Source organism: Xiphias gladius, chromosome 4 (assembly GCF_016859285.1).
Source record: "Xiphias gladius isolate SHS-SW01 ecotype Sanya breed wild chromosome 4, ASM1685928v1, whole genome shotgun sequence".
NCBI classification, from domain to species: Eukaryota; Metazoa; Chordata; class Actinopteri; order Istiophoriformes; family Xiphiidae; genus Xiphias; species Xiphias gladius.
The window spans coordinates 14160624-14232282 of NC_053403.1; the positions used below are offsets into that span (position 1 = coordinate 14160624).

Sequence of the window (71659 nt, forward strand, 5' to 3'; positions counted from 1 at the left end):
CATCAAGACGCCGTTGTTCCACATAACCTTGTTGCGCTCAGCATCTCCTTCAAATCGTTCTCGGGCTTACCTGCGACCATGAAAGGCCACGTCTGCGGAGGAAAATAAGACCAATTAGGCTAAAGAGCTTCTCAAAACAAAACAAAACAAACAGTTCATTCAATCATAAAATAATTTTTAAAAAAAGAAGTTCCACCATTCTGACCTGTAATATTCCTATAATCCTATTATACGGCTGAAAGCTGCCTTAAGGCCTTAATAGTGAGTTTATCGTGTTTTTGCTGAGAGCAATTTTTGTCTGCTATAATACATCCCAAAAGGTTATTCTGGGCCCCTGCTGTGACATGTCAGATATTGCAGAGTGCCTTATTTTCACGTGGCCTGATGCTCCACTGCATCGGCTACTTTATTTTGAAACCAGTTTCGGATATAGGCTGAGGTAGAGGCCTATATTTGAGGGTAGCGGAATCGATCATGCAAGTTTTTGGCAAGTCAGTTTGCGTAAAGCAGTCAACATCATGGGAAAATGACAGCCCCCCCCCCCCCCCCCCACACACACACACACACACACACACATTTATGCACCTGCCTGACATGGCTATCGTCACCCACATTTGTCACCTTGGCGCTTTGTGTGGCGTTTACAGGCCAAATTCAAATCCTGACAAATTTCAAAGTTCTACATAATTATTATTTCAAAACTAAACTGAGTAAAGTATCATTAGGCAAACAGAATAATTTAATAACTCTTGTATTATCAGAATATTGGCCTACACTGTTAAGATCTAAACGTCTACCAATGTGCCTCGTTCATTTGTATCCTAAACTTTCCTCCACTGGATCCCCAAATCTCACCAGGTTAACAGGGTGGATATATCCGTTTTCATATTTGTCGTTGGCCAGTATCTGCCGGAGGTGCGCGATGTAGCTGGACGCCAGGCGCAGTGTGTCCAGTTTGGAGAGCTTGGTGTCCGGTGGTACCCAGGGTAAAGAAGTCTTCAGCCGGGAGAAGGCTTTGGACAGGACGCGCATCCTGGCTCTCTCCCGGGCGTTGGCCGCGTTCCTCTGCACCTGCTTGCCCTCCTGCTGTGCCACACCCTTGGGTGCCGTTTTCCGGGACGCTGTCTTCCTTTTCTTGCCCGGCGCGTCTCTCCGGTCGTCGTTTGTGCAAGGGCCCTCGCCGTTGGAGCTCTCCTCTGTGCTCTCGTTGGAGTCTTTGCCGGAGGAGCCAAACTTCAGGATGCCGTCCAGGAGCTCGTCGTCGACATCGCTGAGAGACCCGGTGGACATGGTGAACTGTCTCCGACCTGAGCGGGCTCAAAACATGGGAGCAGGAAGCTTAGGCTGGACACGAATGGACAGGGTGGGCAGACACACGCCTGGGTGATGTGTTCATGAGCTGCTAACTGTGCATGGACAGAGCAGAAAGGAAGAGACTTTTTATCTCCACGACCAGAGAGGGCGTTACCTCATGCTGGGAGGAGACACTGGTACTGATCTCACTCGCTGGTTCCCAATGGTTTCCAGGACCCCAAGGGACCCTGGATGGGTCCCCAGCAAAATACAGACTGTATAGTTTATTTAGACGTTATTTAACTCTATTCAGATTCACTCTGTTAAAGAATGAATAATGCTGAAGAGATAACATGAGTTCATTACTGTAATCTCGGTTTTTTTGGACCCTCCTGAAATTTTTCAAGAATTTCAAGGGGCTCTGAACTTTAAATTGAGAGGGTTTGTGGATGACCTGCCTGTTAAAAAGTTTGAGGCCCAAGATATATATTTCACGGACTGAAATTCTAAATGAAAACGTTACATTCTGAGTTTCTTCATCCCGACTGAAAACTCATTCGGTTAATAATAAATATTGCTGATATTAAAAAAAAAAAAAGAAAATCAATCAATTCGGCGGTAATAATATGTTCCAATGCTGTGCATCAAACTAGTAAAAATCATAAAGTCAACAGAAATGACATTCAATGCAGAGCACACACATGAACAAGCAAAATCACAATAGGGTTCAAATTAAAATCAATGTCAAAAATTCTTTTTTTGTATTATCTTGTAGGTGTAATTGGCATAAAGATGTTTATTATCAGAACCTAGAAATTATGTTAAACAATTATAAAATATGAAAGAAAATGTAGTATTTTTTTTTACTATTCAATAAATCATTAGATTCTTACACAATAATATTTTAGACTTTAACTTATAATCAGAAATCAGAGTATTCAGTGTTTAGCACGTTCCGCTCTCAAGGCCCATGTAACTTTCAGCACATCTTGCCAGCTAACAGGACAAAGTGCAAGGACAGGGGGGTGTCATGTCTCAAATGGCAAACTGGCGCCTTGGTCCCCTCTGATGTAATGGATACCCGGCACCCACAATCCCCTGTTTGGCCTTCCACATCATTCCACACCGATGCTCCATGCACTGGTCTACTCAGGGCCAAGTCCAAACAACAGAGTCTCTGGAGTTGCTTTAATTGGAAAAGGTTGGGATGCACCAAGAGAGCACCGTTCATATTCGTGTGCATCCCGCTCACTTACTCTTTGTATAAATTACAAAGAGTGATGCTGGGAGACTGAAACGCACAGGATGATTTTGAGCGACTTGAAGCTGCAGATGTTTCTCGCTGGGATGCAGGATTGTGTGCATGTGTGTGAACACAACGCCTTTGCCTGCACAGCTGAAGCGTGTGCAAGGATAAGAGGTGTGTCCCTTGAGAGCTGACCTTTAACCCCTCTGCTTCCGGCGTCACAGTGCATCTAAACAGGCACCACTGCTACGATTCATCCACACCGCAACGTTGGTCGAGCTGCATTGCTTCGATGGGAAAGGTTTAGGGTCTCTACAAGAATGGAGGAACCCATAATACAAATCTGAAAGAACAAGACATTTTGGAAAGAAGTTTACGTGACGGAGCTGCGAGGGAGAAAGATAGCGCTACACAGAGTAAGACAGAAAGAGAATAAGAAAGAGATAGGTGAGGGGATGGAGAGAAGAAAGAGAGGAAGGAGGGACTTCATCTCCTGGGTGGGCTGGAAATCAAAGCACTTAGTGGAAAAGTAATAATAGAGTCTGCTAGATTGATGGTCACATCTGAGATACATGGATCCACCAGAGAGAGTGAGGCAGAGGGAGATGAACTAACTTAGCTTGTGAAAAAGACTTGCGCAAGCCTTTTTTTCCTCTCTCCTGTGCATTGATGAAACACAGACCCCGATGTAATACCTTCATAAGTATTATTTGTACCTGCAAAGACTTCAGTCCTCATAATAAAAATGCACATGTCAGTGTTCCTAATTGTGCCAAGCCCATTTAGTCATCAGACAAATTTTGTAACAGCTTCACGAGGATGATAAAACAACGTACCGCTAGTGCTACGGAAACCTTTTCGCTGAGCGTTTTTCCCTCTCAGAGCTTCTGTCTCACACGCTCTGACATGAGGCAACAGGTGGAGAGGGGGGTGCGAACTACATGGGGAGAGAAAAGGAGGGTACCCTGGCCCTTATGGTGGGACATGCTGCTAATTAGCCGGTTTGGGGTCAAAGGCTAGGCTGGTTGTGTGATGTCACCATGAAGGGACGGGTTCCAGATGTTGCTCGCAGGGTCACCAAGCAGGCGGGGGTGGGGGCGTCTGATTCCTCGGGTCATTATCATTTCTCGCACACATGCACACAGACACCTTTGTTAAATGTTTGAAGTGACTGCATTTGTCGAGAAACAGTGAACAGTGGATCTGTAATTTGAAAATCAATGGGGAATGAAAGAAATGCTATGCTATCTGTAATGGCTAAGCCAAAGGTGATTTTTGCTAAGAAACCTCTGTTTTTATCCATGAGGTGGTTTTGACTTGTGTACTTACTTGATCAAAATTCTAATTCCTGCAGTGACAGGGTCCCCGACATTGGTGTTGTCAAGGGGCTGTCCAACTGATAATGTCAGAACTGGTCATTTCTCGGTGCGACCCGTGTGTGGGTGCGCACTAAGAACTGTTTAATGTTACTTCAATTCAACACAACGAACGCAGCCCGGTGTCATCACAGGGTAGCATACGGAATGCTGCGGTTACAGGACTACCTGCTGCTGTGAGTCCTTGAGTAGTGGCCCCCCTCTGTATTGCACCTTCCAGCAGCATCACAAAAAAAAAAAAAAATCACCAGAACATATATTTCAGCATATGCGTGCTGTAGGCTGTAGTCAAATTCTCCTTAAAACATTCATGCTGATGACTTTGCAGGTGTTAAAGTAACAAAAGCAATGTCTAGTGGGAATAGGTGGCAGAAAATTGTGCACGACAGCTGCAGTATCGTTATAGTTTTTGTTTCCTTGGAAGAAAAGTGGGGGCGAATTCCAATTTCAGCTCGAATATAAAATGCAGAAAGAGTCTGCACCTTACATTAAGAAGCTGTGATTGCGGGAGGTAATATTCCTTTGATTTAACATGGAGCAAAAAATGGAAATTGAAAAAAAAAAGCTATCATTAATGCTTGGAGATGCTGTGTCTTCACTGTGACAGCAGGTTATCAAAAACGCTGTCCAATGAACAACATTGACAGTAATTTGGTTACAGAAAAAAAAGACTCACTTTGACCTTTATTTATTTAATTTCTTCTTTGGAAAAAGTTAGCAGAGCCAGCTTTCACTTTCATAAAAATTGTTTTTCTGATCCACTTTGCACACCCACTCTTAACAACGTTGTGAGTGTTTACTGAAAAAGGCAAAGAAATGTTGGGACAATACATTACACTGTGGAACAACTGAGTAATGTGAGAAAAAGGGAGCATAAAATGAAGCAAAATATAGTTTTATTTGCTGGGAAAACATTCCTCATGTATTTTTTGTGACTCAAAGTAATGAAATGAAAAACAAACAAAAAAAAAAAAACTGAAAAAAGAAGTTGCTTGGTTGCTGTACAAAAAACAGGATGAGAAACTGTAATCTTGGAGTGAGGCTTAGGGTGAGGAAAACATCATCCATCTATGTCTAAGCACGCCAGTTCCCTGTCCCTTATCACAGCCATACTCCCCCAGCACACACGCACTCAGGCGCGCGTGCACAAATTGCTTTTCACCTCAGTTCAAGTACCTCTAAAAAAAAAGGAGAAAAATCAAAGCAAAATAACTAAAAGAAAGGTTGCAGTGAGTGCAAAGATACAGCAGGGAGTGGAGAAAGTCGTTTTAAAAGGATGTGGCAGACAAACCCGGCAATAAGAGAGAATTATGAACATGTTTATGGGAGTGGAAATATCATATTATATTTCAAAAAGACTACAATCCTTTGATATTCTGTGACAGGAACATCCGGGGGGAGGCAGACAGTGATTCTCCAGAATAAGACTGATATTCTGTCAAAGTGTAGGTTAATGACCTGGAAGTCTTGTCCTTGCAGTGTGAGGGAGTTGTAGCATATTGGTCTCTGGAATGTGCGCACACATGCACACTTATCGGCATAAGCGTGTGCATCTGTGTTAAATGTACCAGGTTTCACAATGTGTGTGACGGATGGATATGGATCTTGTGGAACATATGAAACTGTGCGATGTCTCGCTGAACGGTGGAGTCTGTATGATTTCCTTGCATGATTGGCTAAACGTTCCCCTCCTCCCTCAGCTCATCGACCGACCAGATGACAGGACAGCGGGCTCAAAGAAGTTGGAGTTGTACTGACTAAAGGGGGATTACGGAGGGCATTTTCGCACGCATACCCGTTGACACACCAAAGTTACGTACACACTAAGCCAGCTAAATCTGAAAATGCTGCTTGCATGCAAAAACATTCTTCCACGCTAGTGCGAGTCTCAGTTATCAGGTATGGAAAACACGTGTGGATGGAAAGCCAAATTTGATGCGTTTTCAAATTTAGCCAGATGAGTGTGGACAAAGTCTTAGGGTGCTGTTCCTCTATTTCTAGTTCAGTTGCCGTGCAGCTGGTTGTTAAAGGCAAAAGAAGAAAATAAGTTATATCAGAACCAGACAGATGGAGGTCAACAACCTTGGGAAAGGAGAAGAGAGAGGAAAAGACCCAGGTATAAACTATAGAGAAAACAACAAATTTACTTAGAGCTTTAAGTTTAAAAAATACATAGAGTGATGTGCAGCATCGTGGACTGAGTTTGTCGCTGAAATATCCATCAGGCACCGCTGTCTTGATGGTTCTACCCAGAAAACACAGACACACACACTTAAGTTGTGTTGGCTTGAAGTTGAATTGGCCGAGCGCCCAAAGTGTCCTGTCGGAAGTAAGTGAGACGTGATGCAGCTGCAGTTTGAGTGTGTTTGTGTGTGTGTGTGTTCTACTACAGTATATGCCACTTTTTGTAACCTCTGCGGCAGCCTGTGGTCTAACTTGTGGCCTGGTGATCGGATGCACTGATAAAAGCTGGCTGTGTGTGTGTATGTGTGTTTGTGTGTGTGTGTGTGTGTGTGTGTTTGTGTGTGTGTGTGTGTGTGTGTATGTCCGTATGTGTGTGTGTGGCTTCACTTTGCAGGACTGGGCAATCGGGCAGTGTAGGACAGTGCTGCGTTTCAGAGTCATAGGTCTGGTCTCTGTCATTGTGATTGAGGCTACAGTTTCTAAACAGAGAGAGGGCGAGGGACACTGCTCGGTTTTCTGTCTCACACAGGAGTATCATTTGGATGTGTGAGTGTATGTGTGTGTGGTTTAATCTTCCAACAGGCCAGAGCTCCCAGCACCCTACTTAATCCTTCACAGCAGCCATTCTTGATCCCCCCTTCCTCCTCTCCTTCACCCAGATTTGCCCCCCCCCCAAAAAAAAAACGAAAAAAAAAAACTTCCACTGTCCCCACTGCTGTTGTTGAATGTCTGGTCAACTCAGTGTAGCCAAAAAAAAAAAAAAAAATAGAGTCAAAACAGTTGAGAAAAAAAACAAGCTTTTAATTGAGATGCAGCCACACACTTAATGCTATTTAAACACCCATACCTGTATTTCAAAGTGGTATTCAGCTTAAGTCCACAGGCCAGGTTAAAGTGACTCTTAAGTGTCACACAAACATCAGTAAAAAATGCCATTAATAATGTTAAATACATTAATTCATTTTCACCCTTATTTGAGTTTGATCCAACAATGCTGTCTTTTGCATGGGCGCATCATGCACGTAGGACAATAAAAGCATAAGTACATCTAAAACGACAAAAAGATTAAAACCTAAGAATAAATGAAAAGGGTCCTAGCGACATTTTCAATACAATGCACACAACTAGTAGCCATCACTTCAATTCGTCTTAAACCGATAACAATACTGTTATTTTTCTCTAAAGATCAGGGTTGTTATGTGGAAATACAAGGTTGTTTTCATGACTTTGATTCATAAAAATAGGGCTTTTAGCAATAACAACAGAAGCGATTATCCTGGCTTTGCATGAGACATTTCATTAAATTAAAATTAAAATGATAAAGGTTGACAATCATATTAAACTGTCTTCACGATGTTCCAACCCCTGTTTTTAGCTGACACTGGCTTCGGCTCCGCAGTGTTGGGGGTTCCACAGACCCTACAGCTGTATGTGAAAAAATAATAGTTTTTGCAAAACAATTCAACCATTTTCTTTTCCATGTTTTTATACCCTGACCCCAAGTGTAGAGTATTGAGCTAGTAACTTCTTTTCCACAAACCAAGCTTGCACATTTGATGATGATATGCTATATCGGCTTTGCATGAACATATATATATATGTGTGTGTATATATATATATGCTTGGGGTCAGTTAAACCTCTCTGGGATAAATCTGTTGGGCAACTAGACTAACAGAAAGCCAAATGGGCTTATTTGAGATTTGGGAGGGGCATTGTTGCTTAATAAGTACTGTCAGGGCAAATGAGAATCCATTGTATTTAACCATGTTGAGAAGTAAGGCATCATTTTTCTGTAGTGGACTTTTAACACATCACAATGACATTGATAAGCAAATTTCATAATTCATGCAAAATCATGAAGTTAGGTTACGTTTTTGAGCTGGTAAAGATGGCCCGGGATCCCTGTTTGGGTGCCCAAACAGAACTTTAGGGTTAAAATGAAAAAGTAGAATTTAAGTTTTAAGCTGCCTCATTCTTATGGTTTGATGCAAAATGTTTGCAATGTTACAAAATTTTGTTCTCAGCGTGCCTTACGGTGATTCAACACTAATTTTTAGATATTACATGTAAGATTTGAGATTGAAATGAGGAATGCTTGGATCACTGGGGTTCCAGTGTTTGGGTAAAGCAGATCCACAGTACAGTTTGCTGAAGACCAAATTGTTCTATATCGCTGTACCGGTCTAATCTCTGACTGATCTCTGCAAATGAAGGGAGATATAATGTCAGGATTATCATTACACACACCTAATTACCGGTGTGACACTGGACCATCGCTGATATTATTCACACCTGATTAGTCAGGCTGTTGCTAACACGGAGGGCGATGATGGAGAGGGATGATAAACAATGCTGCGCTCTTATTGGCTGGATCAGGTTCTAGGCTTTGATCTTCTTCCCTCCTCATTACTCAGGGGGGGAGCGACAGGTGTATGTGAGTGTGTCTGTTTATATATGTGGACATTTTTGTAATATGTTAAATAAGGTGCACAGATTCCTGAGTTATTACCAAGGGGGGAGAAATCTGTTTATTGAGTAGTCTGCATTATTATTTATTATTATTACTCCTTGCAGATGCTTGAAGTGCAGCGTCTTTATTTTGTTTTGAAAAATGAACTCCAGTTCATCGCCCCCTCCTGCAGATGAAATGATCTCACCACATCATATCTCCTCTGTCTCAGCGGTCTGGTTAGCTCATGGTTGCACACTCATAAACAGGCCGCTGATACAGTCAAACACACACACTGATTATCTATAGCTTTCTATGGCATTTGGTGGTAATTACCGCAGCTTATGGCGCAGAGGGAGACAGGCAGAGTATTATCCGAGCCCAGGAAGAGAGATAGGAGCAGTCCCCAAAGACATCACACAATCAGACTAGTGAAACACACCCAAACTCCACTGTGGGTAGAGTGTGTGTTTTAACGTCTATGTATATCTTTGCATGTGCCTCTATGGAGGGGGGTGGGTGTAAGCCTGCTCTTGTCTGCATGAACAAACTCCAGGCTCGAGTAAGATACACCCACATAACCTGCCGATATCTCTGGATAAACCATCCAGAACTGCTGATAGCCGGGGACGTGTTGACTGCCCCATAACGCAGGAAAACCTCTGCCTTCCTGGGCGAAAACATTACACATATCCCCCTTCCTCCCTGGCTGCTTCCCACCAGACCTACAATCTCCCTCCAGGTCCCATCGCTCCCCCACCAGACCAAGGATCGAGGCTCCTCCTGGGCTACTCCGCTGATACTCCCCCCACTCTAGGAGTGGGTCTGATGCACAGGGAGGGAACTTGTACAAACATTGCACATTTGACTTATGTGTACAGTCCCTTACATACACCCTCACACTACATACTGTACACACAGAGAAAGGCAGGCAAAGAATATACAACAACAAATCCCCTACACTTGGAATATAAACATCGGTTTTATTTATGACAAAAAAATAGGATTGCAGAGAAGGAAAATTGAAAGAAAGACAAACAAAGGAATGTGAAATTATGAAATGGACCAGACATGCTTGGTTGTTTAGGACATTTGATTTGGCATATCACTGAACTAATGGTATGTGTGTGTGTGTGTGTGTGTGTGTGTGTGTGTGTGTGTGTGTGTGTGTGTTTGTGTGCGTGTGTGTGTGCATTAAGATAGCTGACCTTAGCCGCACCTTCTGACGTCTCATTTCAACCTAATCTGTGTTTGCACCAATGTGTATATCAGTTCTCCCATGAGACACAGACATAATGCTACCGGAGGCTAACAGGAGATGACAAAGAGGTGAGATGTGAGTTGTGATAAAAGTGCCCCTCTCTCACACACACACACACACACACACACACACACACACACACACACACACACACACACACACAAAGACGTCTAACATTAAATCTCAAGAGACCCCTGAGATCCTCTGAAACCCAAGTCCCACGACAGGAAGCAGACAAGTGTGTGTGTGTGTGTGTGAATTAGCTCATTAGTATGTGCACGTGTTTGTTTGTGTGGGTATTTGTTTGTGTGTGTGTGTGTGTGTGTGTGTGTGTGTGTGTGTGTGTGTGTGTGTGTGTGAGTGTGGTTACTTGTACGGCTGAAAAATCTGAGGACCAGTGTGAGTTTTAAACCATTGCAGTTAAGACCTTTTGGCTGGTCCTCACTTTCCGGCACACCTTTAAAGGGCTGTTTGGGGGTTAAGACTTGGTTTTAGGGTTAGGATTAGAAGTAAAAATGTGTGTGTGTTAAAGAGACCCAGCTCTAGTATAGCTAACAGACAGGTCCACTTAGTAGCAGAGGACAGACACAAGAGAACCTCACCTTTGTGCTGTAATCACAAACAGATGTCTTCTGACCTCTTCACTAAATCTTAGATGCAGCATTTAATAATTGGATTTTCATCGTAACCACTTAGCGTAAGTGCAAGTGTGTGCATATTTCTTTGATGAAACCACTGCAGGAAGTAATGGGAAAATCAGCAGAAAAATTTCAGTTCCATATTGTTGCCAGATAAACTGATATTTTAAACTCTTAGCAAGGTCCTATTAGCAAAGTGAATAAGCGTGAATAAGTGTATTTTAATGTTAAAATAATGTTAGGGATATTGCAATAGTTCCATGTACCATTACTGTTTTTGGTAGGATTCTGTCCAAACAGATGAGAGGACTTATTATTTCCTGTCTTAGCAGTGGAACTGCGTAGAAGAAAATTTAATAATTAGAAAATTTGTGTCCAGCAGAACGCAAGGGTGCTCCCCATGACTCACCATTGCAAGCATATTCAGCTCAGTCAGTCGGAGAGATAGCCATCTACAGCTGTTATAAAAGAGACCATCCGTAGAAGAACATGTTGCACTTTGCTCGAATTTTGTGCCTTTCACTTATTCTCGCCTTGAATGATGCATGTTCTTTCAACTAGTATACATGTCAAATAGTTAATTTAACATATTAATAACGTACACACCAACAGTATCCGGTTGAGTAGTTTTAATTTAAAAAATGTATCGTTCGCTGTTGCCAAATAGAAGCATTACTGTTTGTATTTGCAGGGATTTGTTTCATGTGAACATCACTATTCTATATTCAGAGTTTGATAGACGTGTGATAGAAGCTAGAAGCTATGCCATCAGTTGGTAGTCTTGATGATCACACACATACTACACACAGGGACAACTTTGCACCGCACTTTTATTTGACTCCTGCTGCTCTGCAGATTCGAAGTTTTCTGGTTCAACTCGTCATTTTCCAAAGAAGTGTTGTTGCTTCTGAAACACAAAAATGCAAACACAGTTCGCATGTGTTACAATTTATGTATGAGTCTTTTTTCTCCTTTGCTCATCGGCTGGCTCTCCTTCTTAGACACACACACACACACACACACACGGTTTACACAAAATGTCTCTATCCCTGTGGTGTATCAGCTGTTGTCCAGCTGTTTGATGCATATTTACTTTTTGGCTTATTTATTTGACTGCAGGGATCTGCATCTTAGGAGGTGAGAAGTGTTTCTGTGTGTGTGCCTGCGTGTGCCTGTGTCATCATCATCTGTGTGGGTCTGAATTTGGGGGACTCAGATTAGTCAGCTTACAAGGAAGAGGTTAGCCTACTATTTGTCAGAGGCTCTTACTGTCATCACTGTTTTTTACATCACCATCACAATCACTATAACCAGTGTCTGCCATAATTGTTCAAGTTTGTAGGCATTTGGTATTAGGTATTAGTACAAATAACTGAAAAATCCCTGCTTTCATCATCATTGCCATCACGGTGTGAAGCAAAATGTATTTCTTCATCCAGTATTGGAGAAATGTCAATGCTCAATGCTGCTCTTCTTGTTTTATCCAAAATCTGTACCAGGTCACACCGGTATTTATAATGAAATCAGCAGAATGCCATACAATATCATTTTAGATCATTTATTTGACATGGAATCACCACTTTTAGTTTATTCATTTGCATAGGTGAGGTGGATCCATGAGGGGTTTTCATTTGACATTTTGGGATATAAGCTTATTCACTTTCTTCCGGAGAGTAAGCAGCTCGTTAGAGTAGCTTAGCATAGACTTGGAGCAGGAGGAAACTGATACCTTGGCTCGTTCTAAACAAAATCTGCCTACCAGAGCCTCTAAAGCGCATTAAGTACCACATTATGTCCTGTTTGTATTATCCATACAGGAACTGAGGGGTAAAACTTCATGGTGACAACACGACTCCCGGAAGTCATTTTGCTCGGCCAAGCAATAGTCCCGCTCATAACTCCCCGTAAAGACTTGCATTGTTGTGGACCAGCTTGACAGTGCTGACCTTTGAAGGAACAGAGGGGAGTGGAGCATCCAAAATGGAAGAAGCAATTGCATTAGCTGTTTCTACCCGTCCACTTAGAAAAAGATGCAGCATGGTTTGAAGTTGTGGTGTGATGGATGGGGCTGGTATGCTCCTTTGAACTACTTACTGCCCATCTTGTGACCGAGAGCAAAAGTAGAAGTCAATGCAAAGTTCCAGCACCAGCACAGTCAAATGAATTTGTTCTAATTTCTGTCGAGACTATGTACTAAAACTCCCATTCAAGACATTTAAAACATTTAACTGTGACCTGGATATTGCCATCCAGGTCACAGTAAAAATAAAGGGATAAGTGAAGGCATCTGGGCTTTTCCAGGACTAATGATACCTCGATCGGCCTTTCCTGCTCTTTAACTCCACTGTTTCTTCTTGGTTTGGGTAAAAAACACAGAGCAGATCCATCAGTGAAGTGGTGGTCCTTATCTATCTCTTTCCCCCTGGATGCTAATTAAAGATAATAAACCCTGCAGATCATTTTTTCTGCTCCTCCAAACTCACCGTCACCTCTGCTCGACTTGTACCCACACACACATGGTCAGCTGGGGCACACACACACACGCACACACACACGCACATGCAAGCACGCACACGCACACACACACACACACACACACAAACACAAACTTCTCATATACTCACTTCAGTATATGGTTGTTGGCTTTCGCTGAGGCGGCAGGTGTGAGTAAATTATACTTTTGTCTGTGTACATAGAGTTCGCATAGGCAACCCACTAAAATGTGGTTTTAAATAAGCAATGAATGATAAAAATAGTGTCAAAGTCTTTTAAATACACACGCAGCTACATCTGTCAAACATATGCCTGCATCCACACACACACACACACACACAGCAGATTAATTTTTCTGTATGTCTAAGTTTAAACCCCTCGTTTATCTTCAGTCCACGCCTTAAACACAGGTGTTTGGAGAGTTTACAGATGAGAGTCTGATGCCAGATATCATGATATCATTTAACTGTGTTCAAGTCCACTCCTTCTCTCTCTTTTACACACACAATTGTTTCCCACAGAAAATTCCCCTTTGCTTCACTTTTCACAAACACAGAGACTCTCTCAAATGATTCTTTTTTCCCACTCACATTCTTTTTTCAACTCAGTCAATGCACAGATATTTATTTAGCTTAGAGACAGAGAGTCTCATGAGCAGACTGGCCCTAAGATTTTTATTGAGCAAGAAGATAAAATAGCTGGTTCTGCTCTGTGTCCATTAGGGCTAAAATGGCCAGAAGAGCGTCTGATGAAATGGAATAAACTGTTGTGGTTATCTTCCTGGCTGCTGCAGTGGAGGAGAGCCAGAGAGAATGAGAGGGACTGCATACTCACAAAACTACACATTATTACACAGATGCAAAATCATCCACCCACCCAGACGCACACACACACACACACACACACACAAATCTACCCCTCCTTGGTATTGCCCAGGTCTGTATTTATCCCTAACCATAACAGAGCAGGCAGATAATGGCTGATGGGACCGTCGTAAAAATAACCTGGCACAGGTCTGTTTGGATTAACCGCCTCTCCTCACCCCTTCTCCATCCTCTATCATGTTTTATTGCTCTCTTCTTTTCTTACCATTCCATCTATCTATCTATCTATCTATCTATCTCTCTATCTATCTATCTATCTATCTATCTATCTATCTATCTATCTATCTATCTATCTACCTATCTACCATGGATAAAAACACGGTACTAAAAGGAAAAACAGACTTTGATTACACCATAATTTCCATGAATAACACATTCTTTTCTGGCTCTATTGCTAATATGTTGTGTATTTATTTTGGAATAGCATGAACAGCCTTATCAACGAAAAGCAACAGAGGGTGCGTATTTTCCCTCTAAACTAACCTCTTTGTTTGAGTAAAATATAAAATACTTGTCCAAATATGTTTGAAAACTGAATCTGAATCTGAGGAGAGAAAAACAAGACGGACAGAGAACAAAGTAACAGCATATATCATTACAAGCACTTCCCATTTGGAGGTTTTGACTCACAAACATGCACTCACACAGTGGCTGCACATCCACAAGTCCAATATTCACTCTCTAGCTCTATTTTTGGTCTCTACTGACTCCTGAGAAAAATATCTGGCTCTTTAGCTGCTAAATGCTTCACTTTGCTCACCAGCTGGTCGCTAACTTTGCCTGCCCGCCATTTGCTGCTGGGCAGATAGAGTGAATCAACGAAGTCAATGAAAAACAGAAAAAATTTGCACGCCTGAAAACCAAAACACAGAGCTGAAAGACAGTAAAATATCATTCCCATGGAGCTGAGGGGAACTGCAGAGTATGTTGATAGTTCCCTGTGTGTTCGTTTTTGTGAGCGACCTGTTTAGCGTCCCAGTAGTCATCAGATCTGTTGTTGACATAAAAATGTTGGAGCAGCTTTAGACATAAATCAGCACACGTTTTAAGCTATTTTATAAACCAAAAGACAGAATCCCTGTCACTGAAATATAAAACCTAAAGGCCGCCGCCACCCCCCCCCCCCCCCCACACACACACACACACACACACACACAGACAAACAGTTGTTTTCAGTTATACTTGGACTTCTGGTCACATTGATGTTGGGCGGAGTTTATCAATAACTTGAATATTAAAGTTGCTATAATGAATATTTTTCATAGAAGCAATGGATCTAATGAATACATGTATGGGTAAGGGGGTCACTCATTGTGTAATAACAAAGCCACAGAGAATATCAAACTGTATGCTAACACGGTATCCACAAGTTCATAAACTGAGATATGATGGGATGTATGTCTGTCAGCCTGTTTTGATTTTTTTCTGCCCCCTAGTGGCCACAAATCGATTAATGCGGCTTTAAGTTTAACTTGCCTTTTTGAGAAGTCCCAGATCTGGCTCGTCCTCCAATCAAATAATTTGTTCTTTTAATAGAAAAAAAGGAGATTTCAAGACCCAGTGCTGAAGTCACTAATGTGTTCCCACATTTAAAACCTTTGTGTTACCCAGGACGCCCCTTTCTTATGAGTCACATTCAATAAAACCGGAAACATTTATGTTGAAACCCAATAACAAGAATGTTGATAACTTCAGTAAACTCTCTGAACTCCAAAGGAGAACATTGTGGGCCTGTAAAATGCTGATCCTCATGTCTGATGAGAACGGGAGGCCAATATTTTTTATCTCTGTGGAGAACAGGGATACAATATATCTGACACAGCTTTATTGTCTTACACTCCTTAATAACTTCCTGCACAGAGTGAGGCTGAAGGAGACGGAGGGAGTCTAACTCGGTGAGAATTGAGGTCTTTTCTTTTTCTTGTTCTTGCTTTATGTTTTCTGGACACTCTGTGGACTATTTATGGTCTTTACCTCATTACCTGCATCTGCTCCTCACACCAAAGGCTGATTCTTCGTTCACTTCCCTCTATCTACCACTTCTACCATCATTTGAAAAGATTCTAAAGTAAATGCCACTTCAACATTATAAGTACATGACCTTGTCTAAGTATTCCTTAGTGTACCTCTCTCTCTCTGGATGGCTAAGATGGGGTTACTAATGAGGAAATGTTCAGATGATGAAGCCTTTTTCCAAGAATCTTTTCTCCCAAACGCCTGTGGCCTTTGGATGACTCCCCAAGGAGACCATTAATTTAGATATCAGTGTGTGTGTGTGTGTGTGAGAGAGTTTGTGTGTACATGTGCGTGGGCATGCCTTGCATGTGTGTTGCTCACATACAAGTGGGAGATTTTTGTTGCTTTGTTTTATCACACGCAGACAGAAGTATGAGCTAAAGCAGATCAATTAGAAAGTGTGTGCACGTCTCCCAATGTTCAACAATACCGCACACCGTACAGATGATACTCTCAAACTTTTAGCCGCTAAAACACCCCTCTTATCACATATCCCTCCTTCCTATCATCATTCTACACCTTTACCCCAGCTCGCTCCCCAAACGCCACCCCAAAACATCCTTCTATGTCAACACCTCCCACCCCCATTCGAACCAAATTCAGACCTTTGCCAGCACAAAGTGTAGGAGAGTCCTCACAGACAGACAGACACACGCACACACACACACACACACACACACACACACACACACACACACACACACACACACACACACTTGGCGATACAGGAAAAGAGTGCCAAAACCTTGCCTTACCTTTTGGAACCAGCATTCTCCTCCTACATTGACATTAACATAAAGACACAGAGTGAGAATGATGCATTTCTCTCCCGACTGAAAGCACCCACTTTATCTCTGAGTGCAACTAGGTGTATACTTGAAGTGAGCTCTGTCGACCCTCCTTCTGACTCCTGCACCGACCAGCTAACTCATGTGTGGTTCTCCTCTCCGATTCTTAGGTGTCCTTTAGATGGACTCCTCCACGCTCTTACAGCAGTTTGTTTTCAGAGTGCTCTGTTTTTTAGTGAGAGAGGAAGAATCCACTCCATAATGCTTACAGCAACTCCCTCTCTATCCAAACACTGGTTTTTCTGTCTGTCTGAGGTGTTGACAAAATGGCCAGCGGGCCCCGGTTCTGTGGCAGAAATGTACTGTTTGTTCATCTTTGTGTATAATGAGCCGCAAAAATTGGGTTTTCGCAATCAGGGTTTTTTGTGAATTTCCAAAGCATTGATTGTAAGGCATATGTTTATAGCTGAGCTAATCCAAATTTTAATAAAAAAAGAGATGTGTTCCCTGTTACTCAGTGATCACAATAATGGCCCCCGTTTTAGAAGATTTTCACAGATTTTCTCATCTTCTCATGATGTGTATCATGCCTTTCTGACCAAAAAGAGGCTTTTACCTTGTTTTTCATTCATTATTTAATTTAGTCAAATTCAGGGTCTAAGGATAGAGGGTGTTTCATGTTAAAGAAATGCTGAAGCTCTTTATGACAAACTTCTTGTATAAAAATCTTCAATTGTAGGTAATAAAGGGCCGAAATACAGTATATTCAATATATTACTGCTGATTATTGCAAATCCCATCTTCCCCAAAATAAGTATATCAAGAATTATGAAAACAAGCCTTTTGGTTTTGTATGATGGTGTTTGTATGTATGTCATGGACACTCAATTACTTAATCTGTTAATAATCATAATGAAGGTTCAGCTCAAATGAAAGCATGTGTAATCTAATTTCTCATGTTGCAGCATAAAAGACAAAAAGTCAAAGAAACAGATAGAAGAAATGCAATAAAAACACTGTATCTAATCTATTTGAGAAAGTAAAAAATATATTTGAAAACATTGTCACTGTACAGTTTGCACATGAATATTTAAAAAAAACAAAACAAATAAGAGCAAGTTAAAAGCTGCAGTGCCCCACTCTTTAAATCCATCTATCAACAGGAGACTTTGATTTCATCCTGACCCAGCTTCCTCAGCGTTATTTCAGTTCTCTTATTCTGCAAATAGCAGGTGATTTCTCTGTGGACTCGAGCTGCAACAGATAATGCTCATGTCAGCGTCATCATTTCCAAAACTAGTCTAAACATGGCTCCGGCAGGGGACTCCATAACATCTGTGCAGGTGTGTTAATGTTAGTCCAGTAAATCTGACATGATGAGTGTTGGAGTGATTGTCTCTCTGTCTGAGCTCGGCCTCACGCCTGGAGCTGTGAAAAGGAGGGAGAGAGGATTTTGCTTCTTTCTAGAAACTCCTCGTTTCGTTGAATGTTGAAGGGCCTTTTTTTCCCCTTTTTGGCCTAGATTGGCTCTGTTGTGTATCTTAGACTCCTCAATGATTGGCTGAGCGACTAGACAGAGAGAATTAGGTCTGCTGTCACGTTTGCGACTGTTTTGTTGTAAGAAATGGGGCACGTAAACTCACTTCAACTCACAGCAGAAAAAAATGATATTGTGTGACTTTTTCCAGAAAGGGTGTTGAGTTATGTTTGTTTCCAATAAAAAACGAATCCTTTAATTCTATGTCTCTATGGATTTTAAATAAAATTTAAAGTATTAGCCTGAAAGAGATGAGTAAATTGACCGTTTTTGGGTTGTTAACTCTCCATTACATCCCTGTTTTTTGATGAATTCGTAATTTTCTCTTGCATCAAGCAAACCTTGTCAAACGCAGCCCACATCAAAATCACCTGCTGAATCTAGGATGTTAAGGGATTATGCATGTGTGTCTACAAACCTGCTTACAAGTCTCTCTGTATACGAGTGTCTATACATTAGGGTGAGTTTGTATGCACATGAGGCCAGTGTGGTGGTTGTGCCCGCGATGCCTGGCTGACTGGTCCCAGTAAGAATGGAGCTGATATAAACAGGCCTGGCCGTTCCCACGTCTCTGTTTACACAGGGAGACCCCAGAGCAGCACTACCAGAGCACTGGATTCCCTCTGCACGGCAAACCACACGCTATCCATCTCCATCTAATACAGAAACACTTACTGATAACTACACGCATACAGTGCATGGGCATGCAGATATATTATTATGCACATATCAATTAAGACATAGGAAATCACGGAAGGTGATTAGAGCACCGGCTGCAGGGGTGCACTCAGGCTAATGTTTTTGTCTTCCAGTTTTTCCTCTTCTTCCTACTTTGGCCTTTTCTCCATCATCTCACTTATATCTTCAAGGGCCTTTTTTCTTATGCTTTTATTTTTGTAATTTCCAGGCTATTCGCCACATCCCACCCGAGCCATTATTTTTCTCATCCTATTCGGTCCCTGCTGTAGACACTCAAACCGGTAAAACTTTCGCAATCTTACACAGAGTTCCCACAAAGCTCTAAAACCAACGCTGACCTCAGTTTAACAGCACTACCACAAAGACTCTCAAAAGCTTTAACTTCGCTCTGTAAGTCTTTTTGAAACGGGCCTGTGATGTGCGCCCAACATAAACAGAACACTGGGGTCCTGACAAACACGCCCAGCTGACAGCCAGCGGTGAGGTCACCCCAGCAGCACATCTCTGCAAAGATGCATCTGCTGATATTGAAGATTCCAGTTTTTAAACGAAATGGTCAGAATTTTTGGAAAACCGTAAGGAAAGATTGGGGCTGAAAGAGACTTTTTTTTGTGGGATTTTACTAAAAGCTCTTCAGAGATTTTGGAGAAAATGATGTGACCGTGTCAATTTTCTGTCAAAAGAATACCAAACTGTCCAGATCATCCAGACAATCAGGAGAAAACACACCTCTTGGGGCTTCGGAATGTATGGATATTAGACCACAATTTGCCCTTGTTAGATAATATTGTATATAGTATAAGTGAAAGGGTAAAACGTTAAATTTAGCCAGTAGCTGATCATCAAAAATTCATGTCAAAACTATCTTTATGCAGACATACACATATGCACACACAGGCAAGCACATAAACACAAATATTCCCAGAAGCATAAGAAAAAAAGATTTATCTTCCATTTTCCCTCAGTCACTCTTACTTTGACACATGCGCACAGTAGTTACAGTGATGGAATGTCTATTTATTCTATGACATATCTGCAACTCTTATGCCGTAAGTGCTCACATCTGTGTGTTTACATGTTACATCTTATGACCTAATGAGAATAAGAGCATTGTTCCCCTGGGAAGCGACTTCCCCAGTGATGTGAAGCCCAACAAACTATAAACATACTCCTGCGCCCTACGTCAGCCATCTCACAACACACACAAACGCACGCACACCACCAGTGCTGCTCTAAATCTAAACCTTTATAGTAAACATCTTGGGACATCTGAACGAGGCTCTGGCGCAGAATGGATGTGAATTACAAGGCTATATTTCACCAGGAGAAGACCAGCAGGATTAAATGAGAAGAGGAAAGAGACAATTTGGTAACCAGGGAGGAAGAACAATAACAACAAGGCTGAATCATAAAGAAGTTATTTTTCTGTTTTGTTTGGGCGCGGGCCAGGCGGGAGAAGTGTTTGCACTGGTCTGAGCAGAAGAGCTGGTTTACAGCACACAGTGCACAAATGTACATAAGCAAGAAATAAGTGACTGGTTTTAACGTACACAAATACACACTAATGTGAACGCACACGGATTCAAATCTGTGTTTAGCGTCAGCAACTTCATCTCATGAAGATTATGTGTCATCCTTATCAGTTTCATGCTGTGTTTTGCACAACCCTACAAAGAAGAACAAATCAAACGAGCTCAAAAGCATGTCAAACCAACACAAATGCTCATACAGTCAGGATCAGTCTGCCTAAAGGTCACAGTCACTACAGGATGTGACAGCGCACAGACATTTAAGGACAGCATTCATTCACTAAATTCATTCATGAGCCACAGGAGCGGCTGTGAATTCTCTCATTGATAACACAAACATTCCCGGCTGCCTCCAAGCTTTACTCCTTCTCCTCTTTTGTAGCCTTTCCAGAATTCCCTGTGGAGCATTTACTGACCAGATGTGCTCATTTTCCTTGGAGATGTTACTAATCCGCATAGCTTAAATGTCAATACACCATAAACACTGAAAAAGTTACACGTTGTTGTCTGGAAATGGTGTTAACATAAGCCTGTTAAGTGTAATATTGGCAGAAAAAGATGATTGCAATGACAAATCTGCCGACAAAGATTTTGGCCAGACTCAATGAGCATGTTAACCCTTACTTGGACTATAACGTTGAATGACTCAAAATTAATTCATAACAAGTTTTTCTAATGACATAAATTTTTTAGCTCTTCTGAGGGACATGGTGAAGAAGACTTGAGCTTTTTTTTAACTTCAGATTATGTCAAAATTATGTAATTTGTCCACATGGCGGCGCAAGAGACCACCTTTAGACCAACATATTTGTTGCTGTTCAAGTCCTTCTGGGTAGGCAGCCATAGAAAAAATATTAACCATGTTCTGGATTTCTTTGATGATAAACGTTGTGAGTAAGTAAATGAACGATGTATTTTTAATTTTGATTTCCTGTGCCACTATAATTTCATCTATTTTTAAAGCACTTCCACTGGGTTTGATGCAGTTAATTGAATGTCATCTAGAGAGAAGGAAAACGTTACCTCGTTTAACTTTTAAAGTAATTAAATGAATACATAAAAAATATAATAGCAAGCATGACCACTTCACTTTTTAAAGAAGGAACAAAGTTCTTTATTCATAATACTTACCTAAAATGCAGCCTTAAATGCTTCTCCAAGCAACTTTAAACTTTAACATAAGACCTGTTCTTGCTGATTTTTCAGATATTGATAGCACTCATACTTATTGTCGAAAATATGGTGAAAACTTTATTCTTCTGGGTTTAACCTGAGGCAACTTTGAAATTTCGGGACAATGCCAAGAAGGGTCAACAGAGCGGGACAGAAGGGTGAACTAAATATTCCTAATTTCTTAGCAGAAATAGACTCCTTGCTCAAGTCTTGTAAAAAAAAATATTTTCAAAACTTAAAAACAAGAAATGCAAAAAATCACTGTACTTAGCTTTTTCCCCCCCAAAGCTCTAATCTATTCTTAATCATTACTTGATCTTTTGGCTTAAATGTTTATGCCTCTCTGTGTTCTTTTCTTCTGAGTTTACTGTTTTTATTGTGTGTAATTTTGTTTTTTCCTTAGATTTATGTCTATTTAACTATTATTTTATCAAAACTGGCACCTGTGATGCTTCAGTTGCTTGACTCCATCTGTAGCCTATGTTTGTTCAGCTGTTCTGTTCTTGTTTTGCAATTTAAATAATCTCTCTAGGCGGCTATTTGCACGTCTTGTAGTATAAAAAGCGTTGGCTTTTAAATTTCCCTCTTAAATATGTGTTTAGCGTTGTGTTTTGAAAGTTGTGACCGGAAGTTTCCGTTTTATCTTTACCAGGTCACTTGGTTTTATTTTGAAAGCTGAAAGGGGAAGTTGTTTGCATGCTAGTCAATGCGGAGGAAGGGGTTTGTCCACAATTTTTACCGTTAACTGGCTGGTTTGTGTCTTGGGGTTACAGCAGTGAGCTAGCTGAAGAGGTAGCTAAAGAATTAAAACAAACAATTCAGATACACATATTTAACTAACATGCAGAGCCACCTGAAAACAGTGGAACTACCTCGTCCTCAATGTAACGTTCGACGGCTAGCATGCTAAGCTAGTGTAGCTAATAACTTTTCATTCATTTCTCCCGGTGGACTTTTCTTTGTTGCTAGCTAGCGGGTAGCTTTTTTTCACAACATTAGCCGGGGTAGTTCGTTTCTGCTGAATTTTAGCCACAACAAGAAGTTAGCGCATACAGTTACGCTAAATTAGTGTGCGGTAAATATTTCACATCCGGCTTGCTGGGCTGGCAAGATTAGCTGGCATCATTTTCCCAAACAATTGCGTTACTATGCAGTAACGTACAGCACTGGGGTGAGCAATGCATCAGCTGTAACGCCACTAAACCTACATTATAGATAGAACGTTTAAGTGATACCTGCACTACATGTAGGTGTAGTGTTTCACGTCTAAGGTATTATTTTCTTTTATGTTGGTTGGTAGTGGTAATATAGAGTAGCTAACGTATCAGGCTATCACTAGCGGGTGGGCTAACGTCAATACATGGCCAAAAAAAAGCGAAGGAGTACTTTAAAAATAAATTACAAAGATTATTCTCCGAAATGTTTAAAAGGATTTCTCTAATGTCTTGCAGATGCCTGTGTGATTCGTGTTCTGAACCCGACTCCCAGTATCTCAAGTAGAGGGGACCCACATAGCTGGAGAACCAGATGAACTGGTGCTGCAAATGAGGTGACAAGTCCCCCTTCCTAGCTTATTAATGGTTTTATGCAGGTGTAAGTACAGCAGCACCCAGGCTTGAACTAGCACATAGACACACACAGGGACCTTCTTTGTGTGCTTGTTGATTGCACTAATGTGACTCATGAAAAGGCAAAGCAAAGGCATATTTGGAAAATACGATTTTAAAACGGGGTACAGGGTATGTCATTATATTGCATAGTTTTTGTGCATATGTATGAAAAATACTGACTGAAACATGAAAAAATAGTCTAAAAATGTCAAGTTTAGAATTTTTAACTCCTAACATGGTCTTTTTTTCTGCTCTTCCAGCGAATCCTGTCTCCCTGCCCGTCCATGAAATGGTGGTGATGGTGGTGTTGATGATGAATGTGTGAGGACAAAGCCCCTGTGGTCCCCTTGCTTCACTGCACACTTCCTCATGGATTCCAGCAATGATGAGGCACTTGATATCATTGTCACCAATGTGGTGGCGACCTTCAGGACCAGGTGCCACCTCAATTTGCGCACCATTGCCTTAGAGGGAACCAACGTCATCTATAAGCCAGAAGTAGGGGTAAGGAGACCAAAGTCTGGGATAGGGGGAAGAGAGGTTCTTTCTGTAGAAACTAGAGAAAGCTCACAAATTTAAATATTTACAACCTGACTGCCTTATCAATGGTTTGTGCACAACTTAAGAATGGACATTAGACCACTCCTTTTGTTTTCAGAAAGTCCTGATGAAGCTTCGTAAGCCCACGATAACAGCCTCAATTTGGTCCTCCGGGAAAATCATCTGCACTGGAGCAACAAGGTAGAAACACTCCACACAAAACACAATAAATGGAGGCTCTGGTTGCCAAAGGGCCCTTAATTTTCTCTGACTAGAGAAGTTTTGGCTGCTTCTGGCCTTGGCTGTCCTGCTTCTTTATTGTTGCTGCACTAATGCTGGCTTCAGCTCACTGAGCGAGATCCCCCATCAGATGCCAATAATGCAGTGGCATTACCCTTTTCCTTACCTGTCATACATACAATGCTGAGATTAGAGCTAGTAATTGCATCTACTGCAAATCAGCCACCACATATTAGAACAGTGATCACTTTGATTGTTGGTCCCCTGAACTTACAGTTGCTCTAAAGGTTGCCATTTACTGTTTGTGTGTTATATCTCTTGCATTCCAAACCATATACAGTATGTATACCACTGTTATGTGGCTCTTACTTCTGCTCTCCTATTTTGTTCAGTGAGGATGAGGCAAAGCTGGGTGCTCGCAGGTTAGCAAGGTGTCTGCAGAAACTAGGCTTCAAGGTGAGAATGCTCAAATAGATGTTGATGAACAGCATTTTTTTTTTTTTTAATTTTTGTATATATATTTATTTAATTCAAAAGCCTTGTGATCAAGCATGTGGATTGTCATTGTCAGGTGAATGTTTTACAACATGTTTTATACTCATAATTCTGTTAATGCAACTAAAGTTTACACATTGCAATCCTTTCTGAGAATGTGGACATAAACTCTGTTTGAAACAGTTTTACAAGAGCATCAGTGTGTGCTGGGGAAGCACAGACTGTAAACCAGTTTTTACATTAATATAAAAACCCTCTATGTCCTTCAATGGCTCATGCACAATTGCCTTTTGTTTGATGTCTCATTTGCTTTAGTCAGGGCACGTCTCATGACACAGTGTAAAGAAAACAGCTGCATGCAGCCTGGTCAGCCTGCAGGTTGAACCTGAATTACAGTAGCTCTACAATGTAAAATGGCTGCTCTGTAGTTTGTATTTGCTTAAGTTAAAGCTTTATCCAGTAAATCACTTTCGTTTTTGGTGTTATTTCGGCAGTAACTGGGTTGAGGCTAACCTTTAGGAATTTTTGCCAACACTTAAGCTTAAGACCAAGAGTGAAAGTAAAGAGTTTTCCTTTTAATTTTGTGTACTTATGAATACATTTATATGAGTGTTTGCATGTGTGTGTTGTCTTTTCAGGTGAGGTTTTCAGCCTTCAGAGTTGTGAATGTGCTGGCAGTGTGCTCCATGCCCTTTGCAGTCCACCTCATAGACTTTACAAAGAACAACCGACCCATTGCCAGGTAATACAGTCCTGTACATCACAACCACTATCATGGTATTCATTAAAATGATCACTATCATCCTTATTATTATCTCAATTTATGAGAGGGGAGTAATCTTTCAAAGCCACTTAATACACGGATTTTGCTGTCACCTGTAGTAGACCTTACCCCTCACGTCAGTCCAGAATCTCTTGTGCTTCATGATTCTTACTTTAGTTCATTAGTTTTGAGTTATAATTGTGATCCCATAAGGAAAAAATAAAGATCAATTTCATAATTACCTATCATTTTCATTAATCATGATTCAATTTTGAGACACACATCAATACATGTATTATGAAGCTACGGCCATGTTTAACATCTTACTTATTTTACTCTTGAATCAACATTTGCTAGTGTATGATGACCTCTAGTGGTGAGAGCACTCACTAGTGCACTAGTGTAGAGCAAGTAGACAGTGGATGTTGGTGTAGTCAGCCTCTGATTCACTTGTTTATACGACAACATATGGAGTACTGGTATATGGCATCATGTAAACAGTTTCAAAACTGTATGTCTACTAGATTTGTGCAAAAGTCTTTAATATACTTAACCATGTGTTTGTGTGTGTTAGTTATGAACCAGAGCTCCATCCGGCTGCCACATACAGGATCAAAAATCTCAAGGCCACTATACAAGTGTTCTCCACTGGCAGCCTCACAGTTACAGGTACACACACACACACACACACACACACACACACACACACACACACACACACACACACAGGGACACACTAATTTTTTTCACCCTCCTTTACATACAGCTAGAGGGTACACCAGCTTAAGGGATTGAGGTCACATTGTTGTAATGCACTTTTATACAAAAAAACAGTTTGTAAATAACTCAATCCTTCAAGGAATTTTGCCCAAGGGCTCAACTTGACCCAATCAAGAGCTACTCTTCCTCTGATGGTATCTGTGGTTCTCTGTTTGTCTGTATGTGATTTTACTGCTTTTCTTCTCTTTTTTTTTTTTTATTGTACTCAAAACTTGTTCTCATAGACTCACCCTGCCCCCACTCCCCCCTATTCAATGATTTAGGACCAAATGTGCAGAACGTGGCCACAGCTGTGGAGCAGGTCTACCCACTACTGTTCGAGTGTAAGAAACCCCTCCACAAATAAAGGAAAAATATGTTTAAGAAGACAGAAGAAATTAATGAGAGAAGGCAAGAGTGAGGAAGCATCTGATCTGCAGATTTATTTGCTTGATTTTATCACTACATGGCAACAGCCACAAGTTTCTAACATAATCGACGGACCAGATATCACCTGGATCTTGGATTTTTTAAACAATTTTCAACAACCCCACTTGGAGTCTTAAATTCTCACTCACAAAAATGTCAGCGTTGTTGTGGATTCTGTGGCTCTTGTGATTTTAACAGCGTAAACATGCAAATGTCTTCCGAACTTCATATCCTTCAGCAGGAATTGCTCCTCCAGACCTGACTTATACTGGAGGGTGTGGAAGTTTTGGTCTTGCTCTTTATTTGCCGTGGGTGTTTTTGCATGGACACAGAAAGATCTTGTCAACAATCTAAGCATTTTAATGCTCAACAGTAGAGGCCATTTCAAAAAGTCCATATGTTGACACTGAGAAGCCTCTCCTTTAACCCTATATACAAGTCGTTCCATTTGCCACTTTCTCCGGAAGACTCTCCGTCCTTGGCTCGTTTGTAGATGTGTTAACACAAATACAAGGCATCAACTGTATTACCCACATTTTTGCTTAAAGAAAAAAACAGCAGTTAAAACCATAGACTGAGTCTGGACTGTTATGTAGATGCACATATCTGCTCACAATATGCATTCAACTCTAATTTTAATTGTTTTGTTTGGTCATCAGTTCACTATCAATTTATTCTTGTTACACAACTATGGCCGTGGATCAGAATGGAAACACATAATGTCACTTACTTTCTTGTCATTTCCAATAGTTTTAAACATAAAGTAACAAATGCAAACATTTAACTGTTTCTTTTTTTTAGGTTAAGACAATGTACAGAACAAAAATGATGTCCAAAATGTTTTGGAAGTCATGAAAACTTTTGAAGGGTCTAGAATGTTTTATTTTTCAGGTGGTGAATTGTTGAGCCCTAGACCTCATGTTTGATTTCACTTAACACAGAAAGGAGTTCCTGGTCAGTCAAGGCAATATTGGCACTGAGACAAGGCGATATCCAGAACTTTCAAAATTGGTTTTTAAAACACTGTCCAGAATTGGTCTTGGAAACTAGTCAGGACAAAGTAACAGAAACTCATCAAGGAAAATGGACTGTTATGTTTAGGCAACCACTCTGTTTAGTCATACAAAAGTTGTATGGCAGTTAGCACCATCACCTGTCAGAAGGTGGCAATACGTTCAGTGAGTGGGTTCATAAAGGCAACATAAACCCACTAAAAGTGTTTGAATAAGACATGTTAAAATCACGTCTTACGCTCATGCCAACTGTCTGAAAAAACAACCCCTCCTTCTCTTAAATTACAGTGAGAGGAAGTGCTCTTAAATGGAAACTGCAATCCTAGTCCTAACATGACTGCTGACACGTGTGCTGGGTATTTCATCCATAGAGGTAACATGTGTATGTATGTATGTATATATTAAATGCATCTGATGGGAAAGATGTTGAAAAAAATCTTTGTTGTCTGAAGTATGTAGGATGGAGTACTTTTTGAACCAGTGTCAACTGAAGATTTGTGAAACTTGTTCAGAATTTTGTATTTTGTATAAAATAATAAAGGTTAATGATAAACAGGCCAAAAACTCTTCTACTTTTTCCATCATCCTTTTCAGCTGTCCTTCTTACAGTTTGTATGTATCAGTTTCAACAGAATACCCTTATATAATGGTATTCTAAGATTTTCAATGTGACAGACTTTCCAAATACATCGCTACATTTCACAACATTAAAAAAAACATAAGGGTAAGTATCAAATTACACATCAAAAAATGTGCAATTGTAATTTTGAAAAGATCCACACAAGTCATTCTTTTCTTGCAGTAAAACATTCCACTTCTTAATCAAGTAAGTATAATTTTGGCATCACTGACAAAAGTAAAAAAAAAACAACTTCAAAATTATTTACCCAATATTTCTACGAGATGTGATGGGATTACTATTTTTCCAGCAGCCAGCCAATCACAGTGGAGCTGAGTGTGTTTCTTCATTATCATTATCGTGATTGCTTGTTCCCTTCAAATGTAAATGAGCAGACACAGAGCTCTTCCTGAGACTACTGAGGCCTTCATTCATGTTTCGTATCGTAATGTAGGTTACAGTATGTCCTGTGACAGAGCTGGTATGAATAGTTTGAGTTACATTGATGCTATTACATTACATGCCAGTGAGCAGTATTTAAATACTAACATGTTACGGGAATTAATTCGCAAGCCAGAAAAGAACCAGTGTTAAATATACTGCCATTTGAGGTGATTAGTGTTTTTAGTACAGCAAACTTGTGTTATTATTCCTCATAATGTCAGGTCAGAATGGAAAATGACTAAACGACTGTAGTAGTACAGTTTCACCACCAATCCAAAAGGCTTCAGCGGTTCTGCTGGCTAGTAGGGAGTCAATTTCAATCCTGAAGCAAAGGTGGAAAATATCCCTTTCTGCATTGAGACTCTATGCTTAAATAGAATCAAGATAAAAAGGACGCAATTAAATTAATCTAGTATATATTTTATACAACTCACATTCAATCCCAGTTGTTTACCTTTTATTACTGTTTTTTTTTTAACCAGGAAGCATGAACCCTGAGCTATCCTCATTTGAACAAATACTATTCCAGTATTGAATTCTTTACTGTATGTGTTGTTTCCACCATCCCTGATGTTTTCTTCCCTCACATCTGTAGCTAGAAGGAACTATACATCAGAGACATTATTTTAGAAACCAGCTGGAACTGCAGGCATGTGCAGATGTGGATGAGATGTATGAGTTGTACCCAAATTCTGACCAGTACTGCTACAATGTCTTTCTTGATGCTTTTTCTTGACTCTCCTTCAGGTGAGGTGAACAGTTGTGGTATGGTAAAGGGACTCAGTTGTTCGCTGGCATTTCTCTGGACGTGCTGCTGCTGATCAGGCTCTCCTGAGCCTGAATCTGCCTACAGAGACTCACCTCGAAATGCCTCCTGGTAAAACAGACAGAGGAGAAACGGAAGATAAAGACATCGGTTTCTTAAAGTAGTTCGCAAGATAAACTGATAACATGAAGGCCGTGTTTAAGCTGACACTCACTTCTTAGCCAGTTCTTTTGATATCTCCTCAAGTGTGCGACCTTTGGTCTCAGGGACACAGAGGATGACAAACACCAGGAGAACAAAGCTCATGGCAGAGTAGAGGTACATCACATTAGGAACACCAATCTTTTCTAAAAAACCACAGCAAAGAAACAGATGTCTTCAAATGTCTGCACATAAGTTCAGTCTGCAAACTTGTGCTTTTCGCTTGCTATAACCTACTTGCTCTGCTATAGCTGAGATAAAATTTAGATGTACAAGACAGACAAAAATGAACTATACGAATCATGACTGGCAAAGCTAAGCCTTGGCTTGTGCACTTCAAATATTCCATAATTGAATAGTGAGTAACTGTTTTAGTTGTTAATTCTACAGTATTATGACTTCGCAATAGATTGGCAGTCTGAAAGACAACTAGCAGGAACATGGTGAGACACACCTGTTTTTCTCCGGGAGTAAATCTGTTAAACAAATTCTTTGGCTAGAAACAGTATAGAGTTTGCTGGTTGTTGTCACCAATGTCACATACATTCAACTTTCTTTGCCTGTCCTGGGCAAGAGATGAAAATACAAAGAGAAACGCATAAACCTGTGCCGTGGCTAAAATGTTTGTTTACCTGAAAGAAACAGAAACACTTGTGGGCTGATCTACCACTGAATTCGTGCCATCGTTGTCAGACCGCTTCAGCAAAATGACAGCTCTACCAAAACTACCTTGAACCTACACTTAATAAATTATCACCAATAAAACACACACCGGTAATTGTGAGGAAGGTCATGGAGATGAGGAGGTTCGTGGCCCAGTTTATGGCTGACACCACAGACACAGCCCTGCCTCTGAGTCCCATCGGAAAGATCTCACTGAGAACCACATACACCACTGGAAAGGAACGATAACAGACACATACACTAGTAAATAAGGGGTGATGGTTAATAAGGGATAAATAGAAATAACATGAATCCAAAAGAGCTTTTCACAATTTTCATATTTTTGTGTGGGGAAGGTTTCAAGTTTTAAAGTCGAGGTCACTGCTTTATCTGGGGAAGAGGCGCATTTCAATATATACTTTACCTAAGTTTAGCTTTTGTGTGACAGCCACTGTTGTACTTAGTGCTTCAGACCACGTCTGAGCCGTTAGAACCAAATAAAGCAGACAAATTCTCTTAACATCTAAGTGCCTTTAAGTGCAAATGGATCATAGCTCCTCGTCTATATTGGGGGTATAGCAGAAATTGCCTGTTGTACTCTTTAGCTGGGGAGAAACCAATTTGTTGCACTATGTGGCACTTCTTCTTAGTTAACAACTGGTAATAAAAGTTTTTCAAAATTCTAAAGAATGAGAGACACATGCAGTCTTTGTTTTAAAGATAAATGACCTGAGGGTGTCCTGAAGGATAACTACTATGTGAACAGCTGTGAGTTCATTTTCATTTCTGTATGTGTGCATGGGCGTGCCAAGGGAATGGGTGAATAAAACTGAGTGAACTTGTGCTTACTTGGCCCGAGGCTAATGGAGAAAGCTGCCACATACACCAGCAAACTGATTAATGATGCCCACTTCAGTGAGGGAGACACTTCTACACGAGTCCTCCCTCCTCCCGACTCCCCAATCCCATCAACCTCTCTAAGAGTCCTCTGTGTCTCCTCACTGTTCCACTGGCTGGGGAGGCGAGTAGAAAAAATGTCACTGTTGCCCAAGTCTGTAGAGGTTCCGTTTAAATCCCACGGCGTATATGTGTGGTTTAGTATAGTCTGACTTTTACACAGGCTGGTGAGGTGAGTGTGGCTTTGTAGTGTCAGTGTACCAAGTACAGCTAGCGACATTCCCATTGCGACAGCTCCCACGCACAAAAAGCTCTTAGTTCCCACACGGTCGACCAGCAACACAGCAGGGATGGTGCCAACTACTTTGACCACTCCAAACCCTGTGGAGGCCAAGGTTGCTGCAGCATCACTGTCGAAGCCTACGCTGCGGAGAAGTGGTGAAGCATAGGAGAGGACGTTGGGCTGACCGGTGACCTGCTGGAGGAAAACTAAAGCTACACCCGTTAGCAGCCGTGAACGCAGATTGGCCTTGGAACTGAACAACTCCCAGAAACTGTGCTCCGATTCCTCTTTTAGTCCAGCCTGGATGTCCCTGAGCTCCTCTTCTACATGCTCCTTAACCCCACCCCTCATTCTGGCCAGCACCATCTTGGCCTGCTCCACTTCACCCTGAGTGACCAGGAAGCGTGGACTGGGTGGGAGGAACACGAGTAAACCTATTTGTAGCAGCCCGGGGGGGATCACTAGTCCAAATGTATACGCCAAGCCATGTGGCAGAGTAGCAAAGGCGTAACTGCAGCTGAATCCCAGCAAAACACCCACAACCAACATCAGCTCGTACAGCGTCACCAGCAGACCCCTCCTCTCCCTCGGTGAGATCTCCGCAATGTAAAGACACGCTGCTGTCCCTGACAGTGCTGTTCCCATGCCGACTATAACTCGGCCCAGTGTCAGTGCGACAAACGATGTCACAGCAATGAGCAATACAGTCCCTGCAACCACCAGAGCGGCGCTCAGGAGCAAAGAGCAGCGGCGTCCGTAGCGATCCAGAATGGGACCTCCGGCGAGGCAGATTAGGAGAGCGCCGAGCAGGTGGGAGCTGACCAGCAGTTCCTGTTCCTGGCAAGAGAGGGAGAGGAGCCCGCGCAGCTGCAGCAGGACCCCAGAGGTCAGGCCCATTTCATAGCCCAGCATCAGGCCACTCAGAGAGGCCGCAACAGCTGCTACCACCACCAGCCAGCTGCAGCCTGGAGAGAGGGACAGAAACACAGAGAGTTAAAGAATACACTTAAAGATACCGGCTACCCAACAAAAGGCCCGGTCCCAGTGTCCACCCTCGATTTTTCCACATTTTTTCCTGAGGAGCAGACAAACACAAGTTTTCTATTTCACAGCACGAAGACATTAGTGTCTTGATATGTTTTTAGACATTACTACTAATAGATAAGCCATATTTATGTTCAGAATGGGCCCAACTTAAGATACGCATTAAACCTAAAAATTTAAATTGCACTAAGTTGACCACACAAATGACTGTCCGAGGAAATGTGATTTCAAAAAGTGCCTGCCCATTTCTCACCCACCCCTCGCACACTATTTGGAGCCTATACTCAGGCTTATGTTGATCACGCAGGTCATGTCTAAGTTTGTAAGAGCTGAGTACTTAGGGTGGACATTGGTATTGGGTCGAAAATAGATTCTGTATTTCTTCTAGACACAACACAGAGTAAGAATTTTTACATTTTTTGCCTTGTCTTTTATAAGTCAAGGGACTTCAAATTAACGTCTGGTGACGTGATTAAAGGTATATTTTTAATTTAATGTTTACCACCCAGACACCTTTTTTTTTCTATATCTTTATAGCCTGATGAGCTGGTTGAGTGTATTTCCTTCTAAGAAAGACATTTTCCAAGCAGAAACCTATATTGTTAACACTGGCTAGTCTCAGTATGCTAAACTGTGTGAAACTGAGGGATAGAGGCATTGTCCCTTTCATTTGGTAGACATGGCCAAACTTTCAGGTGGGCCTAAATGCCAGTTTTGTTTAAAAAACATCCGGGAAATTACCATCAAGGCCTAATGAGCAGAAAAATGAGACATTTCCATCCTGAGTAAGAATTTAACAAAACTGATAAGTAATAGGAGCCAAATATGTAAAAATATATATTCAGCATGGACACAAGGTTAGCCAGCGTCATGCCGAAGCCCCCATGTCAGGGAGAATCTGCTGCGGTAAGGTGTTAAAGAGCAAGACACCGAACCTCTCTCAGATCCAGAAGGGTAATTATGTTATATAGCTGACCCTATGCTATGACCTCCCTGGAACGGGGTAAACAAGATGACTATTCATTCCCCCTAGCGATCAAACAAGTACTTGGTTCTTGTTTACAGCTGGTCAAGTTTTAAAGCAGCAACTGATCTCATGTGCAGTTGCTGTAATCAGGTTAAGATGACATGCAGTGAGCGGGGGGTTGGGGGGGGGGGGGGGGGTATAAATGCCACATATAACCAGTATTATTGTGCTTATCAACTGTCATCAAACTCTGAAGTAACAAAACCCCAGTGAATGGATTAGTCACAGTAAAAAAAACAAGGATGTCGGCATTCTATGTTAGGGCTTGGGGCATCCAGGTGGTTTTAAATTAAAAACACATGAGTCAGCTAAAGCTGTAGTACATAGGGAAATGCTATTTCCACACAGGGAGAAAAAATAAAAAGGCGGGGGGGGAATGGAAGATTTGGGACCTGCCACTGACAGCATGATATCAGAGGAGGGATGAAGAAAAAGGCCAGATAGCATCAATAAATAATTTTAATATTAAAAAAAATGTTTTTTTCAAACAACTGTGTGTCATTTGGCAGGACAGCTTTTTTTCCTATAGGTTTCCCCCCAACCGTGAAGTTGCGTTAACAGTGCTGACTGTGTGGAATTAGAGGTCGGAAGTTCACAGGAAGAATGCTGAAGCAGTCCTGTAAGCCATTGTATATTTGTGTGTGTACGTGTGCATGTCTGTATGTGTGCGCGCATGCGCATGGGGCAGGGGTTTAAGTCTACATGCTTTGTCTTGCATATATTGCTGTGAGCTAACAGACATTCATTATCATTAGAGTGAGATGGATAAGGAAGGAACAAATAGAAAACTGGTGAGCTCAGCATACAAACACAGATATGATCATTTTCATACTTATGACACTACACTTGAATTGTTATTATTATTGAAACCTGCTAAAAGAAAAACAGAGACACAGCTGACACAGCTGCAAACTACAGGGTCTTGTAAAGTTATTTGCCTTGACCGTTGCACTGCACCCCCTCTCTCAGTCCTTCTCCATAAGTGACATTATCTAATAATGGTAATAAAATACTTTCATTTTTAGACTATACTCGCTTTTATTAAGTCTCACAGCTACTGTGTAATCTGCTTGATGTTACGTTTCTATTTCAGGTTTCTTCCTGAAACATTTAAAATATGATTTATATAGATGCACACTCACCAAGCACTTTCTCAGGAACATCTGTACACCTGCTTATTAGTGCACTTATCCTATCGGCCAATCATGTTGCAGCAGTGTAATGCATGAAATCATGCAGATACAGATCAGGAGCTTCAGTTAATGTTCACATCAAACATCGGATTGGGGACCAAATCTGATCTCAGTGACTTTGACCGCGGCGCGACTGTTCGTGCCAGATGGGCTGGTTTGAGTATTTCAGAAACTAATGATCTCCTGGGATTTTCACACACAACAGTTGTTGACTTTACTAAGGATGGTGTGAAAAACAAAACAAAACAAAACAAAAAACATCCAGTGAGCGGCAGTTCTGTGGGTGGAAACACCTTGTTGATGAGAGAAGTCAGAGGAGACCACTCTTTGCAACTGTGGTGAGCAGAGAAGCATCTCAGAATGAACGACACGTCAAACCGGATGGGCTACAACAGCAGAAGATCACGTCTTCTGCTGTTGTAGAAAGTGTTTCACACCATATTTGCATTTTCATGCGTCACAATCAAGCCTTAAGTCTGGTAGTATCACACTTCAGCAGCTGTGGTACTATCGAAGACCTATTCAAGTAAAAAAAAAAAAAATTCTCCAAACACAAGGCAACAATGTGAACAAAGTTCCAGATTTTCAAACAGAGTGATGGTGTTCTTTTATTTTGCCATGCAGGTTTAAACCTTAGTCACAATTATCAGCGAGAAAAAAAAACAACTTGTAATTTGATTATCAGTATAGTAATTTTTAAAATGTAGTTTGGCAGATGTACATGCTTTCATCCGGAAATGGTTTTGCCCCGGGAAATGCTTTAGTGCAAGGCTACGGAGTAGATCGAACCATCCAGGTAATCTCTTAGGGTCATATTGAAAATAAACTGAAAAGATAATTAATTACATGAGGTTGGTGTTCTTACAATGGCAGAGTGGTACTCTTTTGATGACTCTGTGTCACATTTTTGGTACTGCGCCACCAAGGTCAGAGTGACCAGCACACAGGCATAAAAGCAGCCATAAAAAACGTTTGGTTTCATCATTAATCAGAATTTTCAAATTCATATGCCTGTTCCAGGAAGCACGTTTACCGGGTTATCTGAACAACGTTGCTAAGCAAAACCCAGAGCAGGACTTTTTACATGTAGTAAGTTCCAGATTTGTGGGAGGTGTTCTCCAAAAGATAACTCAGTTAAGTGGCTTCATGAAACAGGCCCAAAGTTAGCAATTTAATAAATGCTGATTTTCAGTGTAATCAAGTTTTATATGAGACTCAAGTGTTTATGGGAGTCTTAGTGGGGGAAGACAGGGAATGTAAGCTGTAGGGAGGTGCCCATTTCACCCGAATTAACTAACCAGGTCCATCCTCCCACGACATTTCACTTAAGTAATATGTAAATTCTAAACAAAACACTGACACACCTGTGGCTTTTTTTTTTTTAATATGACGTATTCACATCAAATAAAAAGAAACAAAAAAAACAACATGTTATTTTATCTGATTTTAAAAAAATGTCAATGGTATCTGTGTGTACCTGGGCCTCTGGGTAGGGTCAGTTTCTTGGTCTCACGAGAAGGGCTGCCCGGGAGGTAAGAGGTCATCTTCTTGGTCTCGCTGTTGGGGTCCATTCTCAACCACCACTAACAGAAGGCCTAGGTAAAACAGATACACGCCAACACACTGAGCCCACTCATTTTGCACAAAGACTACGATGTTTTCTTACCAGACCTGAGCTGTGTGTTGACGGATACTGCCCCCTTCTTCAAGAAGTAAACTTTCCGGTTCTTTGGGGATGAAGAGGGTGGAAATCCATGTCTTATCCTAAGATGCTAGTGCCTTCATTTATACTTTGCTTTAAAAAATATAAACACGTTTTTCTCCAATGCCCCTTTTTTTTTATTTAACCAAACCATCCAATGTTCCCCATTGTTAAATATTGTGTTAACACAAACACCTCTACAAGTACTTTGCCTAAAATAGTCCAAAAATTGGCAGCACTTTTATTTAAATAATTTTCCTGATGAAAAAAAAAAACTTGCAAATCTGACAACACATCTGATGCCAGCTCTCAGTACAACCTACTATACTTGGTACGATCGATACATTTCGATCGTTCGATACCCGGCCCCTTCCCATTGATGCAACAGAAGAATTTTTCAGTTGATCCTCGTCAGGCCTGATCCCCTCTTTCCACCCCCCCCGATCTCTCGGCAGCCCAGGGTTAACCTTACGCCAACCGATGCCTCTCGGTGGCCCCGGGATACACGCGAGCCTCCAAACGAAGGCCGTGTCATAAATACCAGCTCCGCGAGTGTCACAGTGGACACTTGCAGCTGGGTCTGTGACACGGAGATGTGGAGGGAAATCTGGAGGCACTTTCCAGGAGCGCGGGGTTTGTAGTGTTTAGCACTGGTCCCGTTGGGTTTCTGGTGAGCTTTGCCTTCAACCCCTCCTGTGTTTTTTATTTTTTATTTTTTTTTGTTACTCTACTGCACGTGTTAAGCATATTTAAAACGTACTCGTGGACTGGCACCTCAACTGTCATCCTAAGTGCGCTTCCCGACACCTGCTGTAGCATCTTATTGGTTGTCAACATTCAGATCACGACCGGGACCACAGAGTGGGGCGACTTCTTTTTTTCCTCCGCGTCTGCTTGCCCGTTCCCCCTGCAAACCCAGGACTTCAGCTGAAATGCTGCAAGGTCATTTTGTGGCAGCCAGAAACCACAGACCCCCCCCCCCCTAAGAAAACACAACGTCTTCACAGCAAAAGGCCAAAGCTAACAGCTTTATTGAAGACAGTGACTTCTTCAAGTATGGGCTCGCCCACTGTTTACGCTCAGATAAAGCGTGTTTTTTTTGGCTACGTGAAAACCTTCAGTAAACAAGACCTGAAGTTGTAGTAACAGCGACGGTGACACAGTTCCTACCTGACGCCCCAGCTGCGTTTCTGCTGTTAGCTTAGAGTCGTGTTTGTCGGTCCATTCGCTTTCGTCTCCAGACTTTCTCACTGGACTCTCTTTTGCTCTCGACTCTTCTTTCTCCCGTGTCGGCGCTCGCCTTCAGCTTGTTTTGGTAAGGCATTCGTATAGCCCCGCCCACGTCTTCCCACGCCACCAATAGGAGACGCGAGTTCGGCTTCAGAAATCCCGACACGAAATCCTATTGGTCCCGACGTGTCTGTCAGGTATCGCCCAAGGAATAATGTATTTATAATGACACAATGTATTCCTGTAGACTAATATTTCTCTATTGTGATATTCTGTAAAGAGCTGCTAACGAGCTTATCTTTCTCTCTGCTGTTTTGTTAAGCGTCCAGCTGCAACTCTAGCTTTAGATGAACTTTTTTTTTCTTTTTTTTTCTTCTGCTGTGACCATCTCTATAAATCATCCGGCAATAAAATACATCTGCATCAACAATGCTGTTCCGTTCACACTGCGTGTGCAAACACACGGAATGGGCCCGCGCTGTTACGCGCGGTTCCCATGCTCTGTTTTCCGGGAACACTGCGAGACGGATCAGTCACACCTGTCCTGCGGCTTCACATATGACAAGACGTTAACTCAGTGTGCCCGTAACGCTCTGTTAATACATGGCCTACTTTTGGATGTTGTCACACGGGCCTATAGGATCCAGATTTTGCCCAGTTTTAGACCCCTGTCATCTGACCCTCGGTCAAGTCTACCGGAGGGGTATGTGTGTGCGTGCACGTCTTATGTAATGACACAGTAACAGAGATAACTATGGGTGGCCTGTCTCTTACGGACCGGGCTTAACTATGTCAGCAAATATTCACCACGCTAAATCGTGCTTTGGAAAGTCACTGATTTCTTATCTGGGTTTAGTCTTGTGGCTTGAATACAGACGGAAGCCCGTTCCACCAGTGTGATGAGAAATGTAAAAAAAAAAAAAAAAAAAAAAGATCCTGTAAGTCATCATAATGAGAAACTTTCTCAAAATAATAACTTAGCATCTCAAGATAATAAGAAAATTTATCAAAAATAATGTTTTAGTATCTCAAAATAATGAGAAACCTTCTCAAAATAATGACTTAGAATCTCAAAATAATGATTTGGTATCTCAAAATAATGAGAAACCTTCTCAAAATAATGACATAGAATCTCAAAATAATGATTTAGTATCTCAAAATAATGAGAGAACTTTCTCAAAATTTGAACAGGCCTGTATTCCCATTATTTGTTAGATACTAAGTCATTATCTTTTAAGTTTCTCATTATAATGACTTACAGGAAAGCAGTGTCACTGTTTTTCATTTCGAGAACACAATCACGTGGGACAAAAAAAAAAACCTGTTTAACTTTGTTTTTCGAAGGCTTCTGTTTCTTAATGCAGGGCAGGCTTGATGGTAGCCTATCCTGACAAACTGCCTGAAATGGTTTTGTTTTAGCTATTGACAGATGTAAAATAGTAAGCTTTACTCACCCATCTGGCACCTGGAAATTATTGGCAGCATAATCAGTAGACACACCTACTGCTAGTCTAAAGGTCAAACTTGCATAATGTTGGTTCATGCAAATAAAAACAAATAAATCAATGGATTTATTTTGATTAGAAGTGAGCAGTGGTGGAAGAAGTATTCAGAACTCTTACCTGAAGGCCTAAAGCAGCATCGCAGTGTAAAAATATTCCCACAAAAGTCCTGCCTTCAAAATTTGCCTCAAGCATGAGTACAGTGTCCTCAAAGTGTCAAACATTCGATATTCATTATGCAACAGAATGACACCTGATAGTTATATTACTATATATATATTATATAATGAGATTATTATTATTGATGCATACATTTGCAATAAGCATTTTATGTTGTAGCTGGTTCAGAAGCTTATTGGAACAACAACACTGGGTTGTTTAATCTGTAATAATGCATCATATCTTATAAACGGATCATCCGTTCTGTATGCACAGTGCGATAAAATCTTAATCTGCAATGTAACTAGTAACTATAGCTGTCGGATAAATGTGGAAGAAAAAAACACCACAATAACCTTCTTAAAATACACACATGCATCTATCTATATATATATGCACAGCCAAATAAACGGATGCATTTTGCCTGTGCATACATGATCAAATGCACAAGGCCATTCATAAACACAACCTCTTTTTCTTTATCCCTTTCACACCATCTCACACACAAAGCCATGCTGAGGATCAAGTGAAATTGGTAGGAAAACCACCATGTCATTGTTTTTGTTACCAGTGGAAATAATTAGTCAGACTTTATGAGTGTCAAACATCTGCATATATAACATACTGAGCAGGAAGGGTTCTGCTAGTTCAACGTTTCAAATGATACTAATGCGAATCCATCGAGGAATCCGATTCACCACCAAAAGAAAGATTTAAAAAGTGTTTATTTATATTTAATCTATACTAACTGACTAGCACCTAGCAAGTAGTTAATAATTAACTGTGGTCAACTTAGAGACACTTACTAGGCCTAGCAGCATTCATTCACCATATATTTTACTCAGATGCATTTTTTCTTCTTTTAAGTAGATCTCTGTGTGTGAGCGTGTGTGTATATGTCCAAGTCTTTTTGAGGCTTTGAAAAATGTTGTATAGATAAAGTTCTATGTACTTCCCCCAACAAAAGCAGAACCCGTGAAGATGGCAAAATGTTAAGTTACGGATTGTAAAGTTTGTGCTAAAAAAAAGCTGAACCCTACATTTGCTGAGTAACGTCTGCTTGAGCCTGAATAATTTTTCTATTCAGTTGCCTTTATCACTTAGGATAAATTCTGTGATTGCATTTCTAACAGCATTACAGATAGCTATAGTAATATCATGTTTTTGTTGCCTGCACTATAGGTTTTTTTTTTCCTTAAAACGGCACCAAATTCCCAAATTCTTCTTACAGGCCTTTAAAGAATGTTTTGCCATTATTTCTAAGCTTTAATGTCTCATGACTTGGATTTTTAACAGCATCTGTTCGTGGATGTGAGCACTGCTAAAACTTTTCAGGATGTGTAAAATATGTGTGATAACATAACCTAAACATGAAGTTTTCAGTGATGATATTTGTATATTTTATCAAAATTCTTCATACGTGTGTTTCTAATATTATCAAACTGGTTGCTCAAAACAAAAACAATTAGACAGCAGAAAATTAAAGCTTTACCTTTATTTAAAGTTTTACGGTTTGACAGAAGGTTTTAGTGTCCACATTGAATACAAATGACACACTCCATAACCTGAATGCCCCTGACTGAGAACAAAGAAAAAATCCCTTACAAAAACATTAAGGAGCTAAAAAAACAATCCTCTGGGATCCTCCTGTCAGTGGGTCATCCTCTGCTTCTTCTACATCCTGGTTGACTTCCATGACAACCGCAGCAACTGCACCAGCATCCATAACTTGATGACCGTTATTGTTATCATCATCATCATCATCATTTTGGGCATTGTTGTCAACATTTTTTTTAATTTTTATTGTTGACATCATTATCATTATTGTCAACATTATCATTAACATTGATGCAAAGATTGATTGATAATGGCAATTTTGTCTTCCTTGTCATCATCATTAGAGTCATTCGGGTCCTCGTCCTCATCCCAAAGAACACAATATCAAATCCAAGAAGTATGAGTGGATGGAAGGGAATTACAATGATGAAGTGGCTTCTGGCCAAACAGGTTCCAATGTAAGATTGTCTGTGGAAAGCAGATGCCGTTTTACTTCAGAGGTAAAGTGAACACAATGATAAGACTTTAATGATTTTATATGACACCACTGTACTTTCTTCCTTTTATCTATTGTGTATATGAAACAGTCCCTGTCTGACCAGTGGCTTTTTAAATGTGTAAGGCCCACTTACACCTTGTCTGGAAGGTGAACCTACAATTAGGCAGCAAAGCCACAACTTGTTCCCCTGGTTCAGATAGATGGGTTTCAGTTTTTCAATCCAAAAGCGCCTTAATTTTTTCTTGTGCACATCTACGCTTTTTATGAGCAGTGGCACATATCATTTACATAATTCACGATATCATGCGGTTCAGCATTTTTCAACTCATCACCAAACACTGCTGGTGGAACCCGAAGTGTGTTACCAAATACCAGTTTATTAGAACTGAAACCTGTGCTCTACTGTGACACTTCCCATAATTCAATCAACAACCAAAGCAGGCCCTCTTCCCAGTCCTTAGAGAGTTCAGTACAATATTAATATAACATAAAATAGATTTCATTGTCTAATGAAAATGCTCAAGGGCTCCTTGAGAGTCAGGATGGAACGCACTGCCAACCTGGTGTTTAATCCTAAATTGTTTTACAACTTGGGAAAAAGTACATGAAAGAGGAGACATGAAATTGCTCACCTGATCAGTTTGCACCACTTTTGGGATTCTGAAGGTAGTCATGAAGATAGTCAAAGCTTTCAGGACTGTCTTGGTTTTAACTGTGCATAAGAAGAAAGTTGAAGGATACAGATTACCTTTAAACATCACTGTCAATAACTACTTACCATCAACCTTACTCTTCGAAAGCGGACCCACACAATCAAGAAGCAGATACTCAAATGGCTTCTCCACCACTCGAATCAGGTACAAAGGAGCTGGCTTGATCTGTTGTTTGGGGTTTCCAGTTAGCTGACAGGTGTTGCAAATTTATCATTTTATTACTAAATCACTTTTCAGATGAGGCCAGAAGAAGTGGTGGAACACTCTAATATAAGTATTCTTTACAGCTAGATGACCTGCAACCCGATCATATGATTTGCTCAACACCAAGCTCTCTCAAACTTTGAGGGCACCACAACCTGAACAATATTGTCTACTTGTACACCATTAAGTACAAACATCCACTTCAGCAGCAGCACAGCAAGCCACCCTTAAAAAGGGTCACTAGGAACACTGATGAGGTCACTTTCTCTACAGACCAACTGACATGATGATTTCAATGTAGGGTCTGCAGCTTGTTCTTTAATCCACTCCTTCCTAGATTGCGACGGCAAGAGAACAGAAAACAATTTAACTTGATCATTTCCCTCAGAAATGACTACTCCCTTTGAAAATTAGGTCTGAGAACATTGGATCTGTTCAGACACGTCTAACTGCTCTGACTTAGCTTTCCTCTTGCACGTGTCCCAGCACAGGAAGAAAGAACTTAATGGTGCTTATCACACTTGTCTGGTTCCACAGATTATTGTAAGGATGAACTCACATACAATAGTAATGGACCATCTTTCCAAACCCTTGTCCCAGCCAAGCCATTCTCCAGGATAATATCTACCTCTTCAATTGGCAGCCGAGATCGGACACATAGTGCAAATTCTGTCCACACACCAGATCAGAAAAGAGATGAAAATGATGCAAGGGTGCCCAAAGAGGAACCAACCCTGTGACAAGCATGAGATCTTCCTCCCGTGATGGTATGGGTTGAAAAAGGCAAAATGTTCTCCACAATAAAACTCTCAGTAGTCCCTGATCGCACAAAATCTTGACAGAAACATTTTCTTTTCCATTCAAACACCCACAACCATCTGAGAGAAAAGGTGCATACATCTCATAATTACCCGTAAATGGTGCAGTCTTTAAGGGAAGGACATCAGACACTGTCATGTTAACGCTAAGTGCTGTCTCTCAGCAACATGAGGTAGCTCTTGGTTGACACCTAACGATTTATTAGGTCTAAACCTGAAGTTCTCCTACTGCAGCTCTTCTCTGTGCCAAAACTGCAGCTGCAGATGCTGTCTTCCCCCATTTCTCATTGATATTAGTAGCAAGGTGATCAGGCAATGAACTCTTGAACTATCTAAAACAATTAAATCACACAAACCCTAATTATCATTAACTGTATATTGGAAGCAGAGCACCAACATGTGAAATGAGTCAGAATATCCAGTGCAAATTCGACATACAGTTGGGTCCAAAAGTCTGTGATCACTTTCCTGTCTCAGACTTTTGGACCTTACTGATGCTGTGTTTGTACCCTTTCTTCCTGCTCCTAAATCTCTGCCTGTATGCTTCAGGAACCAGCTCATATACTTTTAGAACAGCAGCTTTAACTATAGCATAATCACCGCTTTCAGCAGAACCAAGGGCAGAAAAGGCTGCCTAGGCCTTGCCTGTGAAAACAAATTGCAACATCAAAGTTTTTTGGCTTCCAGGCCATCCTCTAACCTCTGCCACATGCTCGAACAATTTGAACAATGTGCCAGGGTCTTTGTTCTCAAATTTGGGCAAAGCACCAACTTTCAGCGAAACCAGTATAAAAAACCACTAGATTTACTTCTTCTTCCAGTGGTCAACAATGACTTATGTGCTTTCCCCTCCTTTATCAATTCCAATTGCTCTACTTTTACTCTCTCCCTTGCCAGTAATGCCTCAACCCTCATCCCTCGACTGAAATTGTAGTCTCTCTTTCTCTATTTTTGCCTTTTCCATCTTTGGCTGCTTTTACCATTCAAATGACAAAGTCCCACCAAAAAGCTCTGAAACAGCTGGAGCCAATGGAGCCTGAATTACCTCCAAAAGCTTGGCAGATACAGCCAACCCTTCAACAATATCCCTTAGCTCTGCTTTTTTTGGTACCTTTTCAGTTTTTGACTAGCCCAAATGTACTGGCAAATCAGCTAAATCTGCCTTTGTAAACCAAGTTAAAGTATTCATAGAGAGCATTTTTAAAAATTCAGAGACCATTCAGAGAATTACTATACTCAGTATACATGTTTTACGAAGTCAAATGGACCGAAAACCTAGAGTTAAGTCCTTAAAGTACATCCAAAAGAAAAGTCTGAGTAACAAAATACACGACAGGGAGACTGAGTGAACTGCCTCCATCAACTGCCAAACTGAAACTGATAAACTGCACCCTAGTCTATATTGTGCGTACTGATGGTGGGTACTTATGCACTTACAATCTGTCTGTACTGAGGATGACAAACCGTCCAAGCCAATACTTTGGGGTGCCCCCGAGCCAAATTCTACAAACTGCTTGGACAAAACACAAAAACAACAACTGGCAATGAAAATAAATTGTCCTTGTGACATAGCTGCTGCTACAACCTGTCTGGGGGACACAATGAATACTGCAGCTACAATCATCCCCACAGCCATATACTGCATTACCCACAATCATTGTTCTTATTAGATACATACCTTATATGCAACTTAACACAATAGAGAACATAACAGTCCCAATCCCTACCTGTTTAACTCAAAGTAAACTTACATGCGTCCTGAACAAAGGAGAAACTAAACACAACCAAAGAAAATAACTTTAAGTCGGGTGCCTGCAAGGCACCAGCCCTAAAGGGGGCTCATAAAGAATCCCGAGCAGGTGAGATCCATCCCTCAGTGAGTTGGGAGCAGCCAAGGAATCAGGGAGGATCTGAAAGATGGAAGCAGACGCAGGCCATGAACTATGAAAAGAAAAACCCATGACTTACATTCACATGTGCAGTATTAAAGACACATAGCCAGTTTACATAATGTCTGTTTTCTTTAATCTACAGAAAAGAAGAGGTCCTGGAGAGCTGAGAAGTCTGTTGATGCTAGTTTTGTTTGTTTAACACTTAATTGAATGAGTTGATTTAATTCATTCAACTCATCATTTCAAGTCAAAGGACCTCAAGTTAGAACAACTCATGTTAATAAGTTCTAAAGTCATCTGAAAATTAAGACTTGACATTCTAAATTGAATTAACCTTAAATTAACAAAATGTACATATTATGTGAATGAGAAAAGATAAGTTGATTCCGCTAAAATCTTGAATGATGTTTTGCAGGGAATACTAACATTTAAAATGAGTGCTCACAGGCAACAACAAAAGGTTTCTTACTGTGTCACAACCCTGAGCTCTATCACGGCTTACAAAAGCTTAGTTTGAGGCGAGAAAAACACCAGCCTGGGAGTGGCCAAACTGAGAGAATAATTTGCACTTTAATTTGCGCTTAAAGCAACGTTATGCAACTATTTTACCTTAAAATGACAGCTTCAAAATCATTTTGATGGTATTAGGGAGAATGAGGCCTCTTTCATTCCCCCTCCGCGCTCCTAATGCCCGTTCTTGCACTATGTAACTTGGGTTGAGCAGGTACGGACATCATGGCAGAGGCAAAGAGACTAGCTCCAAGCATCTCAATTTAGCACACAACTGCTGTGGGATGGGTGACTTGACATGAGTGGAAAGCCTGATTGCTGGTTTGTACCGAGATGATAATTTCGTGTTTGCTGCCTGAGCAACTGATAGGATTTTTTTTCTTTACATGAGTGCTGAGCTTCTGGGGGGGTACGCTGCGTCCAGTACCCTTAACTGCTCAGACTCAGAGCCCAACTGAATTTAATGCAACAGCATCCTGTAATTACCTCTTGTGGCTGCAGACACTGCTGTTGCAGGCAGCTCAGCAAAAGTTATATAGTCTTGCTTTGATTTGGACATAGACTACTCTAAATACACTATTCAAGACACCCAGATAGAAGACTGCGTGGGTTAGCTCAGTAAAACCAAGTAAATTTCAGACTTAGAGTTTTTTTGCCACATCTACGTGAGCTAAAAATTTGTATTTATGCTTATACAACACCAAAAATGTAAACTAGATTAGACATGCGGCTGCTGAAGAACCATGACATACTGCTCCACCTCTGAAACATTTGCTGTGAACACTGAACCCACATTGAACTTCTACAAGACAATCCAGATGAATACTGTGGAAATTTGATGTCCATACATATTTTTGATTTTCTCTTTAAAAGCTGTTTTAGAAAACTGCTGTTGCTAATGCAACTGCCGCAGTGTTATCAAAGCTGCCACAAATAACACTATCACTTTACTCATGAATGAATGAAACATTTCATCCAAACCTACTGTGTCATGTTTTAATGAGTTTTTTACAACAGAAGGAAAGGTTTTTAGGAGGGTCTGGCCCTCCCTAACCCTAACCCTTTGAAAATGTTCCTTCCAAATATATGCTTCCTGTTGTGTGGAAAACATAGTGAGATATAACCAAATGAAGTATAGGTTATTTTTGAGAATAATGAAGGATTTTTAAGTCATTAAAACTGACCTATATATAAGTGAAAAGGTGTTTGAATGGAACATTGCCAACAAACCCTCTTAAAGTCCTTTCCTTCTTTTACAAAGTCATCATGATGAGTAATGATAATACATCCTTAGTATTGTTACTGTAACAGTAGTATTAGTGCTACTTATTAATGAATAAGTTGCTCCGTTTAAACTTCTTTTGTTGGTTCAACCAACCAACATTCACCTCTTGTTGTAGCCATTCATTCAACAGACCAATATTAGTGACTACTTTATATTTTGCTGTATTTGATTTGCCAAGGATAAGCAGCTCCATACTTTCATTGCAGTGCACTTAATCGGGACCGATAATGACTGAAGTCAGCTTCTGCTTTTGATGGGTTCAAATGTGTAACAAGCTGCTTGTGCTTGCTAGTTAATTTTGTTGAAGCTCTGGAGCCTGGAGAGCACACTAGTCTTTGTCAACCCTAACCCTCTGACCATGTCCCATCCAAATATATGGTTTCTATTGTTCATTCTGCGATGTTGTGATATAACAAGACACTATATCAACAAGCTATTAAACACTGAATTTCAGCCATTTTTCAGCTGTTTATAATTCAGTATATTTAGACACGACCAAATAATTGTGATATTAATTAGAAACAATAATTTTTCACGTCTTCCAAAGTCTGTGACGTGTGTACTAGTGCAAAAAAACAAAAAAAACAAAAAACAATTTAAATGGAACATTGCCACAGACCCTCTTACTCTTTCCTTCTTCTACAAAGTCATTATGACAAGTTCACCACAAAAGAGAAAAAACAATATGGACAAAAATAAATCTCAAGTTAGTTTTTTTTGGCCAAAATGACTTTGGTTCTTACAAGCACTTTAAGTGCTGCAGCTAAAATGATTTTAGTACTCCTGCGTTAAATGCTGTGGAAGCCACTAGTATATCTACTCTGATTAGATTATCTTTTAATATTGTTTATACATTTTGTATAATAATAATTTTTTATAATATCAGCAGCCACATATTGCGTTTCTTCTTTTTAAATAATATCAGTACTGCTACTACCAATTTAATAATACTGCTACTCTTAGTAGTAGTACTATTGCTACTTATTAATGAATTAAATGTTGTTTCTAGCCTCTTTTGGTTGATTTATAACAACTTTACCCGTGTTGAACTCTATATTTTATTATATAACAAAAGGAAAGAAATCTTTTAGAGGGTCTACCCTCTCTAACCCCAAACCCTTTGACAATGTTCCTATTCTTTCCTATTGCTCAGTGATGTAGTTTCTTTATAGCTTCTTGCAGTTTTCTTTCTATTGCTCATCAGTTAACATACTGAGTTATAACCAAATGGAAAAGAATTCATCAATAATGATTATGGAGGATTTTTTTTCTCTACTTTTAAGACATTAAATTCTGATCTTTGAAAAACAGCTGAAAGGAATTTAAATGGAAAGTCCCCTACAGACCCTCTTAAAGCTCTCTGCTTCTGCAAAGTCAAAACGTTAGAAAACAGATTACTGAGACAAACCTTAAACATTTTTACTGATCAAAAGTATCTAGTCAAATGAAATTGTTTCAAAACTATGTCTGCCAACATGTTGACGTTCCAACCCATGAGTACTCAGTAGTCATTACTACATTATTACATGAGTACTCAGTAGTCATGGGTCAGACCACACCCATCTTCGGAATCCGGCCTTCACTTCATGACTCCATCTTAAACAGTTGCGACGCATCAGGGTGACAGACAGACAGACATATAAACCCCTGCCAAGTACTCAAAACCACCTCTGTGGCAGAAGGTGTCTCCAAGATCACACCTTGCCATGATGACACAGACACACACACACACACACACACACACACACACACACACACACACACACACACACTAACTCACAAGGTGAAAACAATAACAGCAATGCTGTCGTGGCTGGTAAAAAAAAACACAAAGTTTTACTTCATCTATGAGCTGTTAGTCTTTTTATCACGCCTAATGCCGACACAGCTTTTCCTACTGTTAAAATTCACTACTCTTTTACTTTCTATAACTTTTCTATAACTTTTGCAGGTCTTACAATCTTTACCAGATTAGTTATTAAGATTATTAATATTTTTCGCAGGTTCTCTTTGCTGTTTAGTACGTACTGCTGTTTCTTCTGCAACCACCACAGTATTACTAAAGCTGCTATAAATAATACTATTTCTGATACTAATTAATGAACTAAATGTTCCATTCAATTTTTTTTTCTGTTGTGTCGAAACAAGTTAACGGGTGCTGAACACTTTAGAGTATAATAGGTCTTTAGGAGGGTCTAACCCTCCCTAACCCAAACCCTCTGACAATATTCCATCCAAATTAATGCTTCCTACTATTCAAATTGCACTGTTAAGACTTAAGAACTGTTAGATTCTTAGATGTTAAATAATTAATTAATTATTAATAATTAATTATTATTATTATTATTATTATTATTATTATACTATTTATTCACAATGTACTTGTGAACACATGAAAGATTTTCCAGGGACAACACAGCTAACTAGTTTTATCCTCAAGAGCTCATGAGATATGAAAGTGAGATGAGATAGGAGCCCTCCTGACATCTAGTGGCTGGAGTCATTGTAACATGCTATCGTATAACACCCTCTAATAAATATATTAACTTATTCATCATATAATATATTGACTTTATTAATTTAAAAATCCATTTAATGGAACACCGGACATTAATCAAAGGAGAAAGATATATTAAGATATCTGCTGTCATTATACTGACATATGAACTGTAGGAAAAACCCGTTGAAATGGAATATTGTCACATGACCCTCCTAAAGCCTTTTACCTCTGTCTTGAAGTTATGACAGCTTGGTCTCAATAGCTATAATAATCAAAAATATAAAGAGTTCAAATACTCAATACTTAGCCAAATAATACTGTATGTTCTAGTTTAATTGAGGTTTATAAACTTCAAATGACTCACCATTCCTTTTTTTTGGAAAATTCATTTTTTAGATATATTAAATAAGTTTATCAAAGCAACTGTTCTGTCTTAGTATGTAGACAAATATTTTGTCTACATACTAAGATGGAATAAGCTTCTCTACATACAGAGTTTATTTTGTTGTGATTTTTTGTAGAAGTTTTTGTTTTTTATTTTGAGAAAACTGTAGAAAGAAATGTAAGTTTGAAGGAAAAATGTTGGAAAAAGACTCCGTGTGAATACTTACCTTTACTTTTTTCTTTAAACTTTTTAAGCAATATTTGCTATAGATAATATTAAATTCCTGAAGGGTATGCATCGCATGTCTACACACTAAGAAGGAATACTTATCTACAAACTAGGAAGAAAAAAAATACTTAAAACTTACCTACATAAAACAAACAGACAAAACTTAACTACAAACTAATAAGAAATGAAGGAGTTAAAACTTATCTACACACTAAGAAGGAATAAAATACTTAAAACTTATCTACATAACACAAACAGCTAAAAATGATCTAAACACTAAAAAGGAATAAATTTTTTTTTGTTTTTTTTTGTTTTTTTTTGAAGAAGGAAAAGAAAGTAGAAAGCTGAAAGGAAGTTTTGGAGAGTGAATGCATTGTTGTGTGTGTGTGTGTGTGTGTGTGTGTGTGCGCTCTGCATCTGGCCTTTTTCCTGCAGGAGGCAGGAAACAAAAAGGGTTAAAACTTATCTACAAACTAAGAAGAAATAAAATACTTAAAACTTATCTACAAACTAAGAAGAAATGAAAGAGTTAAAACTTATCTACACACTCAGAAGGAATAAAAGAGTTAAAACTTATCTACATAACAAAAACAGTTAAAACTTATATACAAACTAAGAAGAAATAAAATACTTAAAACTTATCTACACACTAAAAAGGAATACATTTTTTTTTTTTTTTTTTGAAGAAGAAGGAAATTAAAGTAGAAACCTGAAAGGAAGTTTTGGAGAGTGAATGCATTGTTGTGTGTGTGTGTGTGTGTGTGTGTGTGTGTGTGTGTGTGTGTGTGTGTGCGTGTGTGTGCGCGCTCTGCATCTGGCCTTTTTCCTGCAGCAGGCAGGAAACAAAAAGGGTTAAAACTTATCTACAAAATAAGAAGAAATAAAATACTTAAAACTTATCTACATAACAAAAACAGTTAAAACTTATCTACAAACTAAGAAGGAATAAAAGAGTTAAAACTTATAAACTGAGAGGAAATGAAAGATTTTTTTTTTTTTTTTTTGAAGAGGAAATGAAAATAGAAAGCTGAAAGGAAGATTTGGAGAGTGAATGCATTGTTGTGTGTGTGTGTGTGTGTGTGTGTGTGTGTGTGTGTGTGTGTGTGTGCGTGTGTCTGTGTTTGTGTAGGTGCGCTGTGCATCTGGCCTTTTTCCTGCAGGAGGCTCACATCTCCGGATTGTATGGAGAATCAGTCATCCACGCCATGTACATCTCCACGACTGCATTAAAGTCAGAGGGTGAGAGACCATTGGGCTCGGGGGTGAAGGGACCAGGCCAGAGGGGGATGGACAAGGCATCATCATGCTGAAGGTAATCCACAGGCTGCAGGAGGTCTCCGGGCTGGATCTCTCCTCCTGATCTTTCCTGAAGAATTTAGAGAGACAGAGAGCGAAGGAGAAGAAAGGTCAAACTGGTTCATGCAGTAGAGTGGGAGGAATGCGTGTCGTGACCACTGAGCTAGGACAGAACGGCTCTGACCAACAGAAAAAAGGGAGGCAGGTGAAAACCAACACTCGTGCACACATTCTGAGTACTCACCTCCGGGCGGACACCTTCCAGCCTGGCCTGTGGGGCAGAGGTGGAGGGCTGGGGGCTGGGGCTCCGGTCTGGCAGGACAGCAGCATTCTCACGGAGTCTTCTCTCAGGAGGCTCCACAAAGGCGCTGGAGCCGCTCTCCGGCTCCCTCCGTCTCTTCCTGCCTTCAGCCGCCTTTTGGACAGAAAGTGAGAAAACAAAAGGACCCGGTCAAACTGCCGCTGTAACATCAGTGAATTCAATCTGCGTTTCCTGTCTAAGCGAATGGATCCTTGCATTTCATCCAAAATGGTTTCTGTTGCTGACCTGGGTATTACGCCGCTCTGCTTTACTATAAAACGGTATTGTTAATGTGTGAACACTGGTTATTATTATTACCAATTATTACAGGAATACTATGACTCTATAATATATGCTTGCAGAGAGTGAAAGTTAAGTGGATTATCTTAATGCATTACACATTCTTTAAATTAAATTATTTTACACAATGTTTGAATCACAATCACAAGTAAGAGTGCGCTAAAGAAATAAAAAAGACTGAATAGGCAGCTAATGTTTCATGTTGAATTTAGCACATGAACACAGCAGCAGGACCTCAGTCTGGTCTGATTAAAATTTGCTGAGTACAGAAGAAGTAAAAACTCTGACTTTCAATTATCTGTAGTTATTCTCCTAGAAGAAGTGGGAGCCATGGCAGCACATCCCATGATAACCTAGTGAATTACTTAGTGCTACTTTGTGGACATTCAAGAGCTGCAGGGTTTCCCACAGTGTTTTATGGAGGCGGCGGGCCACATCATCAACCAAAGACCCCACCGTATCATAAAAATTCGATGAGGTGTCAGAATCAGGGTGGTTTAGCACCTCGGCCAAACGGTCACCGGCTACAGCCCGCTCCGCAAAGCCCCCGCTCACGGCAATAGTGAGGGAAACCGGACACGTAACACTCCAGCACACACCTCTACACTTCCATCTATAATCGTGTGGTGTAAAGCGCGGCCCGAGGTGGAGCCAAACGCACAGTCAGCCGAACAATACATCATCATCCAGGCAGCGCATGAAGACCTGCAGGATGACTCACATTCAGTGCGTCAGTTGTCCGCAGTCCATACAACCAGAGAAACTGAAGACGGAGCTTGCTGCTGCTCCCAGCAGAGGGACAGAGGCCAACGTGAGGAATTAAAGGCAATCAGCCCTATTGTTATAATTATTAGTTTCATTATTAGTCTCATTACTATTATACATCTTTATGTTGTACCTGTACTGTGCTATGTTCTCTTTTCTCCCTCCTGCCCCACCCCCAACACCAATCTCTTAACCCAGCCGGTCAAGGCAGACGGCCAAACCACCGCGAGCCGGCTTTCGTTCAAGGTTTCCACTTGTTAAAAGGGAGTTTTTCCTTGCCGCCGTCGCCGAGTGCTTGCTCGCGGGGGAGTCGAAAGGAGCCCTGAGATAACCTCTGTCGTGACTTGGCGTTATATAAATAAAACGGAACTGAATTGTGTTGAAAAACTGCATCTCAACGACTTGGGGTGATGATGTGAGCGGCAGCCATGGCAACAATGGACAGGAGGAAGTTAAACCGACAGGATACGAGGGAAAGCAGCTGAATCTCCCGTGGGCAGATGTCTTGTCCAGTGTAATGCTTGGGCTATAGGGTGACATACTGGATGGTCCTTTACCGTCCTCCCCTGATTGCTGATGTTGAAAGTCTTACTTTTACATTATCTCTCTGCTGAACGGGCTGCAGGGCAGCGAGCTGAGTTACCCGTCTGGGGGGAGTTACCCCCCTGTCTTCAGGGGTGTAGACCTCCTGGCAGGAGCTGTTGGACTCTGTGTTCTCCCAGGACGGGACACAGAGACAATCTGCCTCCCACCATGTCCCCAGCAGAGGGTGCTTCATACTAATATCTAATCTTCGCACGACAAAGCCCCACAGATCAGCGGAGCCTGATCCAGAGGGACGGAGGTTTGAGGCACTGCCAGACTGGAACGTCCTACTATCTAATATCTCCACTGACTTCCACAGTAAAACTTTAGTTGATACCTGTCAAGCTAAATGCAAATGCCCTGTTTTATGTATATTAACAAAGGAAAGATCACCATTTTTCTTTGATGCTCAAAAAGGCCACTGATGCACCATAGGAATGTACTATACACAGGTAAAACAAGTCCATTGTCCATACAACGTATTTTCTTGAGGGTTATTTATCCTTGTCAAGAAAAGCAGAAAACAGAGGAAAGAAATCATGGCTCCTGCAGCCTCTCTTGCTCTGGTTTAAAATAAAAAAAAACAGCCCCTCCCAGGTGCATGCTGGTCCTATACCTGCCTACCTATCGAACAGTTGAGGTGCCTAAAGTGCTGCCCAGTCCTTACAAACCAAATCAATATCACACTAAATCAACGAAACCACTAGCAAAAGAAAAATAATAATTGTATCTTGTCTAAATAAAATAAATATTTAAAACAATCAAATACTCAAAACACATCATTAATAGCACAACACACTGATAAATAATTCCTACATCTTCATTACATAGTTACGTCAAAAATGCTAAAGTGACACAAATGACCTCAGCAAACCAACTGGATGATTACTTTTGCAATTTTGTTTCATATATTTCATTTTATTACTTTTTATAATTATTTACATTACATTATATAGTTCAAGAAAGCGTTACCAAGTCCAAAACAAGTGTAATTGTGTAATGCATTAGTGTAAATCTTGTGGAATTGATTATTAATAATAATTTTGTGTTTTTCACTGCTCATAATCTTTGTGTCCATGTTTCTTGGACTCATTTTTGGGAACAGCAGTAGATCTGCTGAGCAGGAATGCTCCTCTTCAAGAAATGCACTGTTCCACACTCACACAGACTAGATGTCATCAAAAAGAGAGTTTCAGTGTCTACACTTGTTGGGGTAACTTAAAATCTCTCTGACAAGGTGACGAGCTCAAGCTTTTCGGCCGGCTGCACACTGTAACTTGTCATGACGTATTTGTCCTCGCGTCACAAACATGACAGTAAACCACCACATGTGGCTGTGAGTGTTGATACTCTTTACATCCTACATGAACATTTTATAATATGTAGCCGGTGTAATCACTGAGGTTATGGGCAATTGCATTACACTAGGTATGACAGCACTACATAAAACTGAAGATAATGTTCCAAATAATATTTCTAATCAGCACGAGCACATAAAAAATCTAACAGGATACTGCCTGCATCCCCGACAGCAAAAGAAAGGGTGCTTTACCACGCTGGTGCTGGTGCTCATCTGGCTCCCGCCGGGCTCTCTCATCCAGTAGTTGTGGTCGTGGAGGTGAGGTGGCACATCACACATCTGTAACCATTGACATACAGTTTAGGATGGGACTGTGCTTAATTCAACGCAACTGTATTTGACTGAACACTGAATAACCTGGTTGATCCCTTCAACCTGCTGAGCTCACTGATGTTTCAGTTAATTAGACAAACATTTTTCTACTCTGTATGTAAATGTCAGTTTCTTCTTTTTTCCCTTTTTAATTTATCTATTTATTTATTTATTTATCTATTCCTGTAATGTCACATTAAACTTGACACCTGTGAAACAACAACAAAAAAGGGATTAGTTATACACTGGCAAATAAAGCAATGAATGCAAGCTGCATCTTGAGAGAAATGTCAGGAAACTATTGCATCTTCAAAACTAGCAGCTTCCTTAAAATGGACGCTGAATGCAAACCTGTGCAATATGCAATATTTTATTTTACCCCCCAAAAAGTTGAAACAAGTAGTCAGGCTTACTTTTGCCCTCACATTCCAGTTATTTACAAAAAAAAAAAAGACTTGGATATTTTATATTTCTTACTGAGCAAACATGAAACTACATGAGAGCCAGTTTTCTGGTTCTGTCGTAACCTGTAACATTCGACGCCTCCAGGCTTAAATTCGGCCGAGGCGTCGAGGAAAAAAAAAAAAAGTTCTCTAAATGATTTTAAAATCATGATATTCTCACGTTTCCCATGATGAAACTTTAAGAGAGGTCAACTGAGGTCTGCAGAGCTCCTTATTTCGGGGATGGCTTGTCGGTTTTTTGTTTTTTTTCAGGACTCGTCGAGTGAAAATTTCTCCTCCAACGTCTCAGAGTGAAATGGTGCATTTGGAACGCGTCTCTTAAATTTATAGGGAGCTGCATGGCAACCGGCTCCGTACGCGTCACCACCGAGGCCAGCTGGACTGATTGGCAATTTGAGCATTTCTCCAAGGGAGTGTTACTTTATCGAAATTGTATTCATCGATGACGCGAGGACAAATAAAATGATTGGCAATTATCCTCTCCGACATCCCTTCAGTTATACTACCATACTGGACGTGTGTACACAAATGTGTACACCTCCTGTAGTATTGACATACTCTTCATGAGGCGAGGCCATGAGTTCATTTAAGATAAGACAACGTCCCTGACGAATGTGGTTAATGTTATTAAAGTAGGCCAACAAAGTTAATAGTCTCTTGTCACCGGGTTGCAGGAAGAGAGGACATGTGGAAATCCAAATATATTTAGTAATTCAACTTAGTGAACTAAGTTAGCTGGCAACGCTGTGGGCTGCATCTCGGTTTGTTAAACAGTCCGTGTGGCATGTGGTCAGCCATATTTCTAATGAAATATTCCCCCTGCCCCGACTGACAGGCACTGTGCTGGACCTGTGTCATCTGGTTAGTGAACAAACTCAGAGTAAACAGTCTGTTTACAGTCTCACTTCATAAAACTGGCCGTAATGAAAGCCGGACAAAAGAAGGTCAAGTTTCAGTGTTTGAAAATAGAATTAGAAAGAAAGCAGGAAGCCGAACCGCCAACCAGGCAAAAACAGGCTTCTCTGCAGGGGCCCCGGATCCCAATACCCTCCCTGGTTTAGGAGTGTGTACCACTATTTAATAAATATCAAGTGGAGTGACGAGGAGCTTAGTGGGCCCTGCTTATCTTCTCTTGTACTTCTGCAATGATCTTAAACTGACATACGTCAAACCGGGGGCACTAGTTGGTGTGGTGACTACACACGGAGTGGGGCAGAGAGGGGTCAGCAGGGGTAAACAGATCATTTTCGCCCCATTATCCTTAGTGGGTTGATCCAACCACGCTTTCCTCTGATGTGCTTTGCACGATGATAAACCTACCTGGAACAGCACAGCCTCAGGTATTGGAAGTGGAGATTTTGTTTGATAGTCGGGGTACTGTCATTGCACTTGGCAGTGCCTTTAACGGGCCTCTGCATGACCTGTTTTGGTTGTCGTTAATCCCCATAGAGTAATGTAACAAATGTATCCTCTGTTGTGTTACTGACGCTCAACATCATTTTATTTTCTTGTTGGACAGTGACACCCCTGCTAAATGCAACCCATAGTTTTCTTTCCACAAAGGTTCACATGAGACTTTTTGAGACAGGAGACAACAGAAATCTACCTGAAGATATTTTGAACAAATATTCAGGTGATTTCTCATCTGTTGTACATTTAATATACAAAATAAGAAGATGTGACCTTACTCTACCCCGAAGTTAATACAAATAAGTTACCTGTCAGGTAACCTAGCCTTCCTTTCAGCCCCTTTTAAAGACTGATTAACACTAACAAAAAATATCAAAGATTAAGAGAAGCACAGTGGAATGAAGGTCACAGCTTCCGACCAGCTTCAGCCATCAGAAAATGGGACCTTGCTGTATGGGGAAATGAAGACAAATGAATGAAAAGATTATACAGAGCCCTGCAGCCAGCTGACTTCTTTTTAACTCTGAGGATAAACCGGACTCCTGTATTCTGAGAGCAGAGAGCACAGGATGGCATATCATTTTAATTTGGGAGGCTTTTAACACGGGCAAAACAAAATGTTACAGTTACAGCAGTCAAAGCTGCATAGCTCGCAGCATAACCCCAGAATTGGAGTTACGCTGCATACCGTAGGTGAAAGCAGCTGGTCTTGGTGATTTCTTTAATGTGCTGATAAAAAGAGAGCGCCGGATCAAAAGTAATACAAAGACTCTTGGAAGGAAAGGTCTTCAAGAGGATTTAAGCCCTGGCAGGCGATTTGAGGGGGGATGAGGGGGGATGCCACCCCCCTTGTTTACCTAACAACCCCCTCTTCATCCCCTCGCAGCAGAGGGATCGCAGGGGCACAGGGGTTGTTTAGTTGAATCGGTTAGTCTAGTCTGCCTGACTCATTGACCCTCTGTCTGACTGAGGTTTGTGCAAATATGAACTTTATGGTCCCTCGACCATGGCTCTGAAATATCAGTAGCCTTTCTGTGCTGTGTATTGATACATCCATGGTGCTGTCCGCGGTGCTGAAGTTGCAGATAGCTTTGTAATTGCCTTTGTCTCTCAGTCCCGCCCTTCTGTCTGTTTTATCTCGGATCTAGGATATTCTAAAAGCTCTAGTCTATAAATACTCATATTTCAGTCTATATGCTCTATAGAGTAGTGTCACTTTCATGATCAAAGTGACAAGTAGCAACGTGTAGTGGCTGAAGAACAAGAGGATCATATTCAAAGGATTTGAATATAATAAATATGGATCCATTTTATAATATTTATCTTTATACAAATACGAGAAGGGTCCAAGCTTGCCAACACCTTTGATGGTTCTCTTTATTTTCCATACTTTCCAAAGTGACACATCGCTCCCGACTTGATATCATCATAAGTTTAACATTTTCTATAAATTAAACAAATACGTATTAGAGACATAGCTGAAGTTTTCTGTATAATCACATATGAATGAAAATCAGCACTGGTGGCAAAGCCGAAGCTGTCAAAGTACAAAGTACAGGCCCCAGAATGTTTTAAGCACTTCACGTCTGCTGAGTCAGAATAACCACTACTCTTACTGCCGTCATAAACCACCATAAATACCATGGAAAAGAATGTTAAAATGTCAGTAATGTCACATCCTTATCGTCTGCCTCCACTTTTTCCGTGGAGTCTGTTTTCCTCTCCTCTCCCTAAGGATCTGACACTCCTCACCTGTCCTATTCTCGGCCAACTCAGTCCATTTAAAACATTATCCAGGCCGCAGACAAACTCATGCACCGCGTCCGCAATGTCGTATTTGTCGAGTGAATTTTAGACAACCACGAAATGAGCAGCTGGTGCACTTTATCAGTTCAAGGCTTGGCCAGCAGATGGTAGTGCATGACAATGGCCGCTGAGGGGGGTCTACAAATATTGCAGCACATTCTCAACCCGATAAAATTTTAGGGACAGAGACTACAAAAAGTACAGGAGAGCTAATATAAATGGATGATATCCACAATATTCCACACTTTTTCTCTAAATATGGAATCTTTTTTTTTTAAAATTAATTTTGCCTCTATTCTTGGGGTTTATCAGCAATAAGTATTTTATTTTATTTCAGTTTTTTATAACTTTTTTTTCTCCCATTCAGAGATAAAGAGTAGTGGGCAACAATGAGAAAGATGATGATAATAAAAAACTATTGTGACAGTAGTTAATTTAGTGTTTAAATAATAACAGGACACAGATACAACATGTTCAGTGGAGAGCACTGATTTTGAAGAGTCTGTAATCTCAGATACAACACATCCAGGCTGTGTGTAGATCATCATTTTAGATAGGAAAATAGCATCTCGAAAATATGTTATGAGCATTTTCTAATTCTGAAGAGCACTGATGTTCTCTAATGACTTTGAAAAATTAAAATTCTGCCCAATTATAGTTCAGTTCATGAACACTCTGCGGCCCCTGAAGTGAACTGGAGTCAGTGAATTTACAAGCAACTTCTTAGAGCAACAATGTCAAACTGTTGGCTGGACAAATCCGTAGAATCACATTTTTTATGGGTCACCACCAGGACACTTTCATCACCTTTTATAATTTAAATCTTTGTGGGGCAGGAAGTTAGAGGTCAGAGGTCACCTACACAATAACCCCCTGGATCTGGTAGACATTCAGCGTCCACCTCAGCAGACACTATTAACCATGAACACAACCTTGAACTCCAATAGAAGGACTCTCTTCGTCATCAACGCACCATCTCGCTGTTTTCTTACTGAAGACGTCATTTATATTATTCCTACTTGATTTGTCATTCATGCAATTGCGGCTTTGGCCTCAAAAATCAGTGCGCCTCTGGTCCGATGTAGAGCTTCTTTGCTGACCTGGGTTCATTAATACCTTTTTGACCTGGAGTGGCCTTGTCAGTCTATCTGAGAACAGCCAATTATTTACACGCACAAACATCCCTCCACGCACACACACACACACACACACACACACACACACACACACACACACACACTGACACACTTGGACGTCACAGTCACTGTTGTGTAAGTCTGCTGACGCATGGAGGGTGGTTAAAGTCCATTCTACACTAATGTGGGACATTTGGCAGTGGCCAGTATCTCAAGCTCCTTCAGACCAGGACTGGTAAATGTTTACCATTTCACCTTCATTCTTTACATTTTTTTTAAATTTACTCTCTCACTTAAAAAATGCTTTGACGTGCTTATATACTGCTGACACTGTTGGATATTCACCGGCAATGTTAAGACAAGATTATGTAAAAATTACCTGCATATTTCAGACTAAAAGAAATTCAGTAAGACGAAGCCTTCTCATGTACAGGTAGTCAATTTATCAGTAATTAAAAACCAGTTTTTAAGGTATAATAAAGTTAAACTTTTATTGCAAACCAAACATGGTCACATAAATCTTAAACAATTTTACAATTTACAGTACATTTAACATGAATTGTTACATATACATATTTAAGCATACCTTTAGTCATTTCTTGTTCAATATACATTAAAACTAGTACACATAACTCCAAATATACAAACAAACTTAAATACCATCAAACTGCATTACAGCAATATTAAAATGGAATGTTCAGTTTCAATGTTGTCGGCCTGTCTGCAAGCCGCCGTTACATTTTTGTGAGGCGAATGGAAGACTATATGAGGGGGACACAGTTGGCAAGCAGGACTACACAGATGCCTCTGAACACATTACTCTCCTTCTCACCTAGCAGCAGTGCTCTCTCTTCCTCCCTCTGTATCAGCATTACCGTTATTGTTTCATGTGCATGTGAAGATATGAAACGTTAGTGGAGTTCCTACGTCAACACGGGTTAAAGACAGAACAAGTGTAGGATATTTAGCGCTACATCATTCCTCTCTGGCGACTTCACAAAAGAAAGAACAACAACGGGTGAAATGGTGACATTAAGGTTTGACACAGACAAAACCCAAAAGAGGAGAGTTCCGATGGAGAGAAGAAAATAAAGGCACCTTTTAGAGAAATAAAACGTCCCCCTCTGTAACATTCAGCTTCAAACAACTCCCTGTTCAAACACACAGAAAGGAAATGAGAAGATACTAAAGCACCAAAACGAATGTCATCTTCAAGCTACTCATTCAGACTCAACAGGCAGGTCCCCTTAGGTGGTGGACAGAATCTCAAAAGGGATAAGACGTTCGCTACATAGATGAAGATGGAATTCTTTTTCAGCGCAGGTACAGTACGGTCCAGCCTTCCTCTTTTGAGAAAAGGTGGCAGTTGGTGTGTGTGCTTGTCACTTGTGACTTCAGGGTTGGGGGCGCGGGGGGGGGGGCTTTTAAGCTGCCTGAGCTATGTGCAAAGGAACTCCACAGGTCAAAGATGGGCAACCGAAGGCGGAAGAGGGATGTTGGTTTGTGTCCGCTGTGGAAGGTTGAAGAATTTGTGCGTGGTCATCATCATGGTAAGATGGAGGATTACAACCCCAATAAGTCATTTTAATGGCAGGCATCCTCTTGAACCAAGTCTTCTTAAATGCATTCAGGAGTTGGAGAAATTATGGAAAGTACATGTGTACATTTTTGTAGATGCAGGGATTGGTTTGGAAATATCCATCATCCTGATGGGAAATGTAGGTTGGGGTCAAGATGCAGATCCATGGATACACCACAGTTCATGTCCTGTAAGTCTAAACTGGTGTCCGTTGAGTGACTGTTTAAATCCTATAGATAAGAGTCCATAGAAGGAGCATAGGAGAAGCCCACGAATGCCTCGGCAGCCTCTTTGATGCTGGCTGTGACAAGTGCACTGTCTGGGGAACAGCCGATGGAGCTGGGCACCGGCTCATCTGTGAACTCTGGATCAAAGTGCCGCAGGTCATTGGGTCCTGTCTGAGAGGCGGAGGGAGTGAAGGAGAGGAGAGACAACACGGGATTAGTCAGGCTGTAAAATACCAAGCCATAATTGGAAATGTTTTAATTCACAGCATGGATGCTCCAAATACTGAGGGCTAAAACAAGAGAGCAAGTCTACTATACGGTAGAAAATCCTCAGTTTTCCATCACCAGCACTTATTGGAGTATCAAAAAGAAACGTACCACGTTGGGGTTGAAGGGAGGGGTGATCTTCTTGCCATTTAGGTCATCCCAGTTGATGGGAGAGAAGAATACGTGGTTCTTAATTTCAATCTGGAAAAGACCCGAGTGAAAAAATAATTAAATGATGGACTTTAACAGAGATAATATGTAAGTAAGTATACAGATACACACATAGAATCACATAATCAAACACTTACAAAGTCTTCTGTGCAGCCCAGCCTCTTGGTCCGGTCCTTCTGCAGCAGGCCCTCCAGCAAGTGTCTGGCTGCGTTGGAAATGTTGGGTTTCAGCTGCAGTGGCTTGTTCAAGATGTTGTCGTACATCTCCGCCGTGTTACGGCTGTAGAATGGAGGCTGAGGAGGGACAAAAGGAAATGATAAGCATCTTGGCAGCGACAAAGGGCAAGGAATCCTCGTGACGAACACTGATTGTATCATTTGAAATCATGCATAGATTACGGTGCAAACACGTGGAACACAAATTATACCAGAGAACTGAATCTTTGTTATTCAAAATGTAGAGTATAACTCAATATTATACTATATGTTTGTAATGTTTAAGAATATAATGAGTTTGGGCTGTAAATTAACTATAAAATGGTGTAGTGTGAATGTAAATGTTACTCACCAGGCCATAGAGCATCTCATAGAGAACAGCTCCTAAACACCACCAGTCTACCGTCCTGTCATACGGCTGCTTGTGTAGAACCTCAGGAGCTAAATACTGTAGAGGGTAAAAGGCAGGGAGAAGTGGTAAGAGTTGCATACTGAATATTACAGAGTGCTGTCAAAGCACAGAAACAACAGAGATCAGTATCACTGGGGATTTCATCCTTACCTCTGGTGTACCGCAGAAGGTCGACGTGGTCCCGTTGGGTTCAATGTTCTCCTTGCACAGGCCGAAATCTGTGAGAATGATATGCCCCTGGGAGTCCAGCAGGATGTTCTCTGGCTTAAGGTCTCTGTAGACAATGTTGAGGGAGTGGAGGTAGCCCAGGGCGCTGGCGATCTCTGCAGCGTAGAACCTGGCTCTGGGCTCAAGGAAGCAGCGCTCTCTCTGTAGGTGGTAGAACAACTGGAAGAAAAAAAAAAAAACAGGAGACAAGCGAGCAAAGGTTATTCATAAGTCTATCATTTTTCTTATGGCTATCTACAGAGGCTCTGAAATTAAAGAGACAGAAAGACATGTGCAGAGATAGGAAATTAGTACAAGAAACAACAACAATAAAAGGACAGATACAGAGACAGAAAGGAAACTAGATAGGAGGAAATAAAGAGGCAGGAAGGCGACAGCTTAAAAAGCTTGACAAGGGAAGACAGATGAAATGAGGATCAAAGGTGAAGTTAGAGACCAGTGGGATGGAGAGAAAAAAGAGGGGAAGAAAAGAGAAAGGGGAGAAGGAGAGTAAATGCGTCCTGTTTCCTGATGAGGGCCATATTTAATCAGCACTGTCTTTGCTCGTCCAACAATCACAGGAAATTAGCTAGATTAGACACACACTGAGTCTGAACGGCGCTGCTAATTTTGGCCCCCCGAGTCTCTCCGGCTGTCCCAACCCACCCCATGATTTCCTGAGAGGTGTTTCCTTTAGTGAAAGAAAGAGAAAAAAGAGACTGAGAGCGACGGCCTCTATTCTACTTCTCATGACAGGATATCCCCTCTGTCTGTCTCTGTCTCTGCATCGTCTTTATGTCTGATTATGATTCTGATTTTACAGGCCGTGTCCACTATCTCCCTTCCCTTTCTCTTTCAGCTATATCCATCTTACGTTTTCCCCTTTCCTCATTCAATCAACTCCTGCTTTAAGTAGCTCAGCTTCTCCCCTCTCCTTTTTCATCTCTGCTTCATATCCGCTTTCTTTTCTGGCAGCAGTTTGGCAAGTAACTCACCTCTCCTCCATTGATGTAGTCCAAGATGAAGTAGAGTTTGTCCGCCGTTTGGAAAGAGTAGTGCAGGCCCACCAAGAACGGGTGCTTGACGTTCTTTAGCAGCACATTCCTCTCTGACATGATGTGTTTCTCCTGAGGGACACAAAGAGCAGGGGTTAAAGATGTTGACGAGGACTCACCTTTTGTGGCATGAGTTTGTGTGGGGGTGTGTTTCCAGCCGAATGCCTGTGTGCAAGTGCATTTACCTCCTTCTTCTTGAGAATGGCCTTTTTCTGTAAGACTTTGACTGCGTAGAACTGGTCATCGGTGCGGTGGCGTGCCAGCAGGACCTTGCCGAAGCTGCCCTTGCCGATCACCTTGAGGAAGTGAAAGTCGCTGGGTTTGGCTGAAGGGTTGGAGGATGGACCGAGGTTGATCTGTTGGGATGGACTGGGCTGTGAGAAGGGGAGCGGAGGAGAGAAACATGAGGAAGTTAGAGCCATAAAACAACTTCAAAATGTATGGTAAACATGTTAACAGAGGAAATGTTTGTGCGTCTCTGCATTTATCACAGTTTCAACAAAAGGAGAAGCACACAATTCAACGTTTAATGCAAATATACTCACAGGAGGAGAGGGGCTTGTGTTCATGAGCTCAGGATCCTGAGGAGGACTTAAGTTCAGAATAGACTGAACCTCGGGACTGCAAAAACAAAGATTTCAAACTTAGTTCATCTAATAAGAAAGCATCAAAAGTATCCTTAATTGTCTTTCTTTAAAATGTTTGAAATAGCTGATCTAGGAGTCACGCTAAGTCACAAAGTGTCTCCAGTGGACAGATAACCGGCTTTTCTGCTTGTGTTTCCCAATGTTTAGTCCTCCAGCGAATGCAGAACAATAACATGAGTCAGATGCTACTCACTGCTTGCAGGCGTAGGAGTTTGTGGCAAACTTCTGAATTAAGTCGTTCAGACCCATCCTCTTCTGTTTCATAAAAGCTGCAAGGAGAAAAACAGAAAAAAGAAAGAATATTTAGATTTTTAAATAAAAAGCAAAACGTTGTCCAACCATGTCATGAAGAATCATCGCAAAATGTCCAGTAATGATGCCATACCAGTGACTAAAGCCACCAGCCCTCTAGACTTCGAGTAAGTCAGGACAGGCTTCTCTGTTTCTGTTTTGACCGTCATGATGCGATGAGTTGAACAGCAACTCCGCGCTCGTCAACAGCCCAAAGCCAAAATATGACTATCTTGCTTTTGGCTCTTGTTTTTATAACAGGCCAGGAGGAGGGGAGAGAGGCCGGCCGGGAGGAGGGCGGAGCTGCCCCCCCCCTCCCCCCGATGGGCGTGATCCCCTGCAAACACTCTGTTCTTGTAAACGGAGGGTGATCGATCCCCTTCTCGACAAATCAGAGGCCGTTGCGCTCCCGGCGCGTCATAGCCGCACCTCAAGATGTGCTTGCGTCAAAAAAAAAGGGGGAAAAAAGGGCTTTGCCTCCAGTCGCCGAAAGCCCGGGCCTGTACTATTTGCACACATGTTTGCGCAACACCATGGCAACTTTACTAAACATCAAATGTGTCACACAGTCCGAAAAACTGTCATCAAGACAGCAACTTTCCACAAAGCTGCAGAGACCGATCGCACGGGCGGATGACATCCAGCTGTGCCCTGGCTAAGTAACACATGACGGCACTGCCTGCTCCAGGGGTACAGAATAAACAGCGGGTTGTGCACATGAAGTGAAACTGCTCAAGATAGTTGTTGTGTTTCTTGATTTTTCTCCGAGCTCGTGTTTATTACACACACACACACACACACACACACACACACACACATATATATATATATACTGTATCCACGCTCCCTGGCTAAACCCCTTGAGTATGCAAGTATGTCCCGTAAAAATAATCTTATAGCCTCCTAACCGGGCTTATCAGCTTCACTTGTTTGGCTACTTCTCAATTAAAAGGGGCCGGGAGTGACGCAGGTCAGCCATACAAAGGAGGGGAGGGAGAGCCTGGGCCGGGGGAGGCCAGATGCCAAGAAAAAGCCGACGGTAGTGGAAAAGTACAGACCGAGGAACTCCTGCATGCATCCAACTCGAGCCAGAAAAAAAAAACAAAAAAAATGGAGAGAGCTCGGACCCACCGGTAAGCCTGTCGGAGCAGTCAAAGCACTTCAGTGTGATGTTCAAGAATAAGTATAATGTGGGAAAGTGCCACTCTGCGCTGCGCTTTGGCCGCTGGCACACGGAGGGGCCGGGCGTTGCTCGGTCGGGTACGGTTATGTAAGGCACCTGGTTCAGGTTTTCCGACCACGCATCCGTGGAGCGAGAGTATGTGAGGCGATATCGCCTGCGGAAGGCCAACTCCACTGAGAACAGAGCCCTTGATAGCCGTGTGTGAAAAGGAAGCCGCGGCGAAAGTCCCGAATGAAGTAACTGCCGCCGCACAATTTCGAAACACTTCAAGGAAAAAGGCAGATGGGGGGAATAATGCAAGCGAGCAGCTGCACAATACAGTACACTGTAGGTAAACTGTTGCACAACGCAAACTGCATTAAAAAAAAAAAAGACTTGCGTAAATCACACACACACACACACACACACACACACACACACACACACACACACACACACACACACACACACACACACACAAAACAACTTTGTAAATCTTATCTCAACTGCATAATCGATACTCATCAGATTCGGTTTCCCTGGCAAACAAACGAACCTTTCATATCTGAAGGAGTTCTCATTTTGACCGTCCGACGCCGCCAGGGTTCAACAAGTTGCAAAAGAGAGTTGCCAAGGTTTCACTGGCACTTTTTAACGGACCCCCACCCCACCCACCCACCATCCACCATCCACGGGGCATTTCCATAGATAGCACCATCATAAATCCCGGTAACGGGATTATGGGGTGAATGGAGCAACCCCCCCCCCCCCCCCCCGTAAGTACGTCTGCCACCCGGTGCTGTCTCCCCAAACACAAAGTGGGCTGGGAGCTAGAGCTTTACCCTTTACCAAAGCAACTACAGTGATCCCAGTAGGCCGGTCACTGCAGAAAACACCATTCATTCTCGAAATAAGACCATTGCCGGCCTCCAGTTTCCTATATGAGTAATATAGGAGGGTCACAAAGATTCGGTGCGACTGGATAAATCCTTCGCTGTCGCTCTCAAACGAATATGCAGCCTACTTACACGTCACCGCGGTCGTTTTGTCTTTCATGGGGATGCTTTTAATGTCCCGAGTCACAAGAAGGAGAGAGGCTTTGGGCTCCTCGGCAGGGAGGCAATAGAACTACACCGCAATCTTCTTCTTGGAGAGTTTCATCAGGCAGACCCCCCCCCCCACCTTTCTTTTCGGGGCGGAGACATCCCGCCTCTATATCCTTCCACTCTGCAGCTTTGTGTTTCACGCAAGGTTGGACGAGCTCTCCTCGGGGCGGGGGATACGATGCCTTCAAATGCTCCTCATGAGCCCCCCCCCCCCCACAGTTCAAGTTCAGCCACCGGAAATGTGGCGATAAACTTTTATGCAAGTACCGATGAGCAAAATTTACAAATAAGAGGTTTATTTATGCATTCGTGCAGCAACCCCCCCACCCTGCAACGACACGGATTGAATGGTACAAGCACATGAAACTGGTGGATTTTTTTTTTTTTTAGCCCAATATTTAGTTTTATGTGCCCTGTAAAATAAAAGGAAGGACTCGAAATGCTGTTTGTCCATAAACACATTATGCCAGAGAAGGCCGGGATCGTCATGTTGAGTTAAAAAGTAACACAGACTTGGAAGTTCACCTTAAGTCAAAGTTGGCAGCTGCCAAGAAGTTAGGGCCATATTAATAAACCCTGTCTCTTGCTGAATTGCTCTCCCAACTATTTTGTGCGTTTGTGTATACAGCCAGGTATTTTTTCAGAATAGTGTTTGGCAGACTTTAATTTATTTTAGTGATAGTCTTCTTTTATATTGTTGTTTGGCTTTTTGATTAACAGTTTTACTATGTAATATAGTTTTATATTTTTTATATATAAAGTTGTATTTTGTGGGTATATATTTCCTGTGTTTTGGTTGACTAGGATGGGAGTGCTATCATTTTTTTTGTGGATGAATAAACTGAATCTTGGAACCTTTTGCGTACAGCTTCTTAAAACCAAAAAAAAATAAACCCACCCTGTTTTCAACTGTAACAGATTATTCTACACCTTTATTTATTCTGGGAGGTTCCACTGAGAGCAATGCTCTTATCTTTAGGAATGCCTTGGTCACTCTCACACAGTTGCACCCATTCACTCCGGGAAGCTGCCCAGTACAGCCACAGTTTGATCCACTGGCCACCCTGAGTGTTATTCGTTATTCGACTGTGGAAACGCAGAGCAAAGACAAAGACAAGCAGCGATTAACACTCATCCACAAATTACACAGAGCCGGGAAGATGGCTGTGTATGTGTGCGTGTGTGAGAGAGAGTGTCTGGAGTCTATTTGTCCTGACCCCCGTCCTCCATCGGAGAAAACTCGTTGTGTGGTTGCATTTGTGACTTTGCGGTTTTTAAAAATAGCCTCAACTTTTTACTGCTGTCTCTGGTTCTCCCTTAACCCAGGTCAAATCCATTATTAATCTGTCCCCCACAGCCACCTGATGCACGCACGCACACACACACTAACACACTCACACACACACACACACACACACACACACACACACACACACACACACACACACACACACACACACACACACACACAAACATACGCAGAGCTGGAGGGCAAAACAAACCTGCAGGGAGTCTGGCAGAAAATGCACACACACAGACACACACTCACACACACACACACACACACACACACACACACACACACACACATACACACAAAAACACACTTTCTGAAATAGAAAAAGAAAGGGCACATCAGGTACCCCCTGAATTCCCTCAAGGTGGCCAACATGCCCCTCCCTCACTGCGCCACCAAGAACTCTCTGCAGTTTGTTAGAAAAAGATATTTCTCCTCCAGACACCAAAGGTTACTGCACAGTAACGGTGCCATCCCTCAGCGTGCATTCATATATCTCAAAACTGACACCACAGAAGCGATCCGTGTGGGACGCAAAACCGACATCTTTTATCAGCAGTTGAAAGCGTCAAGAGCCAGACGAGTGAAACCTTGTACATCACATATTGCTCTCTCAAAAGAGAGCCGTGAGAACATAAGGAAAGCACATACTGGCACAGAAAAAGTGTTGACCTTGAAAACTTGCGGGGTTTTTTTTTTTTTTGGCATACAGACTTGTCCTAGAAGGGAGAGCTTAAAAACTGTAGTCGTGAGTACTTAAAAAAAGGCGATGAAGAAGACATTACGTTACCTGGGCTGGGGTGTAAGCACTGCTCTTGTGTCTGCATCTGTGGTGATAGCCCAGAGATGAATGAAATGAGACAGAAAACAGTTGAAAAGAAGATGAAGAGAGAGGAAGAAAATGAGAGAGAGAGGGAGCGATACTAAGAAAAGCTCCGCACTGTGTTTTTCCTCTCTGGTCCTCTTTCCCTTCTGGATTTACAGGCTGCTCAAGGCTCGGACCATGAACAAGAGGAGGCTCCACAATACTCAAGCTGTGTGTTTTACAGCCATTCTATGTGTGTGTGTGAGAGAGAGAGAGAGAGAGACTTGTACATTATGTAACCCCCTATAGGCAATGTCATCTTGCCTAAGCCAGCATTGACACTCAAACACACACACACACACACACACACACACACACACACACACACACACACACACACACACACACACACACACACACACACACACACACACACTCCGGGGGCCATTTCATGAAAGGACAGGAAGGGGTTCACTGCTGTGTCAGAAGGGTTGAGGTGCAGCATATTAGAGTTGTAGTATAAACACATACAAACACACACAAGCACACACACACACACACACACACACACACACACACACACACACACACACACACACACACACACACACACACACATATGCGCCCTCAGCCCACCCACCTACAGTGTACCCACACATACACAAAGACCAGCACATGCCCATATTCACGCTGTCTCCGGCAGATGACATCCATCCATGAAGTCCGTTCATGTCTGTCATCCCTCCATCTTGTAATGTCCGTTCTCTGTGCTGGGGATGATGAGTGTGTTTGTGGCTATAGTTGATCTGGTGATGAATGTGAATGAGCCTCAGTGGTGAGGAACCAAATGACACCGTTACATAAAGGCCTCGGCTATTCAGAGAGGACAGCTAGGCTTTTATTTTGCCACTGGATACGGTGAACTGTCAGTGTGTGTGTGTGTGTTGGGCCTGCTTGGCTAGCTAGTTTACCAAAGAGTAGCCTACTATATCCCATGAGTAAGCTTCCGATGAATTAATTCCAATTAACTGTGAGGATAACTTGTTGTCAGTGCAGAGCAGGTCATGCGGAAATGATAGAAATTTTCTATTGGCAATGAATGGCTGCCTAACTGGGTTATAATGGAGCAGTTTGTTTAAGGATTTTCCTCTGGAAATCAGCAACTGTTTATAGACTGAACACAGCCAAACTTTTTCACAACTTTGTCTCTTTTTTTCTCAGGGATAAATTCTGCATTGCTGTTCTTTTCAAGAAACACTGTAAAAGTTGAGGAAATTATAAGGCACTTACGAATCCATAAAACAAAGCTTTAAAGTGTATTGTAGTGCTCCTATTTTTGAAAGAACTCTTTTGGGATTTAAGCATTTTTGGGGCACTTTTATGCCTTTATTAGATAGTGACAGTAGAGAGATAACAACGGATGAAGGGTGAGAAGATGGACAATGTCATACCACAAAGGTCCCCCGCAGGACATGAAATGGGATGGATGCATTCTTCACCTCTAGGCCAACAGGACACCCGAAGAGTGAGAACAGTTTTGCATAGAGAAGACATTGTGGTGCATCCTCAATTTTTTAGTGGGGCCGTATGAGGGTGAGGATAAGGCTTTTGGATCAAGGCTGGATTTAGGGTGCGCTTGTGAGGGTCAAAAATGGGTTGGAGGGACAGGGAGTACATTACGTCATTGGCAGTCCTGCCTCTGAATGCAGTGCACAAAGCCAAATCATATAGTATAGTATATAAATCGTATATATATCAAAGCACTTGCTGTACATCTTCAGGGTATAATGGCAACACACATGTTCAGAAAAATCTCCTCAAAACTGTCTCTGCTTTAGGGATGCTCTTATGGATTCTATGCATATGTTGGTGTTGTATTGTATGCATGTGTGCGTGATTTGCGTAGGTGTGTTTGCCTGTGAAGCCGTGAAGGGCGGGTTGACACAGGTGAGCCATGCATCATGAATGGTGGGAGAGAAGAGTAATTAACCGCTTCAGAGAAGGATCTGTTGATAGTATTTTGTGTCACTGAGTACAAAAGAGTAGAGCTGGCGATAGCACGCAAACACAAACTCGGGCTTAGTAATCACACGTTATATGAACCTGTTGGCAGCTGAGAAAGAAAAGCACTGTAGGTCTGTGTGTAAATGCTAATTAGCTGCACTTGAGCAAGTTGATGAACGCACTAATGTGGTTTAATAAGGGTATCCTCGGCAGATGCTTTGTTACATAAGACCACTCTGTACTTTTTCCACAAGAACACAGACATGGTTTGCTGTTTGCTCCTCTGTAAACTTAGAATTTCAAACTCTACTCCCTATAATCATTGGTACTGGATCTATACCTCGCGCTCCGTTGCTCTCAGCTGCTCCTTGTGTGACACACATCGCTGCAACACTGTACATGACTGTGATATGTGACACTCTAAAGCCACTAATTGCTGAACTTGGAACGACAGGGTGTAGCAGCATCACGGCCGAGGCCACAGGAACAGCTTGTCACCAGCTCGGCTAATTGCTTGGGTTTCTCTCCGAAAACTCCCACAATTAACGAGCAGACTACTCCCAGCAAAAAATATTTTCGTCAGAACAGGGTTCTTGTCACATTGCTCTCCTGAAGATGTTCCAGCAGGCAGCAGGTACCTGCAGATCTGCCACAAAGTGTTCGACTATTCGACAATTCCTCTTTATACTGCCCCTTTACCTATACATTACACATTTGTTAGTTTAACAGATAAAGACTTTGT

General features: G+C 41.4%; 4 protein-coding genes and 1 long non-coding RNA gene across 10 annotated transcripts in view; 1 reads left to right on the forward strand and 4 right to left on the reverse strand.

Moving 5' to 3' along the window:
* The window catches only part of tcf21 (transcription factor 21), a 1520-nt gene extending 89 nt beyond the window's left edge, over positions 1 to 1431 (reverse strand). The window contains exons 1-2 of the mRNA XM_040125570.1: positions 856 to 1431; positions 1 to 92 (exon numbers count right to left, since the gene is read on the reverse strand). The exon at positions 1 to 92 is cut by the window's left edge and continues 89 nt beyond it. Coding sequence (XP_039981504.1) covers positions 3 to 92; positions 856 to 1290 — 525 coding nt within the window. The 5' untranslated portion in view covers positions 1291 to 1431 and the 3' untranslated portion in view covers positions 1 to 2. The remainder of the gene's footprint in view (positions 93 to 855) is intronic.
* A 20761-nt stretch (positions 1432 to 22192) lies between these two features.
* tbpl1 (TBP-like 1) lies at positions 22193 to 27805 on the forward strand. 4 transcript variants are annotated; one of them, XM_040125457.1, is made up of 8 exons: positions 22193 to 22287; positions 23019 to 23116; positions 23438 to 23681; positions 23836 to 23918; positions 24350 to 24413; positions 25091 to 25194; positions 25790 to 25884; positions 26259 to 26424. In XM_040125457.1, the coding sequence occupies exons 3-8, from the start codon at positions 23547 to 23549 to the stop codon at positions 26339 to 26341; spliced, it is 564 nt and encodes a 187-aa protein (XP_039981391.1). In that variant the 5' UTR covers positions 22193 to 22287; positions 23019 to 23116; positions 23438 to 23546; the 3' UTR covers positions 26342 to 26424. The 4 variants fall into 4 exon arrangements, with proteins under 4 accessions (XP_039981391.1, XP_039981392.1, XP_039981390.1 ...); XM_040125458.1 differs by lacking the exon at positions 26259 to 26424 and adding an exon at positions 27705 to 27805 and having other exon boundaries at positions 22228 to 22359; XM_040125456.1 differs by having other exon boundaries at positions 22231 to 22738.
* A 161-nt stretch (positions 27806 to 27966) lies between these two features.
* Positions 27967 to 37550, reverse strand: slc2a12 (solute carrier family 2 member 12). Its single transcript, XM_040125453.1, has 6 exons — positions 37426 to 37550; positions 36031 to 36148; positions 30959 to 32254; positions 30219 to 30341; positions 29460 to 29592; positions 27967 to 29353 (listed from the first exon to the last, which is right to left on the reverse strand). The coding sequence occupies exons 2-6, from the start codon at positions 36122 to 36124 to the stop codon at positions 29260 to 29262; spliced, it is 1740 nt and encodes a 579-aa protein (XP_039981387.1). The 5' UTR covers positions 36125 to 36148; positions 37426 to 37550; the 3' UTR covers positions 27967 to 29259.
* Positions 37551 to 40626: 3076 nt separating this feature from the next.
* Positions 40627 to 42090, reverse strand: LOC120789242. The gene is made up of 3 exons (XR_005707362.1): positions 41981 to 42090; positions 41835 to 41914; positions 40627 to 41171 (listed from the first exon to the last, which is right to left on the reverse strand). It is a non-coding gene; the product is annotated as an uncharacterized LOC120789242 (long non-coding RNA).
* An 18774-nt stretch (positions 42091 to 60864) lies between these two features.
* The window catches only part of sgk1 (serum/glucocorticoid regulated kinase 1), a 34730-nt gene continuing 23935 nt past the window's right edge, over positions 60865 to 71659 (reverse strand). Inside the window, exons 1-10 of one of the 3 annotated variants that reach the window (XM_040125589.1) lie at positions 66734 to 66828; positions 64446 to 64521; positions 64151 to 64226; positions 63791 to 63979; positions 63546 to 63677; positions 62494 to 62730; positions 62284 to 62379; positions 61854 to 62009; positions 61657 to 61746; positions 60865 to 61449 (exon numbers count right to left, since the gene is read on the reverse strand). In XM_040125589.1, coding sequence (XP_039981523.1) covers positions 61282 to 61449; positions 61657 to 61746; positions 61854 to 62009; positions 62284 to 62379; positions 62494 to 62730; positions 63546 to 63677; positions 63791 to 63979; positions 64151 to 64226; positions 64446 to 64521; positions 66734 to 66761 — 1248 coding nt within the window. In that variant the 5' untranslated portion in view covers positions 66762 to 66828 and the 3' untranslated portion in view covers positions 60865 to 61281. Of the gene's footprint in view, positions 61450 to 61656; positions 61747 to 61853; positions 62010 to 62283; positions 62380 to 62493; positions 62731 to 63545; positions 63678 to 63790; positions 63980 to 64150; positions 64227 to 64445; positions 64522 to 64637; positions 65332 to 66733; positions 66829 to 71659 lie in introns of those variants that run through there. The other 2 variants (XM_040125588.1, XM_040125587.1) reach the window with 2 other exon arrangements.

Excerpts from the sequence above, each read along its gene's own strand:
- slc2a12 (XM_040125453.1), bottom strand. The coding sequence starts at position 36,124 with ATGGACCCCAACAGCGAGACCAAGAAGATGACCTCTTACCTCCCGGGC. Across the intron at positions 32,255-36,030 it reads GACCCTACCCAGAGGCCCAG|GCTGCAGCTGGCTGGTGGTG; the intron begins GTACACACAGAT and ends CCCTCTCTCCAG. Across the intron at positions 29,593-30,218 it reads GACCTTCCTCACAATTACCG|AAAAGATTGGTGTTCCTAAT; the intron begins GTGTGTGTTTTA and ends GTGGTTTTTTAG.
- tbpl1 (XM_040125457.1), top strand. The coding sequence starts at position 23,547 with ATGGATTCCAGCAATGATGAGGCACTTGATATCATTGTCACCAATGTG. Across the intron at positions 23,919-24,349 it reads ATCTGCACTGGAGCAACAAG|TGAGGATGAGGCAAAGCTGG; the intron begins GTAGAAACACTC and ends TATTTTGTTCAG. Across the intron at positions 25,885-26,258 it reads TGGCAGCCTCACAGTTACAG|GACCAAATGTGCAGAACGTG; the intron begins GTACACACACAC and ends TCAATGATTTAG.